The 72,089-nt window shown below is 43.1% G+C and overlaps 1 protein-coding gene across 1 annotated transcript; it reads right to left on the bottom strand.

The window, feature by feature from the left end:
* Nucleotides 1–1,700: 1,700 nt before the first annotated feature.
* TMEM114 (transmembrane protein 114) lies at nt 1,701–28,746 on the bottom strand. Its single transcript, XM_075831313.1, has 4 exons — nt 28,341–28,746; nt 28,173–28,253; nt 12,166–12,303; nt 1,701–2,395 (listed from the first exon to the last, which is right to left on the bottom strand). The coding sequence occupies exons 1-4, from the start codon at nt 28,522–28,524 to the stop codon at nt 2,166–2,168; spliced, it is 633 nt and encodes a 210-aa protein (XP_075687428.1). The 5' UTR covers nt 28,525–28,746; the 3' UTR covers nt 1,701–2,165.
* Nucleotides 28,747–72,089: the final 43,343 nt, after the last annotated feature.

A 72,089-nucleotide genomic window follows, 5' to 3' on the forward strand; every position in this document is an offset into this window, starting at 1 on the left:
GCAGTTGCCCACGGCAACACCGTGAGCAACAAGAATGGTGAACGAGCCGAGTCAAAACCAGGAGTGCACGAGGTACCAAACGCAGAGCAGGAGAGTAGTCAGTAAGCCAGGGTCAGTATGGAGCAGGATCAAATAGTCAGAAGCTGTAGCTGGGCCAGGAAACCACACGAGAAGAATCACAAGCAAAGGAGGAACAGGAAAGGCAGGTATAAATAGACAGAGGGCGGGAGCTAGCTCCGTCTGGCCAGGCTGCGATAGGCTCTCCCACTCCTAAGCCTGCCATCCTGAGTGGTGGAAGATGGAGTCAGTCTCAGAGACACAGACTCAGGTGCAGACTGATTACCTATGGGAGTATACACAGAAGTTTTGCCTGGCAGATCCTTTACAGTTTGTGTGAGATTTACAGCACAGCAAGCGTAATCTCATTTTAAATGACAGTTTACAGCGTAATCTCGCGAGATTACACTCGCCTTGCTGTAAATCTCACACAAACATTACCGAAGTGTCATGATTCTGAATAGACATCACATCTTGGCTGGTAGTGATGTCTATTCACTGTCAGGACACTTCAGTAACGTTAATATGTGAGTAAGTGACTGCACATAGTGATGTAGCTTGGTCAAAAAGTAAAACACGCCCAGTTGTCCATTAAGAAAGTCATTAGCATAAAGCTAATATAGGTCATAACTCCAAATTATCGTTTTTATAAATAAAAAAACACTGCTGTAATCTACATTACAGCGCCGATCACATTATGCACAAGATAGGGCACTTATAATGTGGTGACAGAGCTTCTTTAAAGACCAGTGAATTTTTGAGCTTGTCATTGAGGTCCCTAACATTCCAGGAAATAACTTTAAAATACTGCAGAGTCTCCATTAGGTCTGTCAAAAAAAATGGGGTAGATCTAGAGTATAAATCGAGACAGTTGGAAAATAAGGCTCCCACAAAGGGTCACTCCCTACAGGCGATTGGCGGGTCAAATCACCGATCCACACATAATTATGCATCACATTCACCTGGTCGAAGAAATTTGTAAAGCTAAAACTTCCATATATAGTTCTTTAATGAAAGACCCCTAGATTAAACCTAAGCTGTATTACATCCAGTCATCCAGTCCTATGGTGCAGAAGAGCAGGGTAAAACAAGTGCATTGATTTCTTCCATATGCTGATGATATTAATGTTGGTTTTATATCTGTCACAGTCCATTAGCCAGCATTTCTGATTGCATGGTTTCTGTAAGTAATACCCTCATCAAGTATATAGCCTGTTTTTCTTCACTATCCAGGAGCAACTTAGTACTACTTTTTTCTGTGATTAATAGAAATTAGCAAATTAATTCTACACAAATCGAATTTGGTTTGAATTTTCCTAAAAGTTTAGTATTCGTCAAAATCCCACGAACCGCAGCTATGTCACAGCCACGGGCAGGCTACCCCATAATGCTTTTCAGGCAGCCTTCCTTATATACACTGCGGTCATACCTCCCTCTAGCACAGCCAATCATGAGGGGTGTAGGTAGATAACTCATATCCTCTATAAAAAGCCCAACCAGGAAATTCTACTGGTTGGATATAGTCCTAGAAGACAGCAGAGAGTCAGACACAAGTTTTCAGGGCACTTGCGATTCATGAACCGAATCAAATCGAACCCAAATAAACTTTAGGAAAATTTGCTCATCTATAGTGATTAGGTTTATTATGATAAATTGGTTCTTTAAATGTGTACAATAAAAGTTAGTAGCTATTAAGTATCCGTATATAACTTCAAATTGATTCATGTTTATTGTACAACTTCCGAGCAATGTGCATTACAGATGAATAGAATGCAAAAGGCAATGTTTATGCTATTGACATTTTAAGTGTAGTAACATTGATGATCCGAAGTCGCGTCCATCAATTTCTGCTGCAGAAAACGCCAGGGGATACAAATTGAACTACTAGAATTCTCTGAAGGTATAACAATGCCTGGTTAGCACAAAAAGAAAATGATAAACATAAATGGTTTATCTCTCACTGTGGGGTAAATAAAATGTAATCTTCTTTGTAAAGTTCTTTGAAAGACCATGATGTGCAGTTTATCTGAAAAGCCATCTTAGATCTTCACATCTAAAAACACATAATAGTAATATCTGGTCCGCTGCTTAATGGTTCAATAAATACTTTAAATAACCTGATCTCGAGTTCGTTTGAGACCAGTAACTCTGGCAGCCAAAAGAAAGGCCATTCCAGTGAGCGCTTCTGTGATGAAGGATATCCAAGCCAGAGCCAATGACCATCCAAACCGTATATCAATTTCAGATAGAATTTCACTGCCTAAGGAGTACAGTGCATAGTTAAATGCTGCAGCAGAATATGCAATGTAGATGCTGATTCCAGTGAGAGTCACCAGTGCTGAGGGAGAATTAAAAGAAAATCTTATTTAGCAAGTTACATGTAATTGCATAAAAATTTAATGAATGTTAACAATCAACTGAGCATTCTTAAATGGATTGTATACAGTCAAATGACAAGATGCGCGCCACAATACAATTTCTGAATACTGACATGTGTATAAAGCGTTAGGATATAGTGGACTCTGAGCAGTGCATCAAGATTATATTATTCAATATGTTTGCTTTGTAAATACAAGTTTTTATAAAAACTGTGCCTTCTCTGGGGATCCTGATATCAGTGCAGATCCTGGCATCAGTGGGTATCCTGGCATCCCCAACAAGACTCCCATTGCCTTTTTGAAGTGGTGGGAGGGAATGGTGGTGTCCAAAGCAGTGAGTAGGAATTCTGGGACCCTCCAAGCACTCAAACCAGGAGGTATCTGTAACTTCGTTCATTGGAGAACTAAAGCTTGTATATTAACCCCTTCCCGCTCCTGGATGCACTATTAGGTCATGGTAGCTGTATCGTTCGCGCTCCATGACCTAATAGTACGTCACGGGAGTAACGGGCATTTCGGCCTCTTCCCGACACATGCAGGAACTGTGACAGCTGCTGTCTCGTACAGCAGTTGCCGCAGCTCCTACAGCGGGGACCGATCGCTGTGTCCCCGCTGATTAACCCCTTAAAAGCCACGTTCAATAGCGATCGCGGCTCTTTAGGGGTTAAGCTACCATCGCCGGCCTGCTACACGATAGCAGCTGGCGATGGTGACTATGGCAACTGGACACCAAACAATGGCGTCCGGCTATGCCAGCGATGGAAGCCTAGTGGGTCCTGACGAGCTCAGGACCCACTATGCAGGAGGCCTCAAAATTCACTAGGTGATCCTCTGCTTTGGAAGCCGGTGCTTCAGTCCATTACCACACAAGGGCCACATGTGGGATATTTCTCAAAACTGCAGAAGTTACCACCTCTACCTGGATTATTTTTATACCAGCGTCCCACTCTTCAAGTGCCTCGCTTCCAGAGGTACTGCGGCATGCGGCACTGCTAGAAGAAGTCTGAGAGGCCTTCCTAAGACTGACAAGAAGGGGTGAGAGCAGGGCACATTCTAGCAGCAACATATTGTGTGTCAAGTACAAGGACAAGGGAGATGTCCTTGTATTGACAACAATATATGCCCACACCAGTACCCGTGTACCTGTACAAGGTACCAGTACAGAGACCCCCAAACCAGATTGCATCCTGGACTATAATAGGTACATGGGAGGGGTGGACTTGTCAGATCAAGCCCTGAAGCTCTACAGCGCCATGCAGTGTGATATAAGAAGTTGGCCGTGCACATCATACCGATGGCATTGTACAATGCGTACGTGCTACGTCGATGTACAGGCCAGACGGGAACTTTCCTGGAATTTCAAGAGGTGGTTATCAAGAGACTAATTTTTAGGGACCCAGTACTTCTGGAAGCGAGGCCACACACATCGTACATGGGCAACACTTTCCAGGAGAAGTTCCCCAAACTGGCAAGAAGGGCATAAGTCAAAAGAAGTGTAAAGTCTGCTATAAGAGGGGGATAACCAAGGACACAATATATCAATGTGACACGTGTCCCGAAAAACCAGACCTCTGTATGAAAGAGTGTTTTAAAATGTATCAAACATCCATTGATTTTTAATCGACCCCAGTTTTTCTTACCCTGATGCACTCCGCACAGTTTATCCCCCTCGTATTTCCCTTCTGAGCCCTGCTGCGTGCCCAGGCAGCTGATAACAGCCACATGTAGGGTATTGCCATACCCGGGAGAACCCACATTACAGTTTATGGGGTGTAGGTCTCCGGTCAAAATGCTCACTACACCTCTAGATGAATGCCTTAAGGGGTGTAGTTTTTAAAACGGGGTCACTTCTTGGGGGTTTCAACTGTACTGGTACCTCAGGGGCTTCTGCATACATGACTTCGCACCAGAAAATCCCCAGTAAGCCAAATGGTGGTCCTTTCCTTCTGAGCCCTCCCATGGGCCCAAACGGCAGTTTATCACCACAAATGGGGTATTGCTGCACTCAGGACAAATTGGGCAACAAAATGGGCTATTTTATTTCTTGTGAAAATAAGAAATTTTGAGCTAAAACTACATATTATTGGGAAAAAAAATTTTTTTTAATTCACAGCCCGATTCAAATAAGTTCTGTGAAAAAACTATGGGGTTAAAATGGTCACAACACCCATAAATTAATTCCTTGAGGTGTGTAGTTTCCAAAATGGGGTCACTTCTGGTGGGTTTCCATTGCTTTGATACCTCTGGAGCTCTGCAAATGAGACATGGCACCCGAAAACCAATCCTGCAAAATCTGCACTCCAAAGAACACATAGCGCTCCTTCCCTTTTGAGGCCTCCCATGGGCCCAAACGGCAGTTTATCGCCACAAATGGGGTATTGCTGCACTCAGGAAAAATTGGGAAACAAAATGAGGTATTTTGTTCCCTGTGAAAATAAGAAATTTTGATGAAAAATGACATCTTATTGGAAAAAAAATTCATTTTTTTAATTTCACAGCCCAATTCAAATACGTGCTGTGTAAAAACTGTGGGGTCAAAATGGTAACAACAACCATAAATTAATTCCCTGAGGGGTGTGGTTTCCAAAATGGGGTGACTTTTGGGGGATTCCTACTGTTTTGGCACCTTAACACCTCTTCAAACCTGGCATGCTGCCTAAAATATATTCTAATAAAAGAGGCCCCAAAATGCACTAGGTGCTTCTTTGCTTCTGTGGCTTGTGTTTTAGTCCACGAGCGCACTAGAGACACATGTGGGACATTTCTAAAAACTACAGAATCTGGAAAATACATATTTAGTAGTGTTTCTCTGGTAAAACCTTCTGTGTTACAGAATTTTTTTTAATACAACTGAAATTCAGCAAGAAAAATGAAATTTGCACATTTCACCTCTACTTTGCTGCTAAATGCTGTTTTGAATACTTTGAGGGGTCCAGTTTTCAAAATGGGGTGTTTTATGGGGTTTCTAATTCATAGGCCCCTCAAAGACACTTTGGAACCGAACAGGTACCTTAAAAAAAAGGCTTTTGAAATTTTCTTAAAAATATGAGAAATTGCTGTTTATGTTCTAAGCCTTGTAACGTCCAAGAAAAATAAAAGAATGGTCAAAAAACTATGCCAATCTAAAGTAGACATATGGGAAATGTGAACTAGTAACTATTTTTGGTGGTATAACCATCTATTTTACAAGCAGGTGCATTTAAATTCTGAAAAATGCCATTTTTTTATACATTTTCTCTAAATTTTGCCATTTTTCACCAATAAACACCGAATATATAGTCCAATTTTTGCCACTAACATAAAGCCCAATGTGTCACGAGAAAACAATCTCAGAATCGCTTGGATAGGTTTAAGCATTCCGACGTTATTACCACATAAGTTGAAATATGTCAGAATTCAAAAATGGGCTCTGAGCCTTAAGGCCCAAACTAGGCAGCGTCCTTAAGGGGTAAGGGCATGGCCACACGTGGCGGAATTCTTCCGCAACTGTCCGCATCAATGCCGCACAGAATCTGCTTTGCAGATTCTGTTGCGGATCTGCCCAAAATGGGCAATAAATTGATGCGGACTAGCTGCTGCGTATTGAGGTGAAAGTACTTCCCTTCTCTCTATCAGTGCTGGATAGAGAGAAGGGACAACACTTTCCCTAGTGAAAGTAAACAAATTTCATACTCACCGACCGTTGTCTTGGTGACGCGTCCCTCTTTCGGCATCCAGCCCGACCTCCCTGGATGACGTGGCAGTCCATGTGACTGCTGCAGCCTGTGATTGGCTGCAGCCGTCACTTAGACTGAAACGTCATCCTGGGAAACCGGACTGGAGGAAGAAGCAGGGAGTTCTCGGTAAGTATGAACTTCTATTTTTTTTACAGGTTGCTGTATATTGTGATCGGTAGTCACTGTCCAGGGTGCTGAAACAGTTACTGCCGATCGCTTAACTCTTTCAGCACCCTGGACAGTGACTATTTACTGACGTCGCCTAGCAACGCTCCCGTAATTACGGGTGCACACACGTAGTCACCCGTAATTATGGGTGCACACACGTAGTCACCCGTAATTACGGGAGACCCATTGACTTCCTCAGTCTGGCTGTAGACCTAGAAATACATAGGTCCAGCCAGAATTAAGAAATGTCAAGTTAAAAAAAACAATACGCTCCACAGCACACATAACATCTACATTACATCTGCGGACTTCATTCCGGAACTTAGAATCTCCATTGAAGTCAATGGAGAAATTCCGCAATGAGTCCGCCACTGGTCCGCAACAACCATTGTATGCTGCGGACACCAAATTCCGCACCGCAGCCTATGCTCCGCAGCGGAATTGTCCGCAACGTGTAAATAAACCCAACCACAAAGCTGTGGAAGGCAATGGAGAAACGGGTCCGCTGCGGATTTCCGCTGCGGAGTGTCCGCAGCGGAATTCCAGAGCAATTCCGCTAAGTGTGGCCATGCCCTTAGGGAATTGCATTATTAGAATTTCCCTAATATACAGATGAAGCACAATAAAATTTATCCTTTAGCTGTTTTTTATGCCTCACTAAACTAATATAAGGAGCTGATCGGGGGCGTGGCCGGATGAGCATGGAGTGAGACGTGTGTGCCTCAGCTCCTGAACACCAGGCATTACAAACGGCCCTAAGCGGCTCTAAACGGCTGAGAAAAGACCCAGGAGCTGATTTATTTGTGAACAGCTGTGAAAAATCCCAATAAGTTGTGGAAAATAACAAATTCAGCTCTGCTACATTTGCACTTTGTTACCATAATTGCTATATTTGCAACTTACCTCCTGGCTATGGTCCCTGTATTCTGTGAATGAATATGGGATGTTGTTCGGCTCTGACAGGCATTGTGACACCCCACTGCCCTTCCCCATAGTACAGATTTGGTATATAACACACCAATGCAACAGCAGTTTCCCGACTGTAAGTGGCTTTTTGGTTGGCAGACGTATGTTCGGGAATGGCTTATCGCGCTATTTTACGTAGTAGTAGGTAAAGTGACTCCAATATTGTTCCTTATTCCCTAATAATTTCAGGACAATGAAATTGTCATCACGTCTTACGTTTCCAATATTTTAAGTATGCCATATGCGTTACAGCCTCTACTCATTTATTTAATGTACAAACCTGATATATTTTATGCAGGAAAGTATTTCAAAATAAAAACTAAGACACATTCCACAAATATATCAGTACTGTGGCTTAAAGCAAAAACAAACTCAGAAGATGTTCTAAGTACGGTATGTATTGGTCTAGTCCAGAACCTAACAGGATAAAGCCCTTCACCCAAAGTGAATTACAGGCTCAAAGGCATTTCTGTCACTATGATTTCAAACGTGCTAGACAGATGTTTCCCATATAATGGATTCCCCTCGAGATTAAACCTATACTCTGTGCCATTTGGATTATGGATGTTCTATCTATGATTGTCATTACTTTCCATTTCATCAAAGGATATCAAGGGATTTATCTCTGCACTTTGTGTTCAGGCATTCCAAAAGCATAGGTATGTTACATCCGTCCTGTATTACACATGCTTTATTTTGCACTATAGTGGAATGCATTAGAAGTAATTTCCTAGAGCTTTCTTGCTTGAGGTTTGCTAATGCTATCAATGCCTCTCTACCTGTGGCAGGGATAGAAATGTAGTTGTATTCTATAAGATATATGGAAATATCATAAGATTAGCATTTGATAAATAACTTCCTTAAAGTGGATCTGTCATGAAAATATGGTAACCTATTTAAGAAAAAGCATATTATCCTGACAGGTCTGAATTGCATTGGATATTAGACAAGAAGAAAAAGTATAACGGACTCATAGTCTCCTCTTTTCATGAGCCCAGCAATGCCCACCTCCATCTACCCCCTCACAAATGATTGATGACCACTGACTATATAAATACTTTTCCCACCATTCTTTTGTTTGGTAGTCAGTATGACCACCTGATGAATAAAAATATCTACTTTAGCATATTAGAGTGCTGGCTCTATGGGTTCACGCACAGCGTAAAATGGGCGCTTTTGAACTGGCCAAAATATTTGTAAAAAATCAGCAATGAAATTTGCATGTTTTATGAGTGCAGATTATGTTATGGATTTTGGTGCGGAAATAGCCACAAATTTCAATCTTTGTATAGCAATGAACGAAATCCGCGGTGCAAATCTGCTCCATTTTCAAGAGCCTAGAATCCACTGTGGATTTTTTTACACTGTGAGTCAATAGAGTTTGTTAAAACGCTATTCACTTACAATTTACTGTGCCTTGTTGCGTTCAGCAACTGAAATGACGTAACAAATACGCAATGTGTGAACCCAGCCTGAGAGGCCTTTTACATCTTCTCAGGGAAACAAGCAGCTTGCAGATTCAATATTTTTACTCTTCTTCTCTTCTTCACATTTTTCTTCTTACCCATCATTCTATCGTTCATGAAATAGAATAACAACTTTCCATAAATCTACCTAAATATCAGGTGTTCATATATTGAGAACAACCACTCCTAACCAGTAATTCCCTGACTGGTATTTTTTTCACCTGAGGTGTACGTTTTTGTGAGTTACCCTGTGAAATCTTATCTCTTGGATGGTTGTGCAGACGAGTATGACAGTCAAGCATGCGCATTGCCGCTAGATGGGAAATCCAGAAACAGTTGCTAACAGCCTATAATAATGTTTTCTTAACTTTGAATAGAAAAAACAAGATAATTCTTCCTTCACACAGGGTTTTTTGTCTGGCATTTTAAACTGTAATAGAAAACGCATGTGAAAACGCCGTGTTTTTTGTAATGTTACATGCTGTTTGGTGGCGTTTTTTTATTCTGTTTCATTTTGTACCTACATTTTCCTGGCATTCTTAAAGTTCTATTGAGTAGCCTGTGGAAAAACACTAGAAAAAAAATCCAACTTTTTTCACAGCCATCCTGCAAAATTTCTTGTCCCCTTCTCAAATGGTCCCCAATATTCATCCATCATGTGACATATTATAAAACTTGATGATACTTTGAAAAGGGCATATTATGACTTTATAAAAAAAAACATGAAAATAGGATTTCCATCAACTGTTATTTATTCTTCTTTAGAGTCTTCTTTAGAGGGGTCTTTTGAGGCGACATGCTACTTTTTTTCCGCAGCGTCTTTTTACGCCCCATTTTTTAAAACGTATGAACTAAATGCTGTTTTTCCCATTGATTTAAATGGACAGATGTTTGTAGGTGTTCAGCTACAGTTTTTCTAGGCGTATTTCAGGGCGTTATGCCACGAAATACACCTGAAAACACAGCGTGTGAACATACCCTAAGGTCAACCATAAAATGTGCATTACATTATCATAAATCATTGCCTATGTGCTTTTTTTTCCGTATGTTTATATGAAAAGGCACTTGATGGGTCAGTAACATACCTTGCTTTAAGAATTGGGAAACCATTTACATAGTGCAGCGGTCAGCGAAAGGATTAGGAAGCCAGATATATATAATCCTATAATATACCATACAACTAACATAAAATGTTTTCTGAAGAGTGTCTAAAACAGAGATATAGCGTGACACACATCACAAAGTTAGTGACACCCTTAGTTAAAAATGAAAGCATAATAAAGGTATGGACAGTGGCGTAACTACTGCTATAGCAGCCGTAGCGGCTGCTACGGGGCCCGCGGCATGAGGGAGTCCGTGTCGCCCGCCGGCACGGGCCCCCACCTTGGCCGGAGGCTCCGCTAGCTGCCGCTATGGCTGCTACAGCGGGACGCCACTGAACACTACGGCAGAGCAGGGAGGTATCTCCCCGCTCTGCCATTAAACAAAAGACATATATCCCCTATCCACAGGATAGGCGATACATGTGTGATCGCTGGCATTGATAGGGAGAACGGGGGACTGAAAGTCCCCTGAAGTTCTCCCTCACAAACCTCTGACTTCCGGGGTCTGTGTCGGCTTCTCCGTAGAAATGAATGGAGCGCCGGTCGCGCTTGTGTGCATGCGTGACCAGCGCTCCTTTAATTTTTCTTGAGCTGTGCAGATGCCGGAAGTCAGAGTTTAGTCATGGAGAACTTGGGGGACTTTCGTTCCCCCGTTCTCCCTATCGCTGCCAGCGATCACACATGTATCCCCTATCCTGTGGATAGGGGATACATGTCTTTTCACACTGTAGGTCGCATTTTTTTGGGGGTTTGGGGACGCTGTATGGCGTTCCCTACAGGGGGGCTGTATAGCGTTGCCTACAGGTGGGGGCTGTATAGCGTTCCCTACAGCAGGGGGCTGTATAGCGTTCCCTACAGGGGGGGCTGTATGGCGTTCCCTACAGGGGGCTGTATGGCGTTCCCTACAGGGGCGCTGTATGGCGTTCCCTACAGGGGGGCTGTATAGCGTTCCCTACAGGGGGGCTGTATGGCGTTCCCTACAGGGGGGCTGTATAGCGTTCCCTACAGGGGGGGCTGTATGGCGTTCCCTACAGGGGGGGGGCTGTATGGCGTTCCCTACAGGGGGGGCTGTGTGGCGTTCCCTACAGGGGGGCTTTATAGCGTTCCCTACAGGGGGGGCTGTATGGCGTTCCCTACAGGGGGTGTATGGCGTTCCCTACAGGGGGGGCTGTATAGCGTTCCCTACAGGGGGGCTGTATGGCATTCCCTACAGGGGGGGGCTGTATGGCATTCCCTACAGGGGGGGCTGTATGGCGTTCCCTACAGGGGGGGCTGTATGGCGTTCCCTACAGGAGGGGCTGTATGGTGTTCCCTACAGGGGGCTGTATGGCGTTCCCTACAGGGGGGGCTGTATAGCGTTCCCTACAGGGGGGCTGTATGGCATTCCCTACAGGGGGGGCTGTATGACATTCCCTACAGGGGGGGGCTGTATGGCGTTCCCTACATGGGGGGGGGCTGTATGACGTTCCCTACAGGGGGGGCTGTATGGCATTCCCTACAGGGGGGGCTGTATGGCGTTCCCTACAGGGGGGCTGTATGGCGTTCCCTACAGACCCCCCCTGTAGTTAACGCCATACAGTCCCCCTGTAGATAACGCCATACAGTCCCCCCTGTAGATAACGCCATACAGTCCCCCCTGTAGATAACGCCATACAGCCCCCCCCTGTAGGGAACGCCTTACAGCCCCCTCTGTAGATAACGCCATACAGTCCCCCCTGTAGATAACGCCACACAGTCCCCCCTGTGGATAACGCCATACAGTCCCCCCTGTAGATAACGCCATACAGCCCCCCCTGTAGATAACGCCATACAGCCCCATTTGTAGATATCTACAGGGGGATGTATGGCGCTATCTACAGAGGGGACTGTATGGCGATATCTAAAGAGGGGGCTGTATGGCGCTATCTACAGTGGGGGCTGTATGGCGCTATCTACAGAGGGGGCTGTATGTCGCTATCTACAGTGGGGTCTGTATGGGGTTATCTACAGTGGGGGCTGTATGGCGCTATCTACAGAGGGGGCTGTATGGCGCTATCTACAGTGGGGGCTGTATGGCGTTATCTACAGAGGGGGCTGTATGGCGTTATCTACAGGGGGATGTATGGCGCTATGTACAGGGGGGGCTGTAAAAAAGGCACTATCTACAAGGGGGGGGGTTGTGTGATACCCAGGGGAGGGGGGGCCCCAGTCAAAAGTTTGCTATGGGGCCCAGTCTTTCCTAGTTACGCCCCTGGTATGGACATGAAACAGATATGAATATACAACATCCTATAATACCCATTGCATACATAAGATTGAATGTATACTTTACCTCCAAAAAGAAATAGCATCCCCGTCAGCAGCAGAAGTAGGTATGCCCTTGCAAGTATACTAACAAATCCAGTCATTCCTCCAAATATCATGAGAATCAGACTGAGAGGTAATAAAATAACTAGTGTCCCATGCATACCTGCAAAAAAAATACTGTTTATTACTGTCAAATAATAATTTCTAGTTGAAGATGTTAATGTGTAGCACATAATTACATTATTCAATTACTTTTTCATTTACATAATTCTGAGCCTTAATATTTGCATGAGCAATAAGCACAATGGAAATGCTCAAAATATGAATGACATGTTGAATCTGTGGATGTTTTGAATATTCTGTAGTATGATTATATTATTCACTTATTTGGATTGCTCACAACTATTTGGATGTTAAAAGTAATGTCACATTAAAACAACAGGAGCTCTCTTTCAGTTCATTTATACCTTACTTTTCCATTATTGTCTATTTAGACCTACAAAATACACATGTGGACCTGCAAGAAGCTTAAATGTCGACATTTTAACACCATTTTTTAGGTTATATACGGTAATTAATTTCACAATAATCTTTTTCGTTTTCTGTTTAGCTATAGGGGCAATTTTTTAAGACTGGCATCTCATACACCAGTCTTAATAGTATGAAAATTTGGAGTAAACTGCAACACATTTATTAAGAACGAAAAAAGGCCATACAAATGGACAAAGCCAGGTCAGAAGAAGCTGATGAAGGGGAGTGAGCAGGTGCTTTAAATAATAATAACCACTCCCACTAGTCTTGAGGGGAGTGGCGTGTGGTGCATGGGATGGGTAGTAAAAAATAATAAATGAATAGTGTATGTGCAAGTGATAATAGGGGTGAAATATAGGGGGCAGTAATGAGTAAAGTGTATAAATAAAGATAAATGAATAATGGGGTGCCAGTGTGTGAAACATGGAGGGATAGTGTGTAGGTCATGAGGCGCAGCGTGTATATCGAGGTACAAGCCTATTTGTGACGCCTTGATAATTCATAGAGCGGGCTACGCTGCTTACTATGCCAAACAACATAAATTATAATAAAATTGTCGGGCAGAGGTGGCCATGCACCCTTTCCCTGAAACCACATAAGTGATGAGGGCATCAAAATAAGGCCAAATGTCGGAATTTTCAATGCAAAATTATGACTTTTGGCCCATTTTTCAACATTTCGGCACCAGAAAACGCACGTAGAATGGTTGATAAATCATCCCGCCTGCAGCCACCACGAAGGAAAACTTGAAGAGAATGTGTCGCAAATCTTTTTTTTTATTTATTATTAAGTTACTTATGTCTATTATATTTTTATATACATTTTTTGGTGTGTTTTTTTTCCCACAAGGTAGGAAATATTAAATTATTATTATACCAAGAGGCTGAGAATGCCGGAAAGTCAAGAGAGAAGACCCTGTGGTGGATGAATTTTCAGATGACAGGTAGCAGAGTTACATAATGGGGAACTATTTTTCCCTGTCATGTCTAATTTCCAGTTGATGCTTTCTTGCAATCCTACATAAGGAAACATTATTCCCTCTGGTGGATGATTTTTCCATTGACAGGTAGCAGAGTTACATGACAGGGAAAAATAATTCCCCACCATGTAACTCTGCTACAACATATTGGTTTCCCCACCATTCTCCATGCTCCAGCATTCAGGAAGCGGGACCAGCGCGGTCAGAGCTGTGTGGCTACGGGGGCCCTATGGACTCCCAGGCTTAGGGGCCCGGTCGCAATTGTGACCGTTGCGACCCCCTAGAGCTACGTCGCTGTATCTGCATATTTACACTACCGTTCAAAAGTTTGGGGTCACCCAGACAATTTTGTGTTTTACATGAAAGCTCACACTTATATTTATCAAATAAGTTGCAAAATGACTAGAAAATATAGTCAAGACATTGACAAGGTTAGAAATAATGATTTTTTATTTGAAATAATAATTTTCTCCTTCAAACTTTGCTTTCGTCAAAGAATGCTCCATTTGCAGCAATTACAGCATTGCAGACCTTTGGCATTCTAGCTGTTAATTTTCTGAGGTAATCGGGAGAAATTTCACCCCATGCTTCCAGAAGCCATTCCCACAAGTTGGATTGGCCTGACGGGAACTTCTTGCGTACCATACGGTCAAGCTGCTCCCACAACAGCTCTATGGGGTTGAGATCTGTTGACTGCGCTGGCCACTCCATTACAGATAGATTACCAGCTGCCTGCTTCTTCCCTAAATAGTTCTTGCATAATTTGGAGGTGTGCTTTGGGTCATTGTCCTGTTGTAGGATGAAATTGGCTCCAATCAAGCGCTGTCCACAGGGTATGGCATGGCGTTGCAAAGTGGAGTAATAGCCTTCCTTATTCAAAATCCCTTTTACCTTGTACAAATCTCCCACTTTACCAGCACCAAAGCAACCCCAGACCATAACATTACCTCCACCATGCTTGACAGATGGCGTCAGGCACTATTCCAGCATCTTTTCAGTTGTTCTGCGTCTCACAAATGTTCTTCTGTGTGATCCAAACACCTCAAACTTCGATTCGTCTGTCCATAACACTTTTTTCCAATCTTCCTCTGTCCAATGTCTGTGTGCTTTTGCCCATATTAATCTTTTCCTTTTATTAGCCAGTCTCAGATATGGCCTTTTCTTTGCCACTCTGCCCTGAAGGCCAGCATCCCGGAGTCGCCTCTTCACTGTAGACGTTGACACTGGCGCTTTGCGGGTACTATTTAATGAAGCTGCCAGTTGAGGACCTGTGAGGCGTCTATTTCTCAAACTAGAGACTCTAATGTACTTGTCTTGTTGCTCAGTTGTGCAGCGGGGCCTCCCACTTCTCTTTCTACTCTGGTTATAGCCTGTTTGTGCTGTCCTCTGAAGGGAGTAGTACACACCGTTGTAGGAAATCTTCAGTTTATTGGCAATTTCTTGCATGGAATAGCCTTCATTTCTAAGAACAAGAATAGACTGTCGAGTTTCACATGAAAGCTCTCTTTTTCTAACCATTTTGAGAGTTTAATCGAACCCACAAATGTAATGCTCCAGATTCTCAACCAGCTCAAAGGAAGGTCAGTTTTATAGCTCCTCTAAACAGCAAAACTGTTTACAGCGGTGCTAACATAATTGCACAAGGGTTTTCAAGTGTTTTCTAATCATCCATTAGCCTTCTAACACAGTTAGCAAACACAATGTACAATTAGAACACTGGAGTGATGGTTGCTGGAAATGGGTCTCTATACACCTATGTAGATATTGCATTAATAACCAGACATTTGCAGCTAGAATAGTCATTTAGTACATTAACAATGTATAGAGTGTATTTCTGATTAATTTAATGTTATCTTCATTGAAAAAAACTGTGCTTTTCTTTCAAAAATAAGGACATTTCTAAGTGACCCTAAACTTTTGAACGGTAGTGTATATATCCAATTATATATGCAAATACATACTGTGCAGATATATATATATATATATATATATCCATCGTGGAAACAAGGCTAAGTGAGTAAAATTTTTTTGTTTGTGGGGCTGTGTGGCACCATCTACAAGGGGAGCTGTGTGGCACTATGTACAAAAAGGGGGGGCAGTGTGGCACTTTGATAAAAGGGTGGGCTGTGTGGCACTATATACGAGGGGGGCTGTGTGGCACTATGTACAAGTGGGCTGTGTGGCATTATGTACAAGGGGCAGTGTGTAGCACTGTCTACAGTGGGGGCTGTGTGCCACCATCTACAAGGGGGACTGTGTGGCACTACCTACAAGGGGGCTGTGTGGCATTATCTACAAGTGGGGCTATGTGGCACTATCTACAAGGGGGGCTGTGTGGCACTATCTACAAGGGGGTCTGTGTGGCACTATCTACAAGGGGGGCTGTGTGACACTATCTACAAGGTGGGCTTTGGTAGAAATGGGCTGCACCTGAATGAAGAGGTTGCAGCTGTGTTGGGGAAGAAGATGGCTAGAAGGTCAACATCCCTGTTTGAGGACTTGCTTTTTTGCGGGATGAGTTAAGTTTTGAGGTACATGTCGTTTTTTGTCTTTGAAATTCACATTGTTCACCGTGTGGGGTAAATAACATGTTATTTTTATTCTATGGGTCGATACCAAATATGTATCGTTTTCTCATAATTTACTACTGTTAAACAATAAAAACCACTTAAAAGAAAATAGTATGTTTTTCCATCATCATATTCTAAGAGCTATAACTTTTTATTTTTCCTTAACCCCTTAATGACCAGCAATTTTTTCAGTTTTTGCCTGCTTTTCAGCAGCCATAACGTTTTAATTTTTTTATTGACGTGGCTATATGAGGCCTTGTTTTATGCGGAATAAATGTTATTTTTTAGCGTCGGCTTTGGGAGGGGGGGGGGGTGGAAAAAATTTACTGTGTAAGCTATGTCATTTATTTTTGCTGCGTTCATATAGGAAAAAGTGATTCTCGGCATAGTTTTCTATTTGTTTATTTTTTATCCCATTCAAGTTTTATGCTAAATAACCTGTTAAAGTAATTCTTCAGATTATTACGGTCATGCAGGTACCTAGTATCTGACAGCCAGGGAAATGTATACTCTAGTAAGGAGGAAAATTGTAGTACAGGACCAGCCGGACAGGTGCTGGTAGTGGGAGATTCAATTATAAGGGAAACTGATAGGGAAATCTGTCACAAAGCCGGGATCATCAAACAGTGTGTGATCTTCCTGGTGTCGGAGTTCGACATATTGTGGATCAGATTGATAGATTACAAAATTATAGGTAGGTGGAAGGTCCTTAAAAATGATTTCAGAGACTAATGCTATAAGCTTAGGGAAAAGACCTCAAATGTAGTATTTCCTGAAATACTGCCTGTACCACATGCAACACCAGAGAGGCAGCAGGAGATTAGGGAGGTAAACAAGTGGCTATAGAATTGATATAGGAAGGAGGGGTTTGGCTTCTTGGAGGACTGGCCCGACTTCTCTGTTGGCTGCAGGCTCTGTGTTAGGGATGGGCCGCTCCTGAAAGGGTAGGTTGCAGCTGTGTTGGGAAAGAAGATGACTAGAAGGTTGGAGGAGTGTTTAAAGAGAACCTTTCACCTTTCACCTCCCCATGTGCAGCTGAGTGCAGCATGTTATAGGAAAGGCTTCACAAACCCTGTCTCACGTAAAATATTTTTTTTTAACTCCCTCCGTCATTTACATATCGGTGCCGTTATATTTGGTGCCCGATATGTAAATAAGCCCCTGAACAGTCAATGGGGCATTTCTAACTAACTAAAAGGCAAGGGGGTGTGATGTCTCCGCACTGACACTGTCCAATCAGCTGGGAACAGTGTCAGGGCGGCTAGCGCTGTGTTCCCTCCCGCGAGATCACACGCATACTTGGTGGTTGTGCCTGAGATAGCGAGGGCGCGCACGTGCAAGGCCGTTCGCGCGCACATCGACGGATGTAAGTAGATCTCCTCCTCGTCTCCTTCTCCTCGTCTCTGCTTCTTCTCCTCGTCTCTGCTTCTACTCCTCACCTCTTCTCGTTCCGTGGCCGCGGGAGGGTGACGTCGATGTGAGAGCGAACGGTCGTGCACGCGAATGCGTGAGGGCGCGCACGCGCTATCTGCAGCACAAACACCAAGTCTGTATGTGTTCTCGTGGGAGGGAACACAGCGCAAGCCGCCCTCACACTGTCCACAGCTGATTGGACAGTGTCAGAGCGAAGACATCACGCCCCCTTGTTCAGGGGCTTATTTACATATCGGGCGCCAAATATAACGGCACCGATATGTAAATAACGGAGGGAGTTAGAAAAATTATTTTACATGAGACAGGATTTGTGAAGCCTTTCCTATAACATGGTGCACTCAGCTGCACATGTTTGGGGAGGTGAAAGGTTCTTTAAAGAGGCTGTGTCACCAGATTTTGCAACCCCTATCTGCTATTGCAGCAGATCGGCGCTGCAATGTAGATTACAGTAACGTTTTTATTTTTTAAAAACGAGCATTTTTGGCCAAGTTATGACCATTTTTGTAGTTATGCAAATGAGGCTTGCAAAAGTCCAAGTGGGTGTGTTTAAAAGTAAAAGTCCAAGTGGGCGTGTATTAGGTGCATACATCGGGGCTTTTTAATACTTTTACTAGCTGGGCGTTCTGATGAGAAGTATCATCCACTTCTCTTCAGAACGCCCAGCTTCTGCCTGATCACTGCTGTGACGTCACTCACAGGTCCTGCATCGTGTCAGACGAGCGAGGACACATCGGCACCAGAGGCTACAGTTGATTCTGCAGCAGCATCAGCGTTTGCAGGTAAGTAGCTACATTGACTTACCTGCTAACGCCGATGCTGCTGCAGAATCAACTGAAGCCTCTGGTGCCGATGTGTCCGACACGATGCAGGACCTGTGAGTGACGTCACAGCAGTGATCAGGCAGAAGCTGGGCGTTCTGAAGAGAAGTGGATGATACTTCTCATCAGAACGCCCAGCTAGTAAAAGTATTAAAAACGCCCCGATGTACGCACATAATACACGCCCACTTGGACTTTTACTTTTAAACACACCCACTTGGACTTTTGCAAGCCTCATTTGCATAACTACAAAAATGGTCATAACTTGGCCAAAAATGCTCGTTTTTTTAAAATAAAAACGTTACTGTAATCTACATTGCAGCGTCTATCTGCTGCAATAGCAGATATGGGTTGCAAAATCTGGTGACAGAGCCTCTTTAAGCTAGATATCGGGGGGAGAAATACACATGTAGAGGGCAAGATAGTGTAGATAAATAACTGGGACTTATAATGAAACTGGGGTTGAAACAGAGGGAGGTGTTAGAAAAGTTATGAAGGTTAAGTCTATAGGAAAAACTTACCAAAAATCTCAAAATTGTATACTAGCCAACGCTAGAAGCCTAACAAATAAAATTAATGAACTGGAATTAATTATGTTAGAGGAAAAGTATGACCAGGGCCGGCATCAGGTTGGATGGCGCCCTGTGTGGGACTCTCTATTGCCGCCCCTACACAAACCAAAAATTAACCACATATATAGACACGCACATACTGGAACATATATACTGTACATACATAGAGGCAGATATTTAGACATACAGGAAAATATACATCCACACATTCTGGAATATATACATACAGGTAAATATATAGACGTACAGACACATATATATATATATATATATATACACACACACACACACACACACACACACACATACACCGGCAGATAAATACACAGACAGGAACATATACAAATACATAAAAGGCACATATATACAAGCACAAAGACACATTCACAGACAGACCCATATATACCCACACATGCACAAATATACACAGTGCAGATAATGTAGTAGATTTCACATGAAGTCCTATATAACACCTCAGATAACACACAGTCATAACTCTCTGAGTACAAATAATGTAGTAGATGTTACCTGCTGTCCTATGTAACAACAGGTATTAGTACTTTTGGCAGTGTGGGCAGCCGTCTAGCAGGAAATTTTAGAGCACTTCATGCTTCCCTCTGCTGACAAGCTTTATGGAGATGCTGATTGCATTTTCCAGCAGGACTTGGCACCTGCCCACACTGCCAAAAGTACCAATACTTGGTTTAATAACCACAGTATCACTGTGCTTTATTGGCCAGAAAACTCGAATGACCTAAACACCATAAAGAATCTATAGGGTATTGTCAAGCGGAAGATGAGACACCAGACCCAACAATGCAGACGAGCTGAAAGCCGATATCAAAGGAACCTGGGCCTCCATAACACCTCAGCAGTAAATAAAAGGCACAGGGCTGTAGACAGGGACAAGTATAATAAATCATCTCATTGTCTAAATTTACTGAAATGGAAGTGAGCCTGCAGATCCGTGAACAGTGTATGCTGCAGCAGCTCTGTCTCTTATCTACGGAAAATATGTTCTCACTGACATTAACCCCTCTGCAGGCAGCTATATCCACATGAGGTGAGATTCCAATGCTGATCTTGGGCATATGACCCATTCTAGCAGTTTAAGGCTGGGTTCACACGACCTATTTTCAGGCGTAAACGAGGCGTATTATGCCTCGTTTTACGCCTGAAAATAGGGCTACAATACGTCGGCAAACATCTGCCCATTCATTTGAATGGGTTTGCCGACATACTGTGCAGACGACCTGTAATTTACGCGTCGTCGTTTGACAGCTGTCAAACGACGACGCGTAAATTGACTGCCTCGGCAAAGAAGTGCAGGGCACTTCTTTGCAACGTAATTTGAGCCGTTCTTCATTGAACTCAATGAAGAGCAGCTCAAGATTTACGAGCGTCACAGACGCCTCGTATATTACGAGGAGGAGCATTTACGTGTGAAACGAGGCAGCTGTTTTCTCTTGAAAACAGTCTGTCTTTTCACACGTAAATGCCTGCTATCGTGTGCACATACCCTAAGGCCTCATTCACACGGCAGGGTTTCCCGGCCGGGTGCCGGCCGTTCATAAATCGGCCGGCACCCGGCTGCATTAGGAATAATAGACCCCTAATGGGGCTATTCACACGACCGATTTTTTGACGGCCGGGAAAACCGCCCGTCAAAAAATAGGACATGCTCTATTTTCGCCCGGGTACCCGGCCGCCCGGCTCCCATAGAAGACTATGGGGCCGGGTAATACCCGGCCATCACCGGGATGTGTCCCGAGTGACGGCCGGGTTTTCCGGCTCTTGCGCTCTATCTCCTCCTCCTCACAGCGCAGAGTGCATGTGAGGAGGAGGAGTTGATGCCATTCTGACGAATGGCATCGCTGTACACGGTGTGGCAGGGCCGGGGTGTACAGCAGGTGGAAGGGAGCGCTGCGCTGGCTCCCTTCTCCTGCTTGTTTTAAAAGCGCCCTGGCCCGGCGACACCTTTGATGGCGCCGCTAGTAGCAGCAGCAGCTGCGGCTGCTACTACTGTAGCGACGCCACTATAGCAGAGCGGGGAGGTATCTCCCCGCTCTGCTATGTGCTAGCCGCACTTTAGCTCCTTGAAGGAGCGGAATCCCCGTGTGTTCGGGGATTCCGCTCCTGGACAGAGCGCTTGATGTCTCTGTCCATATCTGGGCAGTGACATCAGGGGAAACTCCTGAAGCGGAATCCCCGAACACATGGGGATTCCCCTTCAGGAGTTGCCGCTGATGTCACTGTCCGGATCTGCCCGGCCCGGCACGGATGCATAACTTTATGCAAACCGGCCGGGCAGAATGGCCGATTTTACCGGCCGGCACTCGGGCTCGGACCCGACCCGGTCGTGTGAATCCCGCCTTAGTCTCAAGAGTATGGACTGCACCTGTTGCATGCTCTGAGATTTTTTTGATTGCATAAAGAGGCGAATCTCCTTCTGAGTTGCCTCATTTATAAATATGGGACCAAAGCTGAGTCTTGGCATGACAGGTAAATCTTATTATTCTTTTTATTTTTTTTAAGGTCCATTTAATATATACCTTTGGGAACAGGATCCAGCTGTTATCGATCGCATCTAATTTCATGAGCTTAGATGTGATCGATAACATGTGGATCCTGCTTGTCCCATAATATGTTAATTTATTTAAAAGGTTTCTTTCCTGTGTAATTTTGGTATTTTGTCCTCATGTTTGAGGCTGTTTGCTTAGAAGGAAAAAAAATATTTGCCTTAGTTACAGTTCTTTTGCCATACCTCCGAAATTTCAAGCATTGCGAAGAAGGACAACAGATGTGGCAAGCCGCAGCAATTTTTTTTCCCTGTTAAGCCACACATCTAACCCCACCCAATCCCTGCATATACAAACCCGGTTCAGCCCACATAGTGTCATGCTCCCATAGTGCCTCCCAAAGTATAATGCCCTCATAGGGCCCACACACAGTATAACACCCCCATAGTGTCCTCCACACAGTATAATGCCCTCATAGTTGTCTCCACACAGTATAATTCCCCCATAGTGGCCTCCCCACAGTATAATGCTCCCATAGCTGCCCCACACAGTACCATGCCCCATAGTGCCTCCCACACAGAGTATAATGCCCCCTAGGTGCCCCCCACAGAGTATAATGCTACATAGTGCCTCCCACATGGTATAATGCCCTATAGTGCCCCTACACAGTATAAACCCCCTATAGCTTCCCCCTCCCGCAGTAAAATGCTCCATAGTGCCCCATACAGTATAATGCCCCCATAGCTGCCCCATACAGTATAATGCCCCTTAGCTGCCCCCACACAGTATAGTGCCCCACACAGTGTAATGCACCCATAGCAGCTTCCATACAGTATAATGACTGCTTAGCTGCCCGCATACCCAGTATAATGCCCCGATAGTGCCTAATAAAAAAATTATAAAATTAATACTTACCTAGCCCCATTCCCACAATGAGTGGAGGAAATCCCTCTACTCCACCGGTCGGTGCTATGAGTTGCTCGACGCAGACAGGAGCGATGACGCTACTGCTTTGCGCCTCTCTGTGTCGAGACAATTATGAATGGTGGAGCAGGGAGCTGAGGGTTCCTTTCTCCACCATTGTATTCAACTGTATCTGCATCCTGAGGATGCAAATACAGTTGAAGCTGGAACTTACCACTAGTCACCCGGGACAGCGGGACACCACCTGGAAGCTGGGACTGTCTCGCTGAATCCGGGACGGTTGGGGAGTATGGTTTGCAGATTGCAGCATGTTTTTCTCCAGCTTTTCCATATATTTGCCATGACTATGGAGTAGCAGCTGGCTATATATAGTCTATAACAGTCTCTAGGACAAGAGTACCCGGATAGATGATTTGGCAGACATGTGGTGTACAAGACACGTGGCATAACAGACACGAGGAGTAGCAGACACGTGGCACTGATGACATGTGGCACTGATGACATTTGACACAGATGATACTTGGCATTTGCTACAGTTGGCACTTGCTACAGTTTGCATTTGCTACAGTCGGCACTTCCTACAGTCGGCACTTGGCATGGATGACACTTGGCTTTGCACTGGAACAAACACAATTACTGGATACGGGATACACGGTACGGGAACACAGGATACAACTAAGGTACCATTTGCAGTATCGAAAATGGGCAGACACAGCAACACTCGGGCAAGTAGAGGAAGGGTAGAGCCCTTTTTTAAAGTCCAGGGTGTATAGGGATTAGTTGGGGAACTTTGCACTGGTGCGCGGTGGCCCTTTAGGGCCGGGAACAAGCGCACGCACTATACAGGACTCAGAGGGGAGCTGCAGCCGTGTGTGCTGGCGTCTCTGGGGAGGGCGACACCGGCATGAAGAGAATGTCTTGCGGCTGCCGGTAATTAGGACATGCCGACGGTCAGCGACCACGTGCACAATAGTATTTTACTGAATTTATTTTACCTTCTACCTTCACAAGCCTTCTACAGTATACATTTTATATGCATGATGCTATCATGATTTACTGTGGGGATGGTATTTTTTGTGATCTGTCAGGTCTGGTCTCATCGCAGCATAGAGCCTTATACCTCCCAACTTTTGAATTCGAAAAAGAGGGACATTTTTAAGCCACGCCCCTAACCACGCCCAATATCCTGCATAAACACATCAAATCACGGCCAGATCCTTCTTCAAATAACAAGATCATATTCTCACTGTGGATCTCTAGACTTACAAAAAAAACTATGGATAGGACCAATATTATGGGTCAGGTTATATTGTCTTTATGTTACTTTTTCTAACTTGGGTATAACATTTGCTCATCACGGCAGCAGCTGCTGCAGGACAAACCAAAAGGCTGAGAACAATAAAAAAAATAGGGAGACCCTGTGGTTGATGACTTTTCAATTGACGGGTAGCAGAGTTACATGATGGGGATTTTTTTTTTCCAGTTGTGTAACTCTTCTACCAGTCAAAGGAAAAATCATCCTGCAGAGCACCCATGTACAGTAGATTGCTCCACACACAGCCCCCTGTAGATAACTCCACACACAGCCCCTCTATAGATAGCGCCACACACAGCCCCCTGTAGATAGAGCCACACACAGCCCCCCTGTAGATAGCTCCACACACAGCCCCCTGTAGATAGCGTCACACACAGCCCCCTTTTGTACATAGCGCCACACAACCACCCTTCCCCCTTGTACATAGTGCCACAGAACTACCCTTCCCCCTTGTACGTAGTGCTACACAACCCCCTTATACTTTGTGCCACAATGCCGCCAGAGCGGAGAGCGGTAGAGGTAGCCTACTGCTTTGACATCATTCACCGTCAGAAGAAGGCAGGAGGTCTTGCAGCGGCGTTCTCACTGGTGTTGATGCCGGCCCGGGAGTGGACCAGTCCAGTCACCTGACCTGTCACCTAACCGGTGAGGTCAGATGACTGGTCAGGTGACTGAACTGGTCCACTCCCGGTCCGGCATCGATCCCACTCAGAACACTGCCGCAAGACTCCTGCCTTCTTCTGATGCTGATCGCTGCTGCAGTCGTCTGGCATGCAGGGTGCCTGTCAGCAGCGATCAGCTGTTTTGATACAGCTGCAGCGCCTAGCGGGACATTTTGCAGACCGCCCGGGACGGCGGTGAGAAACCGGGACTGTCCCGCCAGATCCGGGACGGTTGGGAGCTATGGAGCCTTTATCTTCTTTCAGAAGCGTATCTTAAAGTTCATGGGCCACAATACAAAACCTGTAAAGGGCCCCCATCTGCCATGTACCATTTATAAAACAGGTATCTTTTTATGTGGCAGCCTTTGTGTTCCCTCAGGCACCAGAGCCCGGGTGCGACTCTTACTACTGCACCCCCTTTAGCACCCCCATGTGTTCTTCATTTTAGGGTTTGCATGTCTTCTGGGAATTTATATTTGAGTAATTTTTGGAATCATTCACCTTCTCATAGAGCTATGATTAGTGAAGTACCCAAGCAACAGATGTATGCATAGTCTATCCCATGTCAGCCACTCCTTGCCATCCTATTTTCATGGTTACATGGTTTTGAAGATGGCCTGCTTTACAACGTGTTCCAAATTATTATGCACATTGGATTTAAGTGTCATAAACATTTAATTATTAGTTTTTCAATTAAACTCATGGATGGTATTGTGTCTTAGGGCTTTTTGGATCATTGTAATCAATCTCAGACACCTGTGATAATTAGTTTTCCATGTGTGCCCAATCAAAGGAAAACTACTTAAGAAGGACGTTCCACATTATTAAGCAGGCCACAGGTTTCAAGCAATATGGGAAAGAAAAAGGATCTCTCTGCTGCCGAAAAGCGTGAAATACTGCAATACCTTGGACAAGGTATGAAAACATTGGATATTTCAAGAAAACTTAAGCGTGATCATCGTACTGTGAAAAGATTTGTGGCTGATTCAGAGCACAGACAGGTTAGTTCAGATAAAGGCATAATGAGGAAGGTTTCTGCCAGACAAATTAATAGGATTAGGAGAGCAGCTGCTAAAATGCCTTTGCAAAGCAGCAAACAGGTATTTGAAGCTGCTGTCGCCTCTGGAGTCCCGCTAACCTCAAGGTGTAGGATCCTCCAGAGGTTTCCAAGCGTTCATAAAGCTATTATTCGGCCACCCCTAAACAATGCTCACAAGCAGAAACGGTTGCAGTGGGCTTAGAAATACATGAAGACTAATTTTCAAACCGTGTTGTTTACTGATGAGTGCCGTGCAACCCTGGATGGTCCAGATGGATGGAGTAGTGGATGGTTGGTGAATGGCCACCATGTCCCAACAAGGCTGCGACGTCAGCAAGGAGGTGGCAGAGTCATGTTTTTGGCTGGAATCATGGGGAGAGAGCTGGTAGGCCCCTTTAGGGTCCCTGACGGTGTGAAAATGACCTTTGCAAAGTACGTAGAGTTTATGACTGACCACTTTCTTCCGTGGTACAAAAAGAAGAACTGTGCCTTCCGTAGAAAAATTATCTTCATGCATGACAATGCACCATCTCATGCTGCAAAGAATACCTCTGTGCCATTGGCTGCTATGGGCATAAAAGGAGAGAAACTCATGGTGTGGCCCCCATGTTCCCCTGACCTCAACCCTATTGAGAACCTTTGGAGCATCCTCAAGCAAAATATCTATGAGGGTGGGAGGCAGTTAGCATAAAAACAGAAGCTCTGGGAGCCTATACTGACATCCTGCAAAGATATTCAAGCACAAACTGTCCAAATACTCACAAATTCAATGGATGCAAGAATTGTGAAGGTGATATCAAAGAAGGGGTCCTATGTTAACATGTAACTTGGCCTGCTAAGTTTTTTTTTATTGAAAGAGGTTTTGATTTCTGTAAATATGACCTCCTGATGCTGCAAATTCAACAAATTACTATTTTAGTTCTCTTTACAACCTTTAAAATGTTTTTATCTCTGTTGTGCATAATAATTTGAAACAGTGCATTTTGAGTTTTTTACTTCTAAAAAAAAATCTTATCATTAGGAGATTTGTTCAATATAATTTGCATTATACTCCAACGGTTGATGGGTTGAAGATTATACTGACTGTCATTTGCACCGACTATTTAGGAAAATCAGCGAAAAATGACATTTGCATAATAATTTGGAACGCGGTGTAGTCATACTTCCAGCTGTACTTTATACAGCTCTGCCATATTCTTTCTATTTCTCCAAGCAATGTTTAGCGAATATTTTTGCATCCTTGTACTGTTACTTCTCAATGTCCTAGTCACGCAGTGTAATTTTATGCTCATGGTGCTGTTTTTTGGCAGGTAACTTACGCATCAATAACTGAACTCATCAGATGCATGTGTGTTTATACTATAATCTATTTCAACATCTTGACTGGTGATCATTATTTGCCTAATTATATAACATCTAGAACGAAAATGGATGTAATGATTGGGTAATGGGGTGAGGTATATAGTTATGCATTCTTTTAATGTATGTGTAATAATTGTAATGAATGTATTATCAATAGGGCTTATTCAGACGAGCGTGTAACTCGTCTGTGTGACGGCCGTTAAAACAACGGCCGTCACACAGACACATGTATTTCAATGGGGCTGTACACACGGCCGTTGTTTCAATGGAGCGTGTGAACGGACTGTGGAAAAATAGGACATGTTCTATACGTTCTTGTGTTTTCACACATCCCTCCATAGACTCTAGTCTATGAGGGATCCGTGATAACGCGTCCCACAGGGTGCACCTCGGATGTGAAAAACATCAGTTTTTCACGTCCGAGGTTGCACACACTAAGCCGTCTGAATCTAGCCTTAGTCTGTTGCAGGCAATGAATGACAACTGTTTTTATGTTTACCAAGATTTATATATTATTGTGTAAATATACAATATTTATAGATTTATTTATTATTATTATTATTACTGTATTATTTTCCTCCGAAAGACGTTAGTTATTTATTTGTTAAATAATAATAAGAAATGTAAGACTTTTAATAAAATAATGCTTTATAAATGTTTGAGAATAATGTAATTTAAATGATCATATTTCTTTGTAGTAATAAAAACAACCTGCAGGGGGTGATGAAACACTAGCAAGAAAAAAAATCAACAATTTCCACACACATCTTAGATGCCAGATGTCTACAACACTATTTTGCCCTACGATGAATAAGATAAAAGTTGTATTTATTTATTGAGAAAGCCAAATATATACGTATCCATAGTAGAATATATTGTACTAAAAAAAAAAATGTCCCAAAATATTATAGCAAATTTAAAATATCCCAATTTTTTTTTTAAATGACTGAACTTTTATAATAAAAAAACGATTGTAAATTTATAAATTGTAATTGTAAAATAAACGTTACTAATATATATATATATATATATATATATATATATATATATACACGTCGTCTTTATTTAAATAACAGACTTTGAATTGAAATTGAGCAAAATCATGCAAAATGTATATTCTCAGCAGAGCTATTACACTTGAATTATTGGAAATAATTATGGCATAGAACTCCTGAAGAAGCTGGCGATTAGAATTCCATACATGGGGGTAATGTGCTCTCCAGGACAATAATAATTTAAAAAACACAAAAAAAAAATCCTGCATATATATAAAACAATAAAATATTGGAAATTCAGAAGTCACTCACTTAAAAGTTGTTTTTGTGGATCTGTAAAATTTAAGTTACCATGCCAGAAAGGATTGATCAAAGGGGAACATTTGTCCTTAACTGGAAAAGAAAGGAAATCGGATGAAAATAATAGAAGTGAGTGACATCTTGTAAAATAGATATAGACACATTAGTGATGGTACTTACATTTACACATCCGCCACAGTCCTGAATGTGAGCTCATGGTCTCTGAAAAGTTGTTCTTTATTTCCAGTTTGGAAGCATCAATAATATACCAAAAATCTGTTCCAATAGCAACCACCAAAAATATGAAGCTTAAAATGCCCACAAAGGCCACAAAAACAGACAAAATACTCAACTTGAGCTTCATTGTAGATGAGATTATTAATATACTCCAATAGGTCAGTAGTGATGTAGGTAGTAGATTTCCATGCAATGTTTTTCTCTCAGCATAAAACAAACATCATCATGTCCCATCAGTACAATAGCAAAATCTGTCTTCTTCCAGGTTCAAACAGTTCCAGTGATGTTATAGTTTAGTCAGTGGCAGGAATAACAATCCAGCAGACGCAGCTCCGAGCATGCAACAAGCTGAGCACTGAAAGCTTTTCTGGTCTCACTTATAAATACGCCAGACATCATAGAAGAATACAATATTGAGGTCTGCTAATGCACTGCACATTTTACAGATTTTTGAAAGGGTGCCCTTGTGTCTTGCCTAGGGCAAAACAAAGAAACATTCGTAGTGAATTTTAAGTGATCAATTCTCGAACAAATGGCGAAGACTGATCATGGTATTCTGTACTTTTATTGTTTCTGTATTACTGAATTGCTATTAGGAATGATAGGATTTAATGTGATCAGGGAACATCAAATATATATGGCCTCTTATTAAATTCTTGGTGGCTCTTCTCATTTTTTTATATAATAAAGCTTGACCTTGGGGCTGTTTTGAAAAACAAAAATATACCATTAAATTAGAAATCAAATGATTTACTGTAGTCACAATAATAATATAAGAGGCTGTTGGAAATTTGAAGTGTCTGATATTGGTATCTGATACCAATCCAGCCGACCCATAAATGACAGCCTTAAAATAAAAATGTATGTGTCTGTGTTTAGGTGCTCCAACAGCTAAAGGGAGAGTTTCCAATACTAATACTAACACCATATTAGAAAATTGCTATTTATGAAATTCAATAACACTTTTTTAAACCTGAGTCAGCTAATACATAATTCTAGCAATAGTTGTAGCAACAGTGGTTGGACCCGCGCCTACTGGCTATTTGGGGCATCTCTAAAATCTCTAACAGGTACCCTCACCTACCATGTGCCATTTATAATAGTGGTGTCTTCTTTTGGCCCCCACAGGCACAAGGTCCTGGGGGCAACTGCTATCTCTCTACTTCCTATAGCTATGCCCCTACTTTGTTCTATTTTTATAACCTTTGTTTCTATTGCACCAACATGCCCTGTGCTGTATCCAGCATTGTCTCCTCTTGAGCTTATAATATTATTTCTCTACCTCAGGCAAATAGACACATAGCATCCAATTTCATGGGAAGCTAATAAACCAACCAGCATGTTTTTGGAGCACAGTAGGGAACGTATATGGACACGGGCAGAATATACATGTTTCACGTAGCTGTTGTAGGTTAAATTTGTACAATTTGCTTTAGTGATAGGAGGCAGCAGTGCTATCCACACAGTCATCTTGGCATTGTTTATTTCTGGAATTAATTTAAAAAAGTAATTATTTTCATAAATATTAGCAAGCAATGCTGATATGGTAATTGTCCTAAGGCAACTCAGCTTAGGTCGATACTGTACTACCAAAAGTAAGGTAGTATAGGCTCATCCAATAATACTTAGCCAACCACTTTGCTGCTGCTGATGACGACTTGAGGGTCAAAAGGGGATGATAAGAAGCTGCCACAGACCATCACATGGTGACATTGGTAATAGGAGAAAGGGTAGTATTTGGCCTTAAAGGGAACCTGTCACCAGTATTTCACCTATTGAACGTTACTTATCCCTCATTGGCCGCTGCTATAAAAATTTAATTGCCGTTATCCCCTCTCCTAAACTCCTCCTCCGACTATAAAGAACGGTCTGCAAACATTTTGCGCCTTTTATCGTAATAATCAGGTGTCCCGTTGTACGCACACACCAGAAGAGGACATCAGTGCACAAGCGCAGGATTTTGTGTGCTGGGAGAAGGCGAGGAGCTGTCAATCAAAAGTAAGGAGGCGGGGTAAACCCGGAAAGACTTGAGGAATGAAGATGTGGCTCTTTTCAAACGAAGATTTGACTCTTTTCAAACGAAGATTTGACTCTTTTCTGCTCATTAGCATACGGTGTGGGGCACTAAAAAACTGAGTACTAAAGATACAGAGCCGACAAAGAAGACAATTATAGGTTATATAGAAATTATTTTTCACCCACTACCACCAGGGATTGCTGGTTTAATAGGTGAAATACTGGTGACAGGTTCCCTTTAAAGGCTTTGAAAACCTCGTTCATCGGCACTCATTTACGCGGCGCACGTCGGGCCGTGTAATAGGACCCTAACTTAGATTTGATCAGTATTAGGGTTAGATCGTTTGTCAGAGGCACACAGGAACTACTGTCCACCGAGCCTTTGAGGATTTCAAATACTGTATACTAGATCTTTAACACCAAACATTAGAGATTTGAACTCATCTGGATAATGCATCTTTGCCCATCTCTGTATTCACCACTCAATGTGAATATGATTTTACAGTAAGACTTCCATGCAGACAAATGCCACACAGGTCGCAGCCAATGGTCCAGTGACTTAATGTTGATCAGTAGCCATCTTTTTGGAATCCTTTTGAGAGTTATGTTGAGCCAAAATCTTTTGTGGCTTTCCACATCTACACATATCAAGAAAACCTTCTAGATGCTAAAACTGTTTTATCAGTCATAGTGCAAATTGATTAGCGTTGGATATTCTTGGTTAAATTTTTTACACTTTTCATCACAGATTTTGAAAGATGATGTTGGCAACATTACTGAGAACTTACACATAGGATCCATAGGGTGGTGAATTATGCTAAATATTTGTTTTAACCCCTTGAAGACACAACCAGTTTTGGCCTTGTGGACACAACCCATTTACTCAAATCTGATGTATCATTTTATGGGGTAATAGCTTTGGAATAATTTTACTCATCCAAGAGATTTTGAGCGTTTTTTTTCTTGTGACACACTTGTACTTTATGTTAGAGGTAAAATTTGGTCAATACATTCAGTGTTTATTTGTGAAAAACACTAACATTTTGAGAAAATGTTGAAAAATTAGCATTTTTCTATATTTAAATGTGTATACTTGTAAGACAGATTGTAATACTACACAAAACAGTTACTATTTGCCATATGTCTACTTTATGTTGGCATCTTTTTTTTTAAGTCCTTTTATTTGTCTAGGATGTTAGTAGGCTTAGAACTTTAGCAGCAATTTCCCACATTTTCATGAAAATCTCCAAAACCTATTTTTAACTTATATTGGCCACGGGTACCTTCCCATATGCTTACGGGAAGGTGCCCGTGCCATTGAAAAATATGGGACATGGCCTATTTCAGGCCGTAATAATAGCACGGGCAGGCCCATAGAAGTCTATGGGGCTCCCGTAATTACCGGTGGCTACGTGTGTGCACGCGTAATTATGGGAGCGTTGCTAGGCGACGTCAGGGGATAGTCACTGTCCAGGGTGCTGAAAGAGTTAACTGATTGGCAGTAACTCTTTCAGCACCCGGGACAGTGACTACCGCTGGAGTTAATAGTATTAAAAGTTAACTTACCTGCTTCTTCCTCCAGTCCGGCCTCCCGGGATGACGTTTCATCCCATGCGACCGCTGCAGCCAATCACAGGCCAAACACAGGCTGCAGGGGTCACATGGACTGCCGTGTCATCCAGGAAGGTCGGATTGGATGTCAAAAGAGGGACGCATCGCCAAGACAACGGTACGTATGAACTTCTTTTATCCATTGATATCACATAATAACAGCCTGGACATGCTATGGTTGTGTTCAGACAGCACCAGTTTCTTCGGGTGCTCGAGATAGGGTCCCAACCCAGTTATAGGTCAAGAATTGTAAATTGTATTCTGCACACCTTAATGGTATTCAACAGAGATTTTATTTCTTAAGGTAAATGCCAGTGGCTACAAGTGCAACGTTTCGGTTGTGAGACCTTCGTCGGGCACTGAGGAAACATATACATGTAGTTATAGCATATAGCATATAATACGGGTTTAGAAAAATTACAAGAATACTATATTACAGGACATGTCATACATAGACTAAATAGAACATTGTATATACAAGATAGGTCAATATTTGAGAAAATACAAAAGGAAGGTACAGTTTCAGTCATCTTGGTGCAGAAAACGCATAACAGGGGATGGTAGTCATTATATATGTGTATACACACCAGGGGTTGTGTAAGTGCAACTCCCAATTTGTGTTGTTATAAACGTACAGTATTGTATGTTCAATGTGGATGGATAGGGGTGTCCCTTGTAAACAGTGATCTATGGAGCAGTTAAGGAATAAATACAAAGTTTAAACTGGACTCAAAAATGCATTGTTTACAAGGGACAATGATTCGTCATTTTACAGTGAGTGGGGGGCTGCTGGTCATTTTACTGTGAGTGGGGGGCTGATGGTCATTTCACTGTGAGTGGGGGGCTGATGGTAATTTTACTGTGAGTTGGGGGCTGATGGTCTTCGAGTGGTTTTCATAGTCCTGCTGTGCTGTATCTACGCCTGTCCTGCTGCTCCACACCTGACGTCTACCCGGTGCCCAGTCCCAGCCGAGCCTGCCTTGCTACTGTCCGAGCTGCCACAGGTACCTTATACGAACTGTGGACTGTGACCTGCGCCCTGTTGGCCAGCTACCACGAACCCAATGTGACAGTACGCTCAGGCCATGGACCCCGCTGGTCGATCCAAGACCATGACGACGTCACAAGAGATGCGGGCGGCAGGAGGCACAAGCTGCCGTTCCTCCTACTGTACCTCCTGGCAGTACTGTTCCTCAGCCTACACCTCCTGGCAGTGTTGATCCTCGTTTTTCTTTGCCACTTCCTGACCGCTATGATGGAGACGCAAGTACCTGTCATGGCTTTTTGAACCAGTGCCAGATCCACTTCAGACTGTATTCAAGGGCATTTTCGTCTGATGGCGCAAGGGTCACTTTCATCATCTCTCTTTTTACTGGCAATGCCCTTGCATGGGCGAACCCTATCTGGGAGAGACAAGGACCAGAGACCCGTGACTTCCAGGGGTTCCTCCAGACATTTCGAAAGGTGTTTGAGGAGCCTGGACGAGTCTCCTCTGCAGCGGCTTCTTTGCTGAACCTACGCCAAGGAGACATCTCTGTGGGCGAGTACGCCATCCACTTCCACACTCTGGCGGGAGAACTGTTGTGGAAAAATCAGGCCCTGGTGGCTATATTCTGGCATGGACTGTCTCCTAAAATTAAAGACGAACTTGCCGCTCGAGAGCTGCCATCTACCCGCATCCTTCTGTCCGCCCGGATTAATATGAGGATCCGAGAATGGCTCCAAGAGGTTCGTCGGGACGGAGGTCTTCCTAGTCCGGTCCCTACTTTGCAGCAACCCCTGCAGTCCTCAGATGCCGATCCTCCTAAAGAGTTTGTGAGGATGGACCAATGTAAGCTATCTACCCAGGAGAGACAACGCAGACGCACTTCGGGACTCTGTCTTTATTGCGACCTCGGAGGCCATCTTGTGCGTCTGTGTCCCAAAAAGCCCCAAGGCTTAGGGTTGGTAGGAGAGACAATCTTGGGCAAAGGAGGACTCCCGTCTAAATTGTCCATACCCATGACCATAGTATCCGGTGAGAAAACGCATCAGGTCTCTGCGTATCTGGACTCTGGATCCGCTGCTAATTTGATTTGTAGAGACCTGGTGGACCTTCTTCAATTACCCACTAACCCTCTGGAGAGACTGTTGATGGTTGCATCAGTAAATGGACTACCTCTGCCGGACCCAGTTATAGCTGTGACCAAGCCCCTGAGACTCCAAGTAGGGTCTCTCCACACCGAACTTCCATCGTTCTATGTCCTGTCCAAGGCCGATAACCCTGTGCTGCTGGGCCTGCCTTGGCTCCGACTACATGCCCCAGTCCTGGACTGGAACTCTGGAAAGGTTCTGCAGTGGGGCCCCGAGTGTCACAGCCATTGCCTGGTGCAGATTAGTTCGGCTCAGCCTCCTCTGCCTCGGTTATTGGCATGATTACCTGGTCATTATGCTGCATTTTCGGACGTCTTCAGCTTAAGGGAGGCGGAGACACTGCCCCTACACCAGATGTATAACTGTCCTATCGAGCTGATTTCTGGTGCATCCCTTCCCCGTAGTAGGTTATATCCTCTCTCCTTGCCAGAGACTCTGTCCATGTCCGCCTATGTTAAAGAGAACTTGGAAAGGGGCTTCATACGGAAGGGTTCTTCTTCATCAAAAAGAAGTATGGCTCCCTGCGTCCTTGTATTGACTACCGGGTTCTCAACTAAATCACGGTGAAAAATAAGTATCCGTTGTCACTGATCTCTGAACTGTTTGATCGTATACGTGCTGCCAAGTTTTTTTCCAAACTAGACCTGTGTGGGGCTTACAACCTAATCCGGATTCGCCTGGGTGACGAATTGAAGACTGCATTTAACACCCGTGATGGACACTATGAATATCTAGTAATGCCCTTTGGCATGTGTAATGCTCCCGCGGTCTTCCAGGAGTTCGTTAATGACATTTTCCGTTACCTCCTCTATGTTTGTGTTGTGGTCTAGCTTGATGACATCTTGATTTTTTCTCCAGATCCTGTGACGCATCAGAGACATGTCTGTCAAGTTTTGCTGCGCTTAAGGGAGAAATGTCTGTACGCCAAGTTGGTGAAGTGCTTGTTTGAAAAGGATGCTCTACCCTTCCTGGGCTACATTGTATCGAATAGAGGTCTCAAGATGGATCCTGAAAAGTAAAGTCTGTCCTGGAATGGCCACGTCCTCAAGGCTTGAGGGCCATACAGCTCTTCCTGGGATTTGCCAATTTTTATAGACAGTTTATTCCAAACTTCTCCTCACTGACATCTCCTATCTCTAACCCCACTAAGAAGGGCATGAACGCCAAGGTGTGAACTCCTGAGGCAGAATCCGCATTCAATAGCCTGAAGAGCGCCTTCACATCCGCCTCTCTCCTCCATCATCCAGATGTTTCCCTACAGTTCTCGTTGGAGGTGGACGCATCCTTTGTCAGTGCTGGTGCACTCCTGTTCCAGAGAGGTTCCAAGGGCAAGTTAATGGTATGTGGATACTTCTCTAAGCTCTTCACTTCCGCAGAACGCAACTACTCGATTGGGGATCGGGAGTTACTGGCCATCAAATTGGCCCTGGAGTAGTGGAGACATCTACTAGAGGGGGAAGCTCATCCCATCCTGATTTTTCCGGACCACAAGAATTTCACCTATCTCCAGATGGCCCAATGGCTAAACCCAGGGGCGTAGCTAAAGGCTCATGGGCCCTGGTGCAAAAGTTCTTCTTGGGCCCCCCCCCCCCCATTTTTTTCTCATGGTCGACGCTCCGCAGCTTTCAGCTGCATCAATGGGTCTCCTAAGTGACTCAATGATGCAACACTAGCAGGCCAGGGGCGTCACTAAGGACTTAAAATATAAGGGGCAATATACACATATATTAACATATATATATATATATGAGACAGCATATATATAGCACTACGACCCTATAGATATTGATAGGATTAGCTACATTGGCTCAGCAGACAGTATCACACATTATAGGCTTAGATACAGGGCCCATTTACTGACATTGCGGCTCCAGCGCTGGACCCCGGAAACGTAAGTATAAGAATTGTTTCGCTTTTTTGTGTTACAAATTCTTTTTGGGTTTGTGTTTTTTTACAGGTTCGGATGTTGGACTACTTCAGATGTTGGACTACTTTGATGGCGCCGTTTTTTTATTCTCAATAAAATGGTTAATGAGGGTTCTGTGTTTTTTTTTTATTTCAATAAAATATTTTTTCTGTATATTTGTATTTTTTTTAAACTTTATTACTACCGCCTTCGTAATTGTCGCCCCCACACAACCCTCATTAACCATTTTATAAAAAATTTAAAAAGCTGTCATCGAAGTAGTCCTCGAATCCAAAGTAGTCCAATGACCGAACCTGCAAAAAAACACAAGCAAACAAAAAAAACATTAGTAACACCCATTGTAGGCTTAGATACAGGGTCCAGCAGACAGGATCACACATGGGCCATGTATCTAAGCCTACCATGTAGTTGGCTTAGATAGCACCCGCCGGTACCCCGGCTAATCAGCTATTTTGAAGGGGGAGCAGTTCTCGTACGGGCATTGCTTCCCCTTCATTCCGGTCACTTGTTCACTCTGTGAAACGCCGACACACCGCGATTGGATAAGAGATAGATAGATAGATAGATAGATAGATAGATAGATAGATAGATAGATAGATAGATAGATAGATAGATAGATAGATATTTGTCCAATAAGAGACAGCACTCCAATTTGTGATAGAAAAAACTGCTTTTTATTAGCCCCTGTGCGACGTTTCGGCTCTTTACATGGAGCCTTTCTCAAGCATACAAACAGTGTAAAAGCATGTGCTATATATGGAGACCACACAACTGGTCTCATTAGGCAAGTGATTTAACATAAAACATAAATAAGTACAAAGATACAGTCATGTTGCATCAGTAAAAGTTATAAAATACAAAGAAGTGCCATTGTGTATATATGATGGTCCTCAGATCAATCAGGGCCATCCAGTTTACAGCAGAAAAAGAAGAAGACCTAGTGGTCAATATATCATCCCGAATCCTGAGTCCTGCGGAAAAATCGGTTCTCAACAAGGGACTCTCATTTTGTCCGTCATCTCACACGGATTGGATCCAATTGGATAGCGATCTAAGCTAGTTTTTTCGTTCTATTAAATTAAAGTGTTGGTTCGCTGAGCAAGTACCTGTCACTAGGGTAAGGAATTCTGAGATACGTTTGGATGATGTAAAATTGTATAACAAAAGTAATTTTGTACCAAATAACTATATTCCTGCTCTTGATGCCTTTATTTCTGCTGTTAGGAGAGATGTTGAACATCTAAAATATACTAGGAAGAATATTTATTTCAAACATCCTAATATGACTGGGGATGATATAACTGCACTACAGGCTCTGGTCCATGATGACCACATCACCATCAAGCCCGCAGACAAGGGTGGTGCTGTGGTCATCATGGACACGACCCAATATGAAGCTGAAATCAATAGACAGCTGAGTGACATTGATGTGTATAAAAAATTGACCTGTGATCCCAAATTTTGGATTAAGAGACGTATACAAAATATTATGGATGAGGCCCTACAAAATAATGTGATTGATAAAAAAAACTTTGATTATTTAAATATAGAGAATCCTAGGACTCCAGTATTATACACGTTACCTAAAATACACAAGTCCTTGGTTGATCCCCCAGGACGACCTATAGTCTCGGGCACTGATTCTATCTTTAGCCATATAGCCACCTTCCTGGATAGAATTCTGAGGACCTTTTCCACAGAGGCCCTCTCATATATCCAGGATATGTCAGACTTCTTGAACAAACTCAAAGAGGTACATATACCACAGGATCAACAGGTCATTTTAGCATCATTTGATGTTGTTAGTTTGTACACGTCAATTACACATGAAAAGGAGTTACAGGCTATGAGCCTATATTTACAACAGATTGTCCTGACTGAGAATTATTTCTTGTTCCGAGACAGTTTTTATGTTCAAATTCAGGGCACGGCGATGGGGTCCAATGTGGCCCCAATGTACGCGAACACGTATATGCGATACCTTGAGGAGTCGTTTGTCTATGTCTCCCACCACTTCGGCCATGTGCTGAGGTGGTGGCGATACATAGACGACGTCTTCCTCATATGGGACGGCAGCAGTGGTGAACTGCAGGCCTTCCATATGTTTTTAAATACGATTGACCCGACAGTCAAATTCACTCTAGTCAGCTCAGTTTCGTCCATCCAATTTTTGGATGTGAGGGTTGGAATCCATGAAGGTACCCTTACTACAGAAATGTTTGTTAAGAAAACTGATAAAAACAATCTGTTAGTATTTAATAGTAACCATACACGTTCTATGATTAAAAGTCTCCCGATAAGCCAATTTATTTGTGGTAAACGTATTACCAATGTAGAGGATAAACTGGAGGGTACTCTTCAAAAAATTGAGGATAAATTTGTTCAGAGAGGCTATCCATCAGTACCCCTTAGACAACAAAGAGCAAAGGTGGGACTTATGGAAAGGGACACACTATTACAGACTAGAAAACGAGGGTTATTGCCTGCTCGCATACCGTTTGTGAGCACCTTTGCTGAAAATAGTGATAGTGTTAATAAAATCCTTTTAAAATACTGGCCCATCCTGAGACATAGTCTACCGCATATTCCTGAAATTAAGAGTAATCCTCTTTTTTCCTACCGTAGGTCACCTAATCTTCAGGACAGATTAGTACACTCTGATATAGGCCCTGGTAGAGTGAACAGACAAACATATTTTACCAAAAGAAAAACAGGCTGTTTTCCGTGTCTGAATTGTGTCAATTGCCCTCTGATTCGAAAGGGCTCACAATTTATCCATCCCCAGACGAAACAAACATATGATATTAGGTTCCACTTAAATTGTAACTCAGACCATGTCATATATGTACTAGAATATCCATGCCACCTCCTCTATGTTGGAGAAACTTCGCTCTAATTCAAAACACGGTTAAATCAACACAGCTACACGATCCGCAAAAAACCTATGGACCTTCCTGTGTCCAAGCATTATATAGAAGCTGGACACACGGAAAAAGATATACGAGTATATTTGATAGACCATGTACCAATGTTACGTAGAGGTGGAGACCGTATTAAATCTCTCAAATATAGAGAGCTTCAATGGATTGAGAGAATCCATGTAGTCTAGGGGTCTGCTTACACTCCGTGGGGATGTATTGTTCATAGGTCTTCCTGTATATTAACCAGTGTAAAATCTACCAAATTTGTAACCTTATCTATTTCATTTCTTCCAGATCTCTGATAAACAGAAAATATCAAGTATCACTTGTGTTTTACCTTGGATCCACAATTTCGGGGTATCGGACCATCTTTATCACATTGTTATGATTTGCCTCTTATGGTATTTTATTCAATTGCATTAAATAATACTTTATATATGAATATATCTACCAAAATGATTTTTTTTTAAGGGTATTGTGCACACCATGCGTTTGTACAGCGTTTTTCATGCGTTTTTAGAACTTTTGTTTTTTTTTGCTATTTTCCCAGGGGTAACATTATCATAATCATCATAATCCTTTCTGGATATGTATGATGACTGTCTTCCCTTTTTATATTGCCGGTTTTTTATCTATAAATGGCTACCTTAAGTCTGTTTATCAACTGCTCTCATTTATATGCGCATCTTCAGCGCAACATATTCTTGACTCTTAAAGTTACTAGTCTATATCTCACAGTGCAGTTATGATTGGTGACTGGGTGTATTCCCTGTCATCTCCATTAAATTGCATTTTTTTGGTATCTTCTAAGTTCCCTTTATGCTGTACATGGACGCAACCGACTGTATGCACGGTTCCTAGAATAAAGTTTTCATTTTGACAATAAGATTATACAAACATGGCCGTTGTGTCTCTTATTGGATGAATATTGAGGATCAGGGAGCAGTGATCGGGCTCCTGGGACGTGCACCCACCTATATTCCTGACTGGTGCTGCTGGATGGTGGACATGATAGATAGATAGATAGATAGATAGATAGATAGATAGATAGATAGATAGATAGATAGATAGATAGATAGATAGATAGATAGATAGATAGATAGATAGATAGATAGATAGATAGATATACTTTGTCTGTTATGCTAAACAGTCAGCCCTGAAGTGTGACTGCTCAGCATGACAGACTTACACACAGTGAAGGGGTTAATAGCTGCATTACTAGTTGCTACTTATATACATCGGGTGTGGGGTCAGAGAGCAGCAGGAGTCAGGATTCCTGGGAGGAGCAGACACGCACACGATCTTCTTGCTGTAGCCATTCCTTTCCCTCTGCACAGGCCACGAGGAAGAGGGAAACAGCTAGAAGCGAGCCGATTGGCTGGACAGCACAGTGTGCGGGCAAAAGTCTTCCCCCTCCGTGCAATGACTATTTCACCGCTGAGCTGCCACCAATGCTTTAAAATACATTGCTGGGTCTCTTTTGTACCCCAGCAATGCAATGCAATGCAATGCAGAGGAATCATTGTAGCACTACTGTGCTACTGTGGTGAGGGGGGCCTGCGGGCCCCCCCTAGCTGGGGGCCCGGTCGCAGTTGCGAACACTGCGACCCCTATAGCTACGCCACTGGCTGAACCCTCGTCAGGCTAGGTGGTCATTGTTCTTTACAAAGTGACAGTTTGAGCTCCATTATTGCCCGGCCGACAAGAATGTAGAGCCGATGCATTGTCCAGGCCTTTCGAGACAGAAGACACTATGGAGATTCCACAGAACATTATTGATCAGTCTTACATTGTCTCTGTTAATCCCCTGCAAGTTGGGAACATTCCTTTAGGGAGGACTTTTGTGCGCCTGGCTGACAGAGGGAGAATCCTCCGCTGGGGACACTCCTCTAGACTGCCAGGTCACGCGGGTACTCGTAAGACCCGGGATCTGATTGCCCGTCATTTCTGGTGGCCCATGCATCCCAAGGACATCATGGACTTCGTTTCTTCCTGCTCAGTGTGTGCAGCTAACAAGGTCGCTCACTCCAGACCTGCTGGCCTGCTCCAGCCATTGCCTGTGCCCGATGCTCCCTGGCAGCATATAGCTATGGACTTTATTACTGACCTGCCTCTCTCTGCTGGATGCAGTTCTGTCTGGGTGGTGGTGGATTGATTTTCAAAGATGGCCCACTTCGTTCCTCTGACCGGTCTTCCTTCTGCTCCTCTTCTGGCCAAGCTGTTCATTCAACACATCTTCCGCCTGCACGGCTTGCCGCAGCATATTGTGTCTGATTGGGGGGTTCAGTTCACCTCAAAGTTCTGGAGAGCTCTCTGCAGACTCCTAGGTATAAAGTTGGACTTTTCCTCGGCCTACCATCCTCAGTCCAATGGTCAGATCGAGAGGATCAATCAGATCTTGGAGAACTACTTATGCCACGTCATCTCCAAACAGCATGATGACTGGGTGCAGTTGCTCCAGTGGGCTGAATTCTCCTACAATAATCACACCAGCGAGTCCACACAGAAGACACCGTTCTTTATTGTCTATGGCCAACACCCCAGAATTCTTCTCCCGGTGCCTGATACGTCCGAGGTACCAACTGCTGACACTGCTTTTAGGAACTTTCTGCAGAACTGGCAGCAGACTCGATCCTCTATCATGCTGGCAGTTGACCATATGAAACGTAAGGCGGACACAAGGAGAAGAGCACCTCCCCAGTTTCTTCCTGGCACGAAGGTCTAGCTGTCCTCCAGGAAAATTCGTTTAAGGGTACTATCATACAAATTTGCTCCCAGGTTCCTTGGACCCTTCGAGATCCTGCAGCAGAAGAACTCTGCCGCCTACAAGCTTCAGCTGCCTCCTACCCTCAAGATCCAAGACTCCTAGCCCTGTGGTTGCCTCCATCGGCCCTTCAGACACCTTCGAGGTTAAGGAAATCTTGGACACCAAGAAAGTGAGAGGAATGACTTTTTATTTGGTGGATTGGAGGGGGTTTGGTCCTGAAGAGTGGTCCTGGGAGCCAGAGGAGAACCTCAATGCTCTTACCCTTCTGAAGAAATTCCTCTCTCGCTCTGGCTCCAAGAAGAGGGGGTGTAAGAGGGGGGATACTCTAGCGTCCATGGCCGCGGGATCTGCGAGCGCTGGTCCCCATCTCCTTCCTTGGAGATGCCAGCACTCACTTCCGCTCCGGTCCGCTGTGTCCTGTAGGGTGTGCGCGCACGCTTGTGCCCGCTCTTAAAAGGCCAGCGAACGCACATGAAAACAATCATCATCATCATCAACTCACATGATTTCCTGGACTATAAGAAGGCCTTTGCCCTTCTGATTCTTGCCTGAGCGTTGTTTGTCATATCCTAGTTTGTCTAAGCAAATGGTTTCCTAGTGTTTTTCAGTTCCAGTGTTCCCTGTACCTGTATCCTGTATCCCGTGCTATCCTGGTCAAGTGCCGTACTGTGCTGTAGTCGTGCTGTGCTGTATCTATGCATGTCCATGTGCTCTACACCTGACGTCTACCCGCTGCCTAGTCCCAGCCGAGCCTGCGTTTCTACTGTCCGAGCTGCAACAGGTACCTTATACGAACTGTGGACTGTGACCTGCACCCTGTTGGCCAGCTGCCATACCGCCAAGGCGGTACGGCCCAGTGGGTCCATGAACCCAACGTGACATTGCGCCCCAAATATAATAGTATCATACACTGTGCTCCTGAATATAATAGTACAATACACTGTGCCCCTGAATACAATAGTACTATACATTGCACCCCTGAATATAGTAGTACCATACACTGAGCCCCTGAATATAATAGTACTATACACTGTACCCCTGAATATAATAGTATCCTACTGTGCTCCTGAATATAATAGTACTATACACAAAAATGAATCTGCTTCCATTGAGGAAGTGAAACGTTGCATTTGTTGGGTGAATAAACTTCACTTTTTTTCATGAGTGCTGCTTCCATGCTCTTGTCTTTTTGTTATACATCATATGGGGAGAAGTCACTCCTATCATTTGAAGCTTAGCACTGACCATTTATTTGGTAATTTTCACTTTTGCTGCTCCTACCTGCCTTACTATTTTTTATTGGACTATACACTGTACACTATACACTGAATATAATACTACCATACAATGCGCCCCTGAATATAATAATACTATAAACTGAGCCCCATAATATAATATTACCATATACTGCGCCCCTGAATATAATAGTATTATACACTGCGCCCCTGAATATAATAGTATTATACACTGTGCCCCTGAATATAATAGTACTATACACTGTGTAACGTCCGCGGTCGCAGACTGTTATGGTATAAATATATGTATAATGTATCTGGGACCTCAAAGAGTGCAATGCTGAAGAGAAGAACATGTATTACAATATATTCTGAGAAAGGTAATGGAATAGATTTGCAGACATTCTGTAGATAGTAGAAATTGGGGCCCGTACAAGGACTTACCAGACACAAAGGAGTCTGTTTATATGATGTTTGAGTTCTGTGCATACAGCCAAGATAGATAAGGACCAGACACCAGATTAACAACTAGATGTAAGAGATAAAAACTATGTACATAGAGACATAAATCACGAGGGAAGAAACCACAAGAATGTAAATGATTCATGTGTGTCTGCACGTAGTTATGTGATATTTTTACTATATAAACTCTGTGTCTCTGCAAATAAAGTCAGAAGTATTTTTGCCTTGAGAGACGTCTTGGTGTCTTTACTTCTCCGAGCAGCTCGCACCCCCCCACCTGATTTGAACCTGCATGGAGATCAAGGCGTAAAGTGACCTCATTGCGATCACAGAAAATGGCGCCCGAACAGGGACTTGACCAGAAGGACGGCACCCCACCTAGGGGATCTCCTGGGACTAGAGTGGCGACCTCCCGGACGAAGGAACGTGCAGACCACTGCTGCAGCAAGGTAAGAAGACTTAATTCTTACAAAGTCTGCTCTGCACCTTCCTGTCTGGTAGGTCACCTTCCTGTCTGGTAGGTCACCTTCCCGGTAGTACTCCTGAGGAATAGAGGGGCCACATGAGGGTATTTTTAGTGTAAAAATCTGGTCAAGTCTATATGTAATCCTACCCTCAGGATAAAGTGCCTGATCTCCATGACAGTATTTGTATGAATGTTGTAGAAACCCAGTTTTGTGTCACAAATGCATTTTAGAATAAGGAAATTGTTTTTGGAAAAAAAATTCTGATAATCCGGCAAATTACCAGAAACATGTGTACATGCTTCAGGTGACTACGGGGATTATGATAGGCTAAATTTTATCCAGGAAATCGAAAATTTTGTGCAATCTGATAATCCGGCAAAATACCGAGAACGTGTGTACACGATTGGAGTACTTGCAGGGATTATCATGCGCTGATTTTAAGCTCAAAATTCCAGAATTTTGTGCAGTCCGATAATCCGGCATGTCAAATGAACAGCTTGATTTTACGTTTGCCTTGTTATTTGGATTAGGAATATTTGTCATATTACTCTTATGGTGCGGAGGGCACGTACTCGAGTGGTGTCTCAGACGAAGAAAGTAAGCTAGTTATAAAAGGACTGTAAAAGGGAAGATTCTCTGGCCAGAGTAGAAAAGTAAGTACGGAAAACTAGAAACTGTCTAAAATAGATGAGAATGGAATTCATCTGTCAGTAGCTAAAATCTGTAACAAAATAAGAAGTATCAAGGGGATAAGTAACTGTCGAAAATAGGCAAGAAAGAAATTTGCCTATCAGGAAAACTACCCCTTGCATTACTTAGGGTGTGCCAAAATGCCACCACTTACAGTCACAAGATGAGGAACTTGGTGTTCCTATTAAGAAGTTTCGAGGGGATAAGTAACTGTCTAAAATAGGTGAGAAAGGAATTCACCTATCAAGAAAATTACCCCCTACATAACTTAGGGTCTGCCCATAGGCGACCACTTATAACTAGTGAACAATGGGGAACTTGGTGTTCCTATTACGAGATGAGCACCCACAAGGACTGACAGCCAAACAGGCAGTAGCAGAAAGAGAAGGTAAAAAGGCAACGCAGGGAACAAAAAAATTAATGAAAGCATATGGTCTAGAATCCCATGGACGGTTAGACGCAGACAAATGGAATGAATGTTGTGACACAAAACGTGGATGGTTGAAAGATAAAGGGTTGTCAGAGGAAATTCATATTTTATAAAGTAAAGTTTAAAGCAAAGGAAGTTATAGAAGTAGTAGTTGTTTTAATGTTGCAAATGACCTTATAGTAAATTCCCATATGGTATAATTTAGAATCAACTAGTGTGATAAGAGAAGGGGGAGGTGAAGAACAGCTGCTAGTGAGATAAGAAATGTAATCTTGTTTTTGAAATGAATGGACACAACATTGAATGCTGATATAGATATTTTGTATAACTTTGTGTCATTTTGTAGATTGAATCAGGAAAAGTGATAAATGTAATAATGTATAAGCAGTCCTTCACAGCCAAACCACCAGACACCTCTGTCTTATATTATGAGACCCTTGATCCTGTCATACATTCTGCACAGAGTGCAGAGTTGCTTGCCCTGATCAAGGCATGTAAACTGGCAGAGGGAAAAAGAGGAGGGCGGCTCCAAGCCGCAGATTGGGCAAAAGGTATTCTGGAGAACAAAGGGGGGTTGGAAGGTAGTAAGTTGATGGAAAGTGCTTTAGAGGGATTTGCAGAAGAGGAAGTTAGGAATAAGAAAGGTATTGTATGTATTAGAAAACAGGACCAGCCGACGCCCGGTAATGGCGTCCGTACCTCATGTTGAGTGGTTCCTCATTGTTGGTGGGAAACCCCCTGCGCACTGTTTCCAATGGGAGAGGCTGCCCCCCCCCCCTGCCCCTGATGTGGCCACGCCCGGCCCAACCAAATCAGTATGAAATAATCACTTTGTTAATTTTGTCATTTGTAGTGTTTTTTCTATTTACAGAAGTTCCAGTCTAGTTCACTGATGAAACAACACGTTATCATAATATAGAGATGGTGGCCGTCAGATTGTACTGTTAAACATTAACGTAGATAATTCCTATACAATGGTGTGATGAATGATTGCAGATACGTATGTTGTTTTGCCGGCATTGAAAGTGTTAAGATTGTGAGACTAGAAGTTGTGAGAAGCTGTGAGTTTGTGACCCCCCTCCCTCCCCCCTAAAGTGTGCTGTGTTTGAGAGGAGGAGGAGGGGGGCTGACTGGGTGCAGTCTGCAGGGCTGATGAGACAAAGGGATTTCAATATACACTGCTGAGATATATATATATCAGTAATGTCTACAAACCGAAATAAATTTCTTCTCTTTTGCGCATGCGCTGTTGGTTATAAAAGTTACGATATTTATGTGTTATGATGTGATCAGATTTCATGTGTTTTGATGTTAATTCAGATGTATTAAACTACAGATACTGTGAGACACGGGGTTTTGAAAATGTATGTGCCCCCACCGTTCCCTATTTTTATATACAGTTTATTGGGTTGCAGTAATTAATGTTATCAGAGATAATATTTTCTGTTTAATTGAATAACTAACTACAATTGTTTTGTTTTTGATTTCACACATGAGTTATGTCATTGTAAAGATAACATGTATTTGTCAGGAAAAAGTCATTTTTGTTTCAGGCTGTTGTACATTACAGGGGGTTAAATTAGTGTTATGTTGAGATGTAGTTTTGAACTCTGCTACATCACTCTCGCAGAGTCCACAAAGGGGGGAAGGGTGAAGGAACTGATCAGGTACAATTTTGGTTTATGTGTAAGAGACCATCCCCCTCCAGCAAAGTTACACAGGAGGCGATGTGACGTCACTCACACGAGTCTTTATGGATTTAGATGAGGGAGAAGGCAAAACAAAACTTGTCTGGACATTGTTAATTTGATGTAAAGTTTTTTTTAGGAATGTTTTATTTTTATTTGTTTTTGTATTAATCAAGTATTTGCAGAATTTGATAAAAGTGAGATTCTCAAAGTATTTTGGATTATCAGCTGAATAAGGAGGAATTGTGTTTGGTAGCGGCTTGTGACACCAATCCATGGAGTACCTCTACGCAAGCATATACTTTGTACTGTACTGAACAAAATGGACATGCCACTGCAGTTCTCACACAAAGTCATGGACCACAGCAGCGCCCGGTAGCATATTATTCAGCTAGACTAGACCCTGTGGCCCGAGGTTCCCCATCATGTGTGAGAGCTATCATTGCTGTAAATTCAATGTTAAACAAGGCCTCAGATTTGGTCCTGGCATTTCCAATCCAAGTTTTTGCACCACGTGATATTACTGCTATTCTTACTCAAGTACAACCTAAGCATTTGTCCACTGCAAGACATTTGAGATTAACCTGTGCACTTCTTCTTCCTGAGCAGGTTACTTTACACCGCTGTACTACATTGAACCCAGCTACCTTACTGCCTTTGGAGCAAGGGGGAGAAGACGTAGGTAAAGTATGGTCACAATTTTTGCCTGAAACTGATGAACATGATTGTATGGCCCTTATGGCCCAGGAAACAGTGGGGTTCGCACATGTGAAAGATACCCCCACTCCAAAACCCAGACCTAAGACTCTTTGTGGATGGTTCAAGGTATTGTGTAGAAGGATCTTTTCTTACAGGATATGCAGTAACCACCGAAGATGTAGTCCTAGAGGCAGCCTCCTTACCAGCGTACCGCTCAGCACAAGAAGCGGAGCTTAAGGCCCTGGCAGCAGCATGCCAACATGCAGAAGGAAAGACAGCAAATATATACACTGACTCTCGGTATGCATTTGGGATTGCACACGATTATGGCCCCATATGGAGGGCAAGACAGTTTTTGACCTCTGCAGGTACACCTGTAAAGAATGCAGACTTTGTAAAATACTTGGAGACCCTGATGTTACCCACAGAAGTAGCAGTAGTAACAATTAAAGCTCACACTAAGGTGAGTTCACCAGAGACAAAAGGAAATGCTTTGGCAGACGAAGCGGCAAAGCAAGCATCACAGAAGCTACCCGTGTTAGCAGCCGTATGTCAGATAAAAGATCCAGAGGAAACAAGACCAGCTGTAAGCCCGGAACTACTGCAAAAACTTCAAGGACAAGCAACAAAAGAAGAAAAAGACAAGTGGAGGGCCCAAGGAGCAACGCTACGAAAAGATGGCCTCTGGCAATGCCAGAATAAACTGTGCCTGCCTAAGACAATGTTCCCAATGACGGCCCAAATAACACATGGAGCGACTCACCAATCAAAAACGGCAATGATGGACTTGGTAAACAAGGTGTGGTATGCCCCAGGGTTTAGTGTGATGGCCAGCAGTTTTACACAAGGATGCATGATCTGTGCAACACATAATATTGGAAGAACTGTAAAAGTACCACAGAAGCACACACCCAGACCAATTTACCCATTCCAGAGACTACAGATAGACTATATTCAATTACCAAAAGTCGGTAACTATGAGTATGTGCTTGTTTGTATTGATCTCTTTTCAGGATGGCCAGAAGCATTTCCAGTAACTAAAGCTACAGCCGTAGCCACAGCAAAGAAACTGATCAACGAGGTGGTGTGCAGATATGGAGTTCCAGAGGTGATCAAGAGCGACAGAGGAACTCATTTTACGGGTGAAATCATGAACCATGTGTTGTCAGCTCTAGGCATAAGTCAAGCCCTACATACACCATACCATCCACAGAGCAGTGGGAAGGTTGAGAGACTAAATGGGACTCTCAAATTGAAAATCCAAAAAGCAATGGTAGAAACCGGGAAACCATGGACCGAGTGTCTACCATTAGCCTTGTTCTCAGTAAGATACACGCCCACAAAAAGAACAGGTCTCAGCCCATATGAGATCTTATTTGGGTCGGCTCCCAGATTAGGATGTTATTTTCCATAGGTGCTCCAAATGCAGTATGGTAGACTAACAGATTATGTATCAACGCTGAACAAACAATTGACCAAGGTGCATGCACAAGTATTTGCTTCCATTCCAGATCCTGATTCAGTTGAAGGGACGCATAAGCTAGAACCAGGAGATTGGGTCGTTGTCAAAAGACACGTGAGGAAAAGTCTAGACCCAAGATTTGACGGACCGTTTCAAGTCCTACTTGTTACAAGCACCTCAGTGAAGCTCGAAGGAAAGGCAAGCTGGATTCACGCCAGTCATTGTAAAAAGGTTCTTCAGCCAGAAGAATGAAGATCTTTGCGGTTGTTGCGGCGGTTGTTGCGTGTGCTCTTATACAAAGAGGCAGAACTGCTACTCCTGTACACGTAATCAGTACAGAATCACTGGAACAGTTCAGGACAGGGTGGGCGAATGCCACAGTGGATAGAAAGCAGGGTAACTACACCTGTAAGGCCAATGCCCCGTGTTATACTACAAATGTGACTACAACCGAAGGGACTTGGAAAAAAGGACCACATGGAGGGACTGTGTACCTTCACATAGACAAAACAGCCAACATTAGCATACAAGAAGAGACGCCGGGGCTGTTGCTTTGTTGATATGAACCAGATTTACAGTATCTACAGAAATATACAACCAGTAAAAATAGAAACGAAATGATAAATAAGACTTATGAAAGATGCAACAAGGAGAGGCTCAACTCTACGATTGTAATAAAAGAAACTGATGGGATGATATTATGTATGAATAATAGCGAAATAAGAAATAGAATGTATTTTGTATTCTTGATAACAATTTTAAGAGATAGTTTTAAGCCACATATAACAGTACAAAGTCTGGAAAGAATCCCACACACTTGTAAGAGCGCTGTAACCCAATAGCAGAAAAAGAATGTACACTTCAATATTTCCTTCCCTGAATCCCCCAGCTGTCATAGACAAAAAAGAGAATGGTATGACACGCTATTAGGAGGGGTAGGAACGGGATTAGGAGTATTGAATGGTATACAGTTAGAAACAGTTATGAACAAATGAAACTCAGTGGGAGATGACACATCTACTGCATTAAGGATAGGTGCGTCATGGTTACCTACTACCTTTGACTTACAGCAAAAAGGGTTAGCTATAGATGAACTGTTTCTAAATTTTTTTAATGAAAGTATGCTAACCGAATATAGAACATTACAGAATGTATCAACTTTAGTAAATTGGACAGTATGTACGCTTAAAACGATGTGGCAACAAGAACAGATGAATAATTTGAAGAATAAATTGTTTAGTAGTCATGTTAGGCAATGGACAGACATTCTGCCCATAGGAAAGAGAAATGATACGTGGTTATTGTTACAGCCTGAGTATACTGAGTGTACACCTAAATGGTGTGCAGGAAGACTAATAGCATTCAATGTGAAAAATCCTACTCTATTATGCAAATTTATTGTTATGCCAATGGTAATGATTGATCCGGTGACATTATTAGGACAATATTGGATGCTGGAAATGAAAGGAACACACATAGATTCTCAAAATAAGACAAGGAATATAGATTTGTGCCAGTTAACAGAGCAAGGATATGTATGTAATCAACAGTCAGGGATATATGAACCCTGTCTAATGCAGCACCAGGATAATGTATGCGCACTCACTATAATCCCAGAAGCTAACCTACAGGTTTATATTGAAGTAGGTCCACAGCATGTATGTTTAATAACTAACAACAAGCAGACCCTTAGCCAGTTTAATCTCATAGGACCATTTTCAGGATGTCTATACAATGTGACGCATTTGACTTGGGGGAACCAAACTGTAGTGTTCCTGCCTACTTTAGAAGAAATAATGTCCACTGTATGGGTACCTGAACCTTTGCCCTATGGAAATTTTAGTTTGCCACTGGAAGAGTTAAAACAAGTGTTACAAAAGTCTAAAGACGTAAAGAAATTGATAGCAGCCCATAATGTAACTCTAAGTAAAGTGAAAATATTGGCTACAATAGCAGCTAGGGAAGTAATAAATTTATCGTCAGCAATAAAAGATGCCAGTGCCCATCATTGGTATGACATATTTACAGGATTTTCCCCCACTGCCACTAAGATACTTCATGTGTTATTCCAACCCTTGATATGTTTCATAATATTGTTTATATTGCTTACATGTTTCAATTGTTATGCATTTTGCAAGATAAGGGAAGCATTCAGTCAGAGGCCTATACATTATGATGAAAGAGTGTTGTGAGATTACCCCACCTACATACCTGTGTGAATCAAGTGAAGAAATGGATCGAAGCCTTGCTATCAGGAGATAGAAGTAGCATTGGAATTTAGGTGTTGGTAAAATCACAAAAGGAGGGATTGTTATGGTATAAATATATGTATAATGTATCTGGGACCTCAAAGAGTGCAATGCTGAAGAGAAGAACATGTATTACAATATATTCTGAGAAAGGTAATGGAATAGATTTGCAGACATTCTGTAGATAGTAGAAATTGGGGCCCGTACAAGGACTTACCAGACACAAAGGAGTCTGTTTATATGATGTTTGAGTTCTGTGCATACAGCCAAGATAGATAAGGACCAGACACCAGATTAACAACTAGATGTAAGAGATAAGAACTATGTACATAGAGACATAAATCACGAGGGAAGAAACCACAAGAATGTAAATGATTCATGTGTGTCTGCACGTAATTATGTGAAAACACCGAAAAAGGCCATACTTACAAAGCACCTGCTCGCCCTTTCATCAGCATTTCTGGCCTGGCTGTGTCCATTTGTAAGTATGGCCTTTTTCGGTGTTTTTGTATATGTCCCTGTGTTTTTATCGGTTCTGTTTGTGCATCAGGAACGTTCTGTTCCAGTTTAGGAGTTAGGGACTCGCAAGTCTGGGGATCCTTGTCGTGGATTGCGAGCTTGCGTCCTTTTGGCCAAAATGATTACCAATACCCCAGGTATTTTTCATTATTATGTATATTCGCTTCTCTTGGACACAGCCGGGTCTTTGATGCTGGGAGAGCATGGTGTGTTGTTGTTTGGCATAGCAAGCAGGGTAGCCCGCTCTATGAATTATCAAGGCGTCACAAATAGGCTTCTACCTGGCTATACACGTTGTGCCTCATGACGTACACACTATCCCTCCATGTTTCACTCACTTGCACCCCATTATCCATTTATTTCTATTGAGGCACTTCATTTATTACTGCCCCCTATATTTCACTTATAGTATTACACTTGCACACACACTATTCATTTATTATTTCTTACTACACATCCCATGCACCACACACCACTCCCCTCAAGACTAGTGGGAGTGGCTATTATTATTTAAAGCACCTGCTCGCCCTTTCATCAGCATTTCTGGCCTGGCTGTGTCCATTTGTAAGTATGGCCTTTTTCGGTGTTTTTGTATATGTCCCTGTGTTTTTATCGGTTCTGTTTGTGCATCAGGAACGTTCTGTTCCAGTTTAGGAGTTAGGGACTCGCAAGTCTGGGGATCCTTGTCGTGGATTGCGAGCTTGCGTCCTTTTGGCCAAAATGATTACCAATACCCCAGGTATTTTTCATTATTATGTATATTCGCTTCTCTTGGACACAGCCGGGTCTTTGATGCTGGGAGAGCATGGTGTGTTGTTGTTTGGCATAGCAAGCAGGGTAGCCCGCTCTATGAATTATCAAGGCGTCACAAATAGGCTTCTACCTGGCTATACACGTTGTGCCTCATGACGTACACACTATCCCTCCATGTTTCACTCACTTGCACCCCATTATCCATTTATTTCTATTGAGGCACTTCATTTATTACTGCCCCCTATATTTCACTTATAGTATTACACTTGCACACACACTATTCATTTATTATTTCTTACTACACATCCCATGCACCACACACCACTCCCCTCAAGACTAGTGGGAGTGGCTATTATTATTTAAAGCACCTGCTCGCCCTTTCATCAGCATTTCTGGCCTGGCTGTGTCCATTTGTAAGTATGGCCTTTTTCGGTGTTTTTGTATATGTCCCTGTGTTTTTATCGGTTCTGTTTGTGCATCAGGAACGTTCTGTTCCAGTTTAGGAGTTAGGGACTCGCAAGTCTGGGGATCCTTGTCGTGGATTGCGAGCTTGCGTCCTTTTGGCCAAAATGATTACCAATACCCCAGGTATTTTTCATTATTATGTATATTCGCTTCTCTTGGACACAGCCGGGTCTTTGATGCTGGGAGAGCATGGTGTGTTGTTGTTTGGCATAGCAAGCAGGGTAGCCCGCTCTATGAATTATCAAGGCGTCACAAATAGGCTTCTACCTGGCTATACACGTTGTGCCTCATGACGTACACACTATCCCTCCATGTTTCACTCACTTGCACCCCATTATCCATTTATTTCTATTGAGGCACTTCATTTATTACTGCCCCCTATATTTCACTTATAGTATTACACTTGCACACACACTATTCATTTATTATTTCTTACTACACATCCCATGCACCACACACCACTCCCCTCAAGACTAGTGGGAGTGGCTATTATTATTTAAAGCACCTGCTCGCCCTTTCATCAGCATTTCTGGCCTGGCTGTGTCCATTTGTAAGTATGGCCTTTTTCGGTGTTTTTGTATATGTCCCTGTGTTTTTATCGGTTCTGTTTGTGCATCAGGAACGTTCTGTTCCAGTTTAGGAGTTAGGGACTCGCAAGTCTGGGGATCCTTGTCGTGGATTGCGAGCTTGCGTCCTTTTGGCCAAAATGATTACCAATACCCCAGGTATTTTTCATTATTATGTATATTCGCTTCTCTTGGACACAGCCGGGTCTTTGATGCTGGGAGAGCATGGTGTGTTGTTGTTTGGCATAGCAAGCAGGGTAGCCCGCTCTATGAATTATCAAGGCGTCACAAATAGGCTTCTACCTGGCTATACACGTTGTGCCTCATGACGTACACACTATCCCTCCATGTTTCACTCACTTGCACCCCATTATCCATTTATTTCTATTGAGGCACTTCATTTATTACTGCCCCCTATATTTCACTTATAGTATTACACTTGCACACACACTATTCATTTATTATTTCTTACTACACATCCCATGCACCACACACCACTCCCCTCAAGACTAGTGGGAGTGGCTATTATTATTTAAAGCACCTGCTCGCCCTTTCATCAGCATTTCTGGCCTGGCTGTGTCCATTTGTAAGTATGGCCTTTTTCGGTGTTTTTGTATATGTCCCTGTGTTTTTATCGGTTCTGTTTGTGCATCAGGAACGTTCTGTTCCAGTTTAGGAGTTAGGGACTCGCAAGTCTGGGGATCCTTGTCGTGGATTGCGAGCTTACGTCCTTTTGGCCAAAATGATTACCAATACCCCAGGTATTTTTCATTATTATGTATATTCGCTTCTCTTGGACACAGCCGGGTCTTTGATGCTGGGAGAGCATGGTGTGTTGTTGTTTGGCATAGCAAGCAGGGTAGCCCGCTCTATGAATTATCAAGGCGTCACAAATAGGCTTCTACCTGGCTATACACGTTGTGCCTCATGACGTACACACTATCCCTCCATGTTTCACTCACTTGCACCCCATTATCCATTTATTTCTATTGAGGCACTTCATTTATTACTGCCCCCTATATTTCACTTATAGTATTACACTTGCACACACACTATTCATTTATTATTTCTTACTACACATCCCATGCACCACACACCACTCCCCTCAAGACTAGTGGGAGTGGCTATTATTATTTAAAGCACCTGCTCGCCCTTTCATCAGCATTTCTGGCCTGGCTGTGTCCATTTGTAAGTATGGCCTTTTTCGGTGTTTTTGTATATGTCCCTGTGTTTTTATCGGTTCTGTTTGTGCATCAGGAACGTTCTGTTCCAGTTTAGGAGTTAGGGACTCGCAAGTCTGGGGATCCTTGTCGTGGATTGCGAGCTTGCGTCCTTTTGGCCAAAATGATTACCAATACCCCAGGTATTTTTCATTATTATGTATATTCGCTTCTCTTGGACACAGCCGGGTCTTTGATGCTGGGAGAGCATGGTGTGTTGTTGTTTGGCATAGCAAGCAGGGTAGCCCGCTCTATGAATTATCAAGGCGTCACAAATAGGCTTCTACCTGGCTATACACGTTGTGCCTCATGACGTACACACTATCCCTCCATGTTTCACTCACTTGCACCCCATTATCCATTTATTTCTATTGAGGCACTTCATTTATTACTGCCCCCTATATTTCACTTATAGTATTACACTTGCACACACACTATTCATTTATTATTTCTTACTACACATCCCATGCACCACACACCACTCCCCTCAAGACTAGTGGGAGTGGCTATTATTATTTAAAGCACCTGCTCGCCCTTTCATCAGCATTTCTGGCCTGGCTGTGTCCATTTGTAAGTATGGCCTTTTTCGGTGTTTTTGTATATGTCCCTGTGTTTTTATCGGTTCTGTTTGTGCATCAGGAACGTTCTGTTCCAGTTTAGGAGTTAGGGACTCGCAAGTCTGGGGATCCTTGTCGTGGATTGCGAGCTTGCGTCCTTTTGGCCAAAATGATTACCAATACCCCAGGTATTTTTCATTATTATGTATATTCGCTTCTCTTGGACACAGCCGGGTCTTTGATGCTGGGAGAGCATGGTGTGTTGTTGTTTGGCATAGCAAGCAGGGTAGCCCGCTCTATGAATTATCAAGGCGTCACAAATAGGCTTCTACCTGGCTATACACGTTGTGCCTCATGACGTACACACTATCCCTCCATGTTTCACTCACTTGCACCCCATTATCCATTTATTTCTATTGAGGCACTTCATTTATTACTGCCCCCTATATTTCACTTATAGTATTACACTTGCACACACACTATTCATTTATTATTTCTTACTACACATCCCATGCACCACACACCACTCCCCTCAAGACTAGTGGGAGTGGCTATTATTATTTAAAGCACCTGCTCGCCCTTTCATCAGCATTTCTGGCCTGGCTGTGTCCATTTGTAAGTATGGCCTTTTTCGGTGTTTTTGTATATGTCCCTGTGTTTTTATCGGTTCTGTTTGTGCATCAGGAACGTTCTGTTCCAGTTTAGGAGTTAGGGACTCGCAAGTCTGGGGATCCTTGTCGTGGATTGCGAGCTTGCGTCCTTTTGGCCAAAATGATTACCAATACCCCAGGTATTTTTCATTATTATGTATATTCGCTTCTCTTGGACACAGCCGGGTCTTTGATGCTGGGAGAGCATGGTGTGTTGTTGTTTGGCATAGCAAGCAGGGTAGCCCGCTCTATGAATTATCAAGGCGTCACAAATAGGCTTCTACCTGGCTATACACGTTGTGCCTCATGACGTACACACTATCCCTCCATGTTTCACTCACTTGCACCCCATTATCCATTTATTTCTATTGAGGCACTTCATTTATTACTGCCCCCTATATTTCACTTATAGTATTACACTTGCACACACACTATTCATTTATTATTTCTTACTACACATCCCATGCACCACACACCACTCCCCTCAAGACTAGTGGGAGTGGCTATTATTATTTAAAGCACCTGCTCGCCCTTTCATCAGCATTTCTGGCCTGGCTGTGTCCATTTGTAAGTATGGCCTTTTTCGGTGTTTTTGTATATGTCCCTGTGTTTTTATCGGTTCTGTTTGTGCATCAGGAACGTTCTGTTCCAGTTTAGGAGTTAGGGACTCGCAAGTCTGGGGATCCTTGTCGTGGATTGCGAGCTTGCGTCCTTTTGGCCAAAATGATTACCAATACCCCAGGTATTTTTCATTATTATGTATATTCGCTTCTCTTGGACACAGCCGGGTCTTTGATGCTGGGAGAGCATGGTGTGTTGTTGTTTGGCATAGCAAGCAGGGTAGCCCGCTCTATGAATTATCAAGGCGTCACAAATAGGCTTCTACCTGGCTATACACGTTGTGCCTCATGACGTACACACTATCCCTCCATGTTTCACTCACTTGCACCCCATTATCCATTTATTTCTATTGAGGCACTTCATTTATTACTGCCCCCTATATTTCACTTATAGTATTACACTTGCACACACACTATTCATTTATTATTTCTTACTACACATCCCATGCACCACACACCACTCCCCTCAAGACTAGTGGGAGTGGCTATTATTATTTAAAGCACCTGCTCGCCCTTTCATCAGCATTTCTGGCCTGGCTGTGTCCATTTGTAAGTATGGCCTTTTTCGGTGTTTTTGTATATGTCCCTGTGTTTTTATCGGTTCTGTTTGTGCATCAGGAACGTTCTGTTCCAGTTTAGGAGTTAGGGACTCGCAAGTCTGGGGATCCTTGTCGTGGATTGCGAGCTTGCGTCCTTTTGGCCAAAATGATTACCAATACCCCAGGTATTTTTCATTATTATGTATATTCGCTTCTCTTGGACACAGCCGGGTCTTTGATGCTGGGAGAGCATGGTGTGTTGTTGTTTGGCATAGCAAGCAGGGTAGCCCGCTCTATGAATTATCAAGGCGTCACAAATAGGCTTCTACCTGGCTATACACGTTGTGCCTCATGACGTACACACTATCCCTCCATGTTTCACTCACTTGCACCCCATTATCCATTTATTTCTATTGAGGCACTTCATTTATTACTGCCCCCTATATTTCACTTATAGTATTACACTTGCACACACACTATTCATTTATTATTTCTTACTACACATCCCATGCACCACACACCACTCCCCTCAAGACTAGTGGGAGTGGCTATTATTATTTAAAGCACCTGCTCGCCCTTTCATCAGCATTTCTGGCCTGGCTGTGTCCATTTGTAAGTATGGCCTTTTTCGGTGTTTTTGTATATGTCCCTGTGTTTTTATCGGTTCTGTTTGTGCATCAGGAACGTTCTGTTCCAGTTTAGGAGTTAGGGACTCGCAAGTCTGGGGATCCTTGTCGTGGATTGCGAGCTTGCGTCCTTTTGGCCAAAATGATTACCAATACCCCAGGTATTTTTCATTATTATGTATATTCGCTTCTCTTGGACACAGCCGGGTCTTTGATGCTGGGAGAGCATGGTGTGTTGTTGTTTGGCATAGCAAGCAGGGTAGCCCGCTCTATGAATTATCAAGGCGTCACAAATAGGCTTCTACCTGGCTATACACGTTGTGCCTCATGACGTACACACTATCCCTCCATGTTTCACTCACTTGCACCCCATTATCCATTTATTTCTATTGAGGCACTTCATTTATTACTGCCCCCTATATTTCACTTATAGTATTACACTTGCACACACACTATTCATTTATTATTTCTTACTACACATCCCATGCACCACACACCACTCCCCTCAAGACTAGTGGGAGTGGCTATTATTATTTAAAGCACCTGCTCGCCCTTTCATCAGCATTTCTGGCCTGGCTGTGTCCATTTGTAAGTATGGCCTTTTTCGGTGTTTTTGTATATGTCCCTGTGTTTTTATCGGTTCTGTTTGTGCATCAGGAACGTTCTGTTCCAGTTTAGGAGTTAGGGACTCGCAAGTCTGGGGATCCTTGTCGTGGATTGCGAGCTTGCGTCCTTTTGGCCAAAATGATTACCAATACCCCAGGTATTTTTCATTATTATGTATATTCGCTTCTCTTGGACACAGCCGGGTCTTTGATGCTGGGAGAGCATGGTGTGTTGTTGTTTGGCATAGCAAGCAGGGTAGCCCGCTCTATGAATTATCAAGGCGTCACAAATAGGCTTCTACCTGGCTATACACGTTGTGCCTCATGACGTACACACTATCCCTCCATGTTTCACTCACTTGCACCCCATTATCCATTTATTTCTATTGAGGCACTTCATTTATTACTGCCCCCTATATTTCACTTATAGTATTACACTTGCACACACACTATTCATTTATTATTTCTTACTACACATCCCATGCACCACACACCACTCCCCTCAAGACTAGTGGGAGTGGCTATTATTATTTAAAGCACCTGCTCGCCCTTTCATCAGCATTTCTGGCCTGGCTGTGTCCATTTGTAAGTATGGCCTTTTTCTGTGTTTTTGTATATGTCCCTGTGTTTTTATCGGTTCTGTTTGTGCATCAGGAACGTTCTGTTCCAGTTTAGGAGTTAGGGACTCGCAAGTCTGGGGATCCTTGTCGTGGATTGCGAGCTTGCGTCCTTTTGGCCAAAATGATTACCAATACCCCAGGTATTTTTCATTATTATGTATATTCGCTTCTCTTGGACACAGCCGGGTCTTTGATGCTGGGAGAGCATGGTGTGTTGTTGTTTGGCATAGCAAGCAGGGTAGCCCGCTCTATGAATTATCAAGGCGTCACAAATAGGCTTCTACCTGGCTATACATGTTGTGCCTCATGACGTACACACTATCCCTCCATGTTTCACTCACTTGCACCCCATTATCCATTTATTTCTATTGAGGCACTTCATTTATTACTGCCCCCTATATTTCACTTATAGTATTACACTTGCACACACACTATTCATTTATTATTTCTTACTACACATCCCATGCACCACACACCACTCCCCTCAAGACTAGTGGGAGTGGCTATTATTATTTAAAGCACCTGCTCGCCCTTTCATCAGCATTTCTGGCCTGGCTGTGTCCATTTGTAAGTATGGCCTTTTTCGGTGTTTTTGTATATGTCCCTGTGTTTTTATCGGTTCTGTTTGTGCATCAGGAACGTTCTGTTCCAGTTTAGGAGTTAGGGACTCGCAAGTCTGGGGATCCTTGTCGTGGATTGCGAGCTTGCGTCCTTTTGGCCAAAATGATTACCAATACCCCAGGTATTTTTCATTATTATGTATATTCGCTTCTCTTGGACACAGCCGGGTCTTTGATGCTGGGAGAGCATGGTGTGTTGTTGTTTGGCATAGCAAGCAGGGTAGCCCGCTCTATGAATTATCAAGGCGTCACAAATAGGCTTCTACCTGGCTATACACGTTGTGCCTCATGACGTACACACTATCCCTCCATGTTTCACTCACTTGCACCCCATTATCCATTTATTTCTATTGAGGCACTTCATTTATTACTGCCCCCTATATTTCACTTATAGTATTACACTTGCACACACACTATTCATTTATTATTTCTTACTACACATCCCATGCACCACACACCACTCCCCTCAAGACTAGTGGGAGTGGCTATTATTATTTAAAGCACCTGCTCGCCCTTTCATCAGCATTTCTGGCCTGGCTGTGTCCATTTGTAAGTATGGCCTTTTTCGGTGTTTTTGTATATGTCCCTGTGTTTTTATCGGTTCTGTTTGTGCATCAGGAACGTTCTGTTCCAGTTTAGGAGTTAGGGACTCACAAGTCTGGGGATCCTTGTCGTGGATTGCGAGCTTGCGTCCTTTTGGCCAAAATGATTACCAATACCCCAGGTATTTTTCATTATTATGTATATTCGCTTCTCTTGGACACAGCCGGGTCTTTGATGCTGGGAGAGCATGGTGTGTTGTTGTTTGGCATAGCAAGCAGGGTAGCCCGCTCTATGAATTATCAAGGCGTCACAAATAGGCTTCTACCTGGCTATACACGTTGTGCCTCATGACGTACACACTATCCCTCCATGTTTCACTCACTTGCACCCCATTATCCATTTATTTCTATTGAGGCACTTCATTTATTACTGCCCCCTATATTTCACTTATAGTATTACACTTGCACACACACTATTCATTTATTATTTCTTACTACACATCCCATGCACCACACACCACTCCCCTCAAGACTAGTGGGAGTGGCTATTATTATTTAAAGCACCTGCTCGCCCTTTCATCAGCATTTCTGGCCTGGCTGTGTCCATTTGTAAGTATGGCCTTTTTCGGTGTTTTTGTATATGTCCCTGTGTTTTTATCGGTTCTGTTTGTGCATCAGGAACGTTCTGTTCCAGTTTAGGAGTTAGGGACTCGCAAGTCTGGGGATCCTTGTCGTGGATTGCGAGCTTGCGTCCTTTTGGCCAAAATGATTACCAATACCCCAGGTATTTTTCATTATTATGTATATTCGCTTCTCTTGGACACAGCCGGGTCTTTGATGCTGGGAGAGCATGGTGTGTTGTTGTTTGGCATAGCAAGCAGGGTAGCCCGCTCTATGAATTATCAAGGCGTCACAAATAGGCTTCTACCTGGCTATACACGTTGTGCCTCATGACGTACACACTATCCCTCCATGTTTCACTCACTTGCACCCCATTATCCATTTATTTCTATTGAGGCACTTCATTTATTACTGCCCCCTATATTTCACTTATAGTATTACACTTGCACACACACTATTCATTTATTATTTCTTACTACACATCCCATGCACCACACACCACTCCCCTCAAGACTAGTGGGAGTGGCTATTATTATTTAAAGCACCTGCTCGCCCTTTCATCAGCATTTCTGGCCTGGCTGTGTCCATTTGTAAGTATGGCCTTTTTCGGTGTTTTTGTATATGTCCCTGTGTTTTTATCGGTTCTGTTTGTGCATCAGGAACGTTCTGTTCCAGTTTAGGAGTTAGGGACTCGCAAGTCTGGGGATCCTTGTCGTGGATTGCGAGCTTGCGTCCTTTTGGCCAAAATGATTACCAATACCCCAGGTATTTTTCATTATTATGTATATTCGCTTCTCTTGGACACAGCCGGGTCTTTGATGCTGGGAGAGCATGGTGTGTTGTTGTTTGGCATAGCAAGCAGGGTAGCCCGCTCTATGAATTATCAAGGCGTCACAAATAGGCTTCTACCTGGCTATACACGTTGTGCCTCATGACGTACACACTATCCCTCCATGTTTCACTCACTTGCACCCCATTATCCATTTATTTCTATTGAGGCACTTCATTTATTACTGCCCCCTATATTTCACTTATAGTATTACACTTGCACACACACTATTCATTTATTATTTCTTACTACACATCCCATGCACCACACACCACTCCCCTCAAGACTAGTGGGAGTGGCTATTATTATTTAAAGCACCTGCTCGCCCTTATATCAGCATTTCTGGCCTGGCTGTGTCCATTTGTAAGTATGGCCTTTTTCGGTGTTTTTGTATATGTCCCTGTGTTTTTATCGGTTCTGTTTGTGCATCAGGAACGTTCTGTTCCAGTTTAGGAGTTAGGGACTCGCAAGTCTGGGGATCCTTGTCGTGGATTGCGAGCTTGCGTCCTTTTGGCCAAAATGATTACCAATACCCCAGGTATTTTTCATTATTATGTATATTCGCTTCTCTTGGACACAGCCGGGTCTTTGATGCTGGGAGAGCATGGTGTGTTGTTGTTTGGCATAGCAAGCAGGGTAGCCCACTCTATGAATTATCAAGGCGTCACAAATAGGCTTCTACCTGGCTATACACGTTGTGCCTCATGACGTACACACTATCCCTCCATGTTTCACTCACTTGCACCCCATTATCCATTTATTTCTATTGAGGCACTTCATTTATTACTGCCCCCTATATTTCACTTATAGTATTACACTTGCACACACACTATTCATTTATTATTTCTTACTACACATCCCATGCACCACACACCACTCCCCTCAAGACTAGTGGGAGTGGCTATTATTATTTAAAGCACCTGCTCGCCCTTTCATCAGCATTTCTGGCCTGGCTGTGTCCATTTGTAAGTATGGCCTTTTTCGGTGTTTTTGTATATGTCCCTGTGTTTTTATCGGTTCTGTTTGTGCATCAGGAACGTTCTGTTCCAGTTTAGGAGTTAGGGACTCGCAAGTCTGGGGATCCTTGTCGTGGATTGCGAGCTTGCGTCCTTTTGGCCAAAATGATTACCAATACCCCAGGTATTTTTCATTATTATGTATATTCGCTTCTCTTGGACACAGCCGGGTCTTTGATGCTGGGAGAGCATGGTGTGTTGTTGTTTGGCATAGCAAGCAGGGTAGCCCGCTCTATGAATTATCAAGGCGTCACAAATAGGCTTCTACCTGGCTATACACGTTGTGCCTCATGACGTACACACTATCCCTCCATGTTTCACTCACTTGCACCCCATTATCCATTTATTTCTATTGAGGCACTTCATTTATTACTGCCCCCTATATTTCACTTATAGTATTACACTTGCACACACACTATTCATTTATTATTTCTTACTACACATCCCATGCACCACACACCACTCCCCTCAAGACTAGTGGGAGTGGCTATTATTATTTAAAGCACCTGCTCGCCCTTTCATCAGCATTTCTGGCCTGGCTGTGTCCATTTGTAAGTATGGCCTTTTTCGGTGTTTTTGTATATGTCCCTGTGTTTTTATCGGTTCTGTACGTAATTATGTGATATTTTTACTATATAAACTCTGTGTCTCTGCAAATAAAGTCAGAAGTATTTTTGCCTTGAGAGACGTCTTGGTGTCTTTACTTCTCCGAGCAGCTCGCACCCCCCCCCCACCTGATTTGAACCTGCATGGAGATCAAGGCGTAAAGTGACCTCATTGCGATCACACAGACCGCAGACTCCTATTATCCTGCAGTCATCTTCCTCCCCAGAGATGCCAGCACATGCGGCTGTCCTGTCCTGCAGTGACCACTAGAATGTGTGCTTGAGCTCATTCCCGGCCTTAATGGGCCTGAGCACACACATGTTTTAGATTGACTGATTGCTCCCATGATCACCCTGGACTATAAGAAGGGCCCTGCCCCTTCCTTCATTGCCTGAGCTTTGTTGTGTTTACTCGTGTTAGTCTTTACAAATGGTCTCTAAGTGTTTTCCAGTTCCCAGTGTACCCGTTCCTGCTACCTATATTCTGTGCTACCTTGCTCCTGTGCCATAGGGAGTTGGAGTCGTGTTGTGTCGTATACTACGCCTGCTGTATTTCACCGCGCCTGGTGTCTGCCTGCTGCCAAGGTCCCATCCGAGCCTGCCATCGCTACTGTCTTTATTGCTACAGGTATCCTTATTCGAACTATTGACTTTGCCTTGGTATCCTGTTTGGCCAGCTGCAGTCCCGATATGGCAGTATGGCCCAGTGGGTCCACACACCCATCGTGACACACTGTACTCCTGAATATAATAGTACTATAAACTGTGCCCCTGAATATAATACTACCATACTTTGCGCCCCTGAATATAAAAGTACTATACACTGTGCTCCTTAATATAATAGTATTATACACTGTGCCCATTAATTAAATTGTATTAAACACTGTAAAGTAAAACACCACATACTAACAATGCTCCCTGTAGATAGCGCCAGTCACAATGCCCTCTGTAGATAATGCCCCCTGTAGATGGTGTCAGTCACAATGCCCCCTGTAGATAGCGCCAGTCACAATGCCCCCTGTAGATAGTGCCAGTCACAATGCACTCTGTAGATAATGCCCCCTGTAGATTTTTCCAGGTGCAATGCACTCTGTAGATAATGCCCCATGTAGATAGTGCCAGTTACAATGCCCTCTCTAGATAACGACCCTTGTAGATAGCGTCAGTCACAATGCCCCCTGTAGATAGTGCCAATAAAAATGCCCTCTGTAGATAATGTCCCCTGTAGATATTGCCAGCTACATTACCCCCTATATATAGCGCCAGTTACAATGCCCTCTGTAGATGATGTCCCCTGTAGATAGCGCCAGTTACATTGCCCTCTGTAGATAATGTCCCCTGTAGATAGCGCCAGTTACAATGCCCTCTGTAGATAATGCCCCCAGTAGATATTGCCCCCAACGCTGCCCAGAAAAAACAAAAACATTCTCACCTGTCCCCGTTCCCGCGCCGTCCTCCAGCAACGCAGGACTGGTCAGAGACCAGACGGCGTCATCCCCCGTAACGCCGACTGTCATTAGTAAAGTGCCGAATGGGAGGAAGGGAACGGATAGTTCCCTGTCTCGGTCTCGCCAGTGCTAAAGTAAGCAATTGCATCCACATCCTAAGGACGCGGATACAATTTGGTGAGAGGTCCCGCTTTACCCTGGTTCTCTGAACCAGCTGTAATTCCAACAGCCGCTACGGGAGAACAGGGGCGAACTGGGCCCCCTTCCAGCCTCAGGCCCCAGGCCCTTACACAGATTGCCCTCATTATAATCCGCCCCTGCATATATCCCTTCTTGTAAATAACTTAAACATGTTTTTCTGTTCACATTAGTTTTCTAATCAGGCAGGCAAAGAGAAAAAAAGACCACTAGATTTGTACTTTGCATGCTATTACAAATCATTTAGTCAAATGGTTATCTTATGAAAATAAATACTCATGTAATAAGTTTAGCTTACTCACTGCACCAATTTAAAAGCAGCCACTATTGGATTTCCTCTGTATGGCTGTAATCTTCTAATAGTAGCAAAATTATGTAAATAGCATTGTGACCCATGCCTCAAATAAAGTAGTCAAAAACAACTGCCCTAGGGTGATATTGTTGCATCGAACTCTTCAATTCTTCAATGGATTGTATCATTATATTTTCTTTAAATATAGATATTAAATATTGGTACAGTATTTATGACAAAACAGATTATAGATTAAATATGTTTATGGTATTTTGAAGGTAAACATTCGGCGGCGTGGTTTGTACACCCTTCATATACAAAAATGGCTGTAATAATGCTTTATTGACAACAGACAAGATACAGGAACAGATAAGCAGATTTCAGGGTAAAGGAACGTAATTTATTAACTTGGGTATTGTGTCCATGGACTGCAACCAGTCAGCAGCCAGGAACAGTGGTGACAACAACACAAGGACAAAGATGCAGTAACGAGTAAAGGGGTAACCGGACAGTCCATAAACAAACACAAGGCAAACAGACCATGACGTGGCAAACGCCAAAGTGGCAGAGATGAAGTTGGCCTAAGAACCAGGAGCAGACCTTGGACAGAACCAGAAGACACCCAAAGCAGAGACCAGGCAAAGGCACTACACTTGGAACCAGGAGATGCCAGGAAAAGAGCCCAGGAGAAGCCAAATTCGGAAACCAGGAGATTTCAGGAGCAGCGTCCAGGAGTAGGTGGTGTCACAGCAGAGGGTTAAGGTGTTGGCACACACAAGTAGCAGGACTGGTACACATAAACAGCTGCAGGACTAGAGCAGGATCACAGCAGCAGAGCAGGAGATCAAACACAGTAGCCCGGAGTCAATATCAGTACCACAGGTACCGGGAACAGGGAACAGGATCGGGATCAGACTAGGAACTTACAGGCGAGAGGCAGAATCCACCAGACTGGACAGGTCCACAATCAGGAACAATCCACAATCCTCAAGCAAAGGCTGATGGGACAGACAGGATTTGAATAGCAGAGTTCATCAGCAGCATCCAATGGAACAGCAAGTAGTTGCAAAGCACAAGAGTCCAGAACAGGAGGGGTTAATGACTGTTTAGCTGCTGCAGGGTGTGGTTGTGTAATGCACCTGAGCTGAGGCAAAACAGGTAATGTAGCAGAGCTAAATTTGAAGTGAATATTTAGGCCTTATTCACGCGAACGTGTTTTGCGTCCGTGCTACGCGCGTGGGAATCTCGCGCGTCGCACGGACTTATGTAAGTCAATGGGGCCGTTCTGACAAGTTGTGATTTTTACACAGTGTGTGTCCGCTGCGTAAAACTCACGACATGTCCTATACTTGGCCGTGTTTCGCGCAGCACGCACCCATTGAAGTCAATGGGTGCGTGCACTTCCGGGTGCCGCGCGTTATTCACGCTACAGTAGTAAAATAAATGAATGAAAACAGAAAAGCACCTCCTGCTTTTATGTTTGTAAACATAAAAACAGTGTCATAATGATGCCGGCTGCACAAAAATCACGCAGCCACGCACCATATACAGATGCCACACTGAACATTTGCGCACGCAAAACGCAGCATTTTTTGCGCGCGCAAAACAGACACGTTCGTGTGAATAAGGCCTTAGGGTAAGGCCACACGGTGCGGTCACGGTGCGTTTATGTTGCGTTTTTAAACAGCAGCAAGTCATTTTTCAATAGAAGTTAATGATGAAATTTGTGTTATGGACAGACTGCTACTTTGTGCAGTTAACTGCAGCTTCATAATGTCCGACCACATGCGGTTAATGACTGCGCTGCCAAAGTTGTTGCTGAACTGCTTGCATTTTTGCTAACAGTTCTGCAATGCATTGTAATAAACTATATACAGGAAGCACCTAACAAACTTCAACACGGATGAAAACTATGTCCATCAATTATTTCCTTTAACCCCTTCCCTCTTTGGCCACTTTTGACCTTCCTGACAGAGCCTCATTTTTCAAATCTGACATGTGTCACTTTATGTGGTAATAACTCCGGAATGCTTTTACCTATCCAAGCGATTCTGAGATTGTTTACTCGTGACACATTGGACTTTATGTTACTGGCAAAATTTGCCCGATACATTCAGTATTTATTGTGAAAAACACCAAAATTTAGCGAAAAATTGCAAAAATTAACATTTTTCTCAATTTAAATGCATCTGCTTGTAAGACAGGCAGTTATACCACACAAAATTGTTGCTAATTAACATCCCCCATATGTCTACTTTAGATTGGCATCGTTTTTTGATCATCATTTTATTTTTCTAGGACGTTACAAGGCTTAGAACTTTAGCAGCAATTTCTCACATTTTCAAGAAAATTTCAAAATGCTATTTTTACAGGGGCCAGTTCAGTTGTGAAGTGGCTTTGAGGTCCTTAGATATTAGAAACCGCCAATAAGTCACCCCATTTTAAAAACTGCACCCCTCAAAGTATTCAAAACAGCATTTAGAAAGTTTCTTAACCCTTTAGACATTGCGCAGGAATTAAGGCAAAGTAGAGGTGAAATTTACAAAGTTCATTATTTTTTTCCAGAAATTCATTTTGAATCCATTTTTTTTGTACCACAGAAGGTTTTACCCAAGAAATGCAACTCAATATTTATTGCCCAGGTTCTGCAGTTTTAGGAAATATCCCACATGTGGCCGTAGCGTGCTACTGGACTGAAGCACCGGCCTCAGAAGCAAAGGAGCACCTAGTGGATTTTGGGCCTCCTTTTTATTAGAATATATTTTAGGCACCATGTCAGCTTTGAACAGGTCTAGTGGAACTAAAACAGTGGAAACCCCCCAAAAGTGACCCCATTTGGGAAACTACACCCCTCGAAGAATTTATCTAGGGGTGTAGCAAGCATTTTGACCGGCCAGTTTTTTTGCAAAAATTTTTGGAACTAGGCCATGAAAATGAAAATCTACATTTTTTCAAATAAAATGTAGGTTTAGCTAATTTTTTTTCATTTCCACGAGGACTAAAGGAGAAAAAGCACCACAACATTTGTAGAGCAATTTCTCCCGAGTAAAACAATACCCCACATGTGGTAATAAACAGTTGTTTGGACACACGGCAGGGCTTAGAAGGGAAAGAGCGCCATTTGGCTCTTGGAGCTCAAATTTAGCAGGAATGGTTTGCGGAGGCCATGTCGCATTTGCAAAGCCCCTGAGGTGACAAAACAGTGGAAACCCCCAACAAGTGACCCCATTTTGGAAACTATACCCTTTGAGGAAATTATCTAGGGTATAGTGAGCATTTTGACCCCACAGGTTTTTTGCAGAAATTTTTGCAAGTAGGCTGTGAAAATGAAAATCTACATTTTTTCAAATAAAATGTAGGTTTAGCTAATTTTTTTTCATTTCCACAAGGACTAAAGGAGAAAAAGCACCATAAAATTTGTAAAGAAATTTCTCCCGAGTAAAACAATACCCCACATGTGGTAATAAACGGCTGTTTGGACACACGGCGAAGCTGAGAAGGGAAAGTGCGCCATTTGGCTTTTGGAACTCAAATTTAGCAGGAATGGTTTGCGGAGGCCATGTCACATTTGCAAAGCTCCTGAGGGGACAAAACAGTGGAAACCCCCAACAAGTGACCCCATTTTGGAAACTACACCCCATGAGGGAATTATCTAGGGGTAGAGTGAGCAGTTTTACCCCACAGGTTTTTTACAGAACTTATTGTAACTAGGCCGTAAAAATGAAAATCTACATTTTTTCAAAGAAAATGTAGGTTTAGGTATTTTTTTTTCATTTCCACAAGGACTGAAGGAGAAAAAGCACCACAACATTTGTAAAGCAACTTCTCCCGAGTAAAATAATACCCCACATGTGGTCACAAACATCTGTTTGGACACACGGTAGGGCTCAGAATGGAAGGAGCACCATTTGGATTTTGGAATGGTTTCTGGGTGTCATGTCATATTTGCTGAGCCCCTGTAGTACTAGTACAGTGGAAACACCCCAAAAGTGACACCATTTGGGAAACTGCACCCCCTGAGGAATCATCTAGGGGTATAGTGAAAATTTTGATCCCAAAGGTTTTTTGCTGAATTAATTAGAATTAAGCCATGAAAATGAAAAAAATTTTTTTTTTCCAACAAGATGTCGTTTTAGATACACATTTTTCATTTTTACAAGGAATAGAGAAGAAAAAGCACCCCAACATTTGTAAAGTAATTTCTCCCGAGTACGGTAACACCCCATATGTGGTTATAATCGACTGTTTACATATATGGGAGCATTCAGAAGAAAAGGAGCGGTATTTATCTTTTGGAGCGTAGATTTTGCTGGAATGGGTTGCGGATGCCATGTTGCATTTGCAAAACCCCTGATGTACCAAACAAAAGTGACCCCGTTTTAGAAACTACACCCCTAAAGGCATTTATCAAGGGATGTAGTGACAATTTAGACTCCACAGGTGTTTTTCAGAAATGAATACGCAGTGGATGGTGCAAAGTGAAAATTGCAATTTCTCCACTGATCTGCCCATTCACCGCACAAGATGTTGTGCCCCTAGAGAATCTTACCCCATAAATTGTTAAGCGGGTTCTCCCGGGCATGGTAATGCCTTACTTGTGGCCATAAATTGCTGTTTGGGCACACTGTAGGGCTAAGAAGGGAAAGACCGCCATTTTGAGCATGGATTTTGCTTGGTAATAGTTCTGTTTGGGGTTTTGCTGGTATTTCAGCTTATAATGTGGTGGCATATGTAATCTGTGCGGAGTATATCAGGGGTATATGTAATCTGTGCGGAGTATATCAGGGCATAATAGGAGGGTATAATCATGGGGTAAATAATACAATTATCCATAGATGTGTGTTACGCTGTGAAGCAATCCGTTATGCGCAGGCCGGTGTCACACTGATAAACGGTTTTCTTTCTTATCCCTCCTTTGTAACGCTCTGCACCTTTTGGGGACTTTTTCTCCTTCGTAGTTTGGGAAATATTACTGGGAAAGTTTTGCGCTGATATAATACGGGCGCCCTCGCTTCCAGCGGATGTGCTATGTCCCTGCCCTTTCCTAGTTCCTAAATACTAGGGCCCTGAAACTGAAGGAAGGTTCCCCTCCGGCCTGCGCATTGAGATGTTTTTTCATCACCGCATTACTAGTGCCGTAACTTTTTTATTTTTCAGTTGATTGAGCGGTGTGCGGGCTTGTTTTTTGCGAGACGGGCTGTAGATTTTATTGGTACCATTTTAGAACACATACGACTTTTTGATCACTTTTTATTTCATTTTTTGGTAAAGGAAATTACCAAAAACAAGCAATTCTGGAATAGTTTTTTATTGTTTTTTTTTCTCTGCATCCACAGTGCGCCCTAAATTACATGTTAGCTTTATTCTGTGGGTCGATACGATTACGGCGATACCAAATTTATATAGTTTTTTTTATGTATTGCGGCTTTTGCACAATAAAATCACTTTTTTTATAAAATCATTTGTTTTCTCTGTCGACATATTCTAAGACCCATAACTTTATTATTTTTGCGTGCACAAAGCGGTGTCAGGGATTATTTTTTGCGGCACGGATTGGCGTTTTTTATTAGTACTATTTTGGAGTAAATGTGACTTTTTGATCACTTTTTATAGCATTTTTTGGAAGGAGATGTGACCTAAAAACAAAGATTCTGGCGCTGTTTTTCATGTTTTTTTTTTACCGCGTTCACCGTGCGGGATAAATTACATAATAGTTTTGTAGTTTGGGTCGTTACGGACGCGGCGATACCAATTATGTATAGGTTTTTTTATTTTTACGGTTTTTCCCATAATAAAATACTTACTATGGGAAAAAAGTCAGTTTAGCTTTATTTTTATTTGAAATGTGTGTGTTTTTATTGTTTTACCACATTTTTATTTACTTTTTTTTACTTTTTTTACTTGTCCCACTAGGGGACATGAGGGCCTGATGCCCCGATCGCTACTCTAATACACTGCACTACATACGTAGTGCAGTGTATTAGCGCTGTCAGTTATTCACTGACAGCAAGCCTATGAGGACACGCCGCAGGCGGGTCCTCATCGGCTCCCGTACAAGGCAGACTCGGACGCCATTTTCTGGCGTCCGATTGCCACAGCAACCCAGCGATTGAGCGCAGCATCTGAGGGGTTAATCTGCCGGATCGGAGAGTAGCTCCGGTCCTGGCAGTTACAGGAGGGTGCCAGCTGTATAATACAGCTGTCACCCCGCAGTGATAGTGCCGGCTCTGCTTCTGAGCCCGCACCATCACTGCGCCGTATATATACGGCGCTTTGCGGGAACCACCTCCCGACAGCGCCGTATATATACGGCGTATGTCGGGAAGGGGTTAAAAACCCAACAGAACTGCAGAATTACAGTGACAAAAAACGCATGCAGTTGAACGCATGCAGTCTTCAAACACAACAAAACCGCGTCAACGATGCACCGTCTGGCCTTACCCTTAGGGTATGTGCACACAACCTCTTTTCAGACGTAATGGAGGCGTTTTACGCCTCAAATTACGCCTGAAAAAACGCCCCTAATACGCCTACAAACATCTGCCCATTGCTTTCAATGGGAATTACGATGTTCTGTTCCCACAAGCCTTTATTTTACGCTACGCTGTCAAAAAACGGAGCGTAAAAAGATGCTCCGTAAAAAGAAGTAGCATGTCACTTCTTGAGGCGTTTTTGGAGCTGATTTTCCATTGAAGACTATGAAAAACGCCTCAAAAAATGCCTCAAAAAACGTCTGAAAAGAAGCCTCAAAAGAAACTCCAAATTTCATTCTCAGCTTCAAAAACGCCTGAAAATCAGAGGCTGTTTTCTCTGAAATCAGCTCCGTATTTTTCAGACGTTTTTTGTTAAGCGTGCGAACATACCCATAATCCCACCAGGGTCAAAAACGAAGTTGCCAGCAGGGAAGAGGTGAGCAAGAACGCATTTTGTAACAATGGCTGGTTAAACCATAAAGTGAATCTTGAGATGGATTTAAAGGTAACATGTCAAATTGAACATACAGGTGTAACGTGGATTTAATTAG

This window comes from Rhinoderma darwinii, chromosome 6 (genome assembly GCF_050947455.1).
Source record: "Rhinoderma darwinii isolate aRhiDar2 chromosome 6, aRhiDar2.hap1, whole genome shotgun sequence".
NCBI lineage: Eukaryota > Metazoa > Chordata > Amphibia > Anura > Rhinodermatidae > Rhinoderma > Rhinoderma darwinii.

Coding starts and splice junctions, on each gene's coding strand:
- TMEM114 (XM_075831313.1), bottom strand. CDS start 28,524: ATGAAGCTCAAGTTGAGTATTTTGTCTGTTTTTGTGGCCTTTGTGGGC. Junction 28,254..28,340: donor ACTGTGGCGGATGTGTAAAT/GTAAGTACCATC, acceptor TTTCTTTTCCAG/TTAAGGACAAATGTTCCCCT. Junction 12,304..28,172: donor TCCACAAAAACAACTTTTAA/GTGAGTGACTTC, acceptor TTTTTTTTGCAG/GTATGCATGGGACACTAGTT.